Source organism: Pogona vitticeps, chromosome 2 (genome assembly GCF_051106095.1).
Source record: "Pogona vitticeps strain Pit_001003342236 chromosome 2, PviZW2.1, whole genome shotgun sequence".
Lineage (NCBI taxonomy): Eukaryota > Metazoa > Chordata > Lepidosauria > Squamata > Agamidae > Pogona > Pogona vitticeps.
Window position 1 is genome coordinate 195,472,187 of NC_135784.1, and position 60,948 is coordinate 195,533,134.

At 43.6% G+C, this 60,948-nt stretch overlaps 2 protein-coding genes across 9 annotated transcripts; one reads left to right on the forward strand and one right to left on the reverse strand.

Annotated features, from left to right (window-relative positions):
* Positions 1-19,058: 19,058 nt before the first annotated feature.
* On the reverse strand, positions 19,059-34,112 carry LOC110090998 (C-type lectin domain family 5 member A). 7 transcript variants are annotated; one of them, XM_072991844.2, is made up of 8 exons: positions 33,200-34,112; positions 29,133-29,221; positions 25,622-25,678; positions 24,267-24,332; positions 22,874-23,022; positions 21,814-21,935; positions 21,395-21,441; positions 19,059-19,268 (listed from the first exon to the last, which is right to left on the reverse strand). In XM_072991844.2, exons 1-8 carry the CDS (start codon positions 33,241-33,243, stop codon positions 19,246-19,248), a joined length of 597 nt encoding a protein of 198 aa, XP_072847945.2. In that variant the 5' UTR covers positions 33,244-34,112; the 3' UTR covers positions 19,059-19,245. The 7 variants fall into 7 exon arrangements, 5 of the variants coding, with proteins under 5 accessions (XP_072847945.2, XP_078240910.1, XP_072847944.2 ...); XM_078384784.1 differs by lacking the exon at positions 33,200-34,112 and adding an exon at positions 32,732-32,929; XM_072991843.2 differs by lacking the exon at positions 21,395-21,441.
* A 14,035-nt stretch (positions 34,113-48,147) lies between these two features.
* On the forward strand, positions 48,148-58,112 carry LOC110090992 (uncharacterized). Of its 2 annotated transcripts, none has more exons than XM_020814919.3 (2): positions 48,148-53,839; positions 56,209-58,112. In XM_020814919.3, the coding sequence occupies exon 2, from the start codon at positions 56,218-56,220 to the stop codon at positions 57,907-57,909; it is 1,692 nt and encodes a 563-aa protein (XP_020670578.3). In that variant the 5' UTR covers positions 48,148-53,839; positions 56,209-56,217; the 3' UTR covers positions 57,910-58,112. The 2 variants fall into 2 exon arrangements, with proteins under 2 accessions (XP_020670578.3, XP_072847949.2); XM_072991848.2 differs by having other exon boundaries at positions 48,148-53,771.
* The last annotated feature ends 2,836 nt before the right edge of the window (positions 58,113-60,948 follow it).

Sequence of the window (60,948 nt, forward strand, 5' to 3'; positions counted from 1 at the left end):
ACAAAAGAGAAAGAGAAAGGAGTGAAAAGAAAAAGAGAGGTCATTGTGAGTCTGGGCATGTTGCGGGGCGAAGATGAATGAATGGTGGATGGGAGGGCAAGCCAGCAATTGTTTCGAATTTATATTTTCCTTTAAAAGAAATCCCGCTTTCTGGAATTGCACTATATCAGCAGTAATTCTTTTTAAAAGCATCAGGGGCATCCACCTATTTGGAACTGATTCCACATTTGCCCCAAAATAAACAGACCTCTGGCGAGGGATTCGGCCCTTGGTTTCTGGGGTCGGCAATGAGAAGATAGAAGCCGAAGCTTAATTTGAAAGGAAACTAAGGATTCAGACTGTGTTTGATAGAAACAAACAGATTCATGGGTCTGCTTCTATCACATAAGAAATACAGAAGAAGCAAAACCCACCTCCTTACACTGTTACTGGTCTATGTGTCCCAAGCATCAGAAAACGGTCAAAGTCTTGATAGAGAGATGGCAGCTCTCTCTATAGGATTATCACCCTGGACCACTGTTTTCAAACTTTTCCGTTTCATCTAAGGGAGCAGTCAGTACTGGTTCTAAACGCTAAAGCCGCAAACAGCCTGTTGCCTGGCTATCCAAAGGCCTCCAAGTTATGAAACTGACTGGATGTTAAAAGTTTCAGGAGAGGTTCTCTTAAGAAGACGAAAAGATGCACAGACTTGCGTGATGGGAGAGGGTTTTCTCAGGCTGTGGAATTCACCCCTGCCTGCATTTTCTGCTCTTGCTTTTAGGGAGGATGTGAGAAGACATCTTTTTGAATGGAATTATAATAGTATTAGTAATTTTGTGCTGTCAAGTCATGCCAACTTAGGGTGACCCCTTCCGGGTTTTTCTTGGTATGAAGTAATCCCAGCTGATTTATTACTCCTTTCTTCTCCTCAGGGTTCTCTGGGACGGTGCAGCTTGCCCAAGGCTGGACAGGCTGGCTGTTCTCCTAGGAACTGCCGCCCCCTGATGTCACAGCCGGATGCTGAACTAGGTTATCTAGTCAGCAAGGGTGTATAATATTGTTTAATGAATTAATTTTTGCAATGATGGTACCGTTTGTGCACTTCAATGGTTTCTTTGTATTTCGTTTAATTGGTTTTAACTATTTCATGGTTGACTTTGTTTTTACTTGTTTCTATTATGTTCTATGCTGAATCGAAACTGCCTTGACCACCTGTTGCTAGAAAAGTGGAGTGGACATGCAACAACAACAATTTTGAAATTGACAGGGTCTGGAATGGATGATCTATAGGGTCCTTTCTGGCCCTGCAGTTGCAAGATAATGATGTTAATGATGATGGTGAAATTTCATTTTTCTTATTCAATATGGAATCTTTCAAAGAGTGCAATTACACAGTGAAGAAAATGTGAATTCACTCACAATCACTTGCTATGAGATTGTACCAGGGATTTCAGGTTCCCCTATGGGTCTATTTGCATTAACTGACCGCACAGGCAGAGAAGAGGAAAGCCTTGTTTGCAGCTCTGTTGTAGCCCTGCAGAAGGCACAGTTATAAGGGAATTACCCGACAAGCTGTAAACAAGGGTTTCTTCATCTCTTTTCCTCCACTGTTTTTTTTTTGGGGGGGGAGGATGTCCAGATGCTCTGCTACAACAGTGTTGGCATCAAGTTGGTTTTCTTTTTTAAATTCTTGTTGATGGAGAGGGGCTTTGCTCGCTGTTCCTAAGCTATTCAAAAAGGAGAGAGAAAAGTCTTGCCAAAGGAGATGCAGTGACTTTTCAGCATCAGTTCAGTCACACAGCCTATAAACTGATGCAAATGGATCCTTTTTAAAAAAGCAGAATCTCTTGTGGCTGAGGCAAAAACCTCAGATGGGGATGGGACTTCAGGCTGATTTGCATTTCCTTTTCCATCATGTGGTCAACGAAAAACATGCTAATGAGCCCATTCCATTCATAGAGCATTTCCAGCATTTTTTTACCAATGTGGTTGCATCCAAAGTATTCTCATTTCATGTACACCATACATGAATATAATACCAGCAATTCACAGTATTTGGTGAAGGAGAGGTACTACATTAACAACGGTTGAGGCCGTAGAACACAGTGAGCACAGTGCAGAATGTGGGTCATATTCAACTCCCATATGATTTTTGTGTGCCTCCTCAATATCTATCTATCTATCTATCTATCTATCTATCTATCTATCTATCTATCTATCTATCTATCTATCTATCTATCTATCTATCTATCTATCTATCTATCTATCTATCTATCTATCTATCTATCTATCTATCTATCTATCCATCCATCCATCCATCCATCCATCCATCCATCCATCCATCCATCCATCCATCCATCCATTTTTCTGCTGTAAACTTCTCTACCTGTACCATACATATAAAGATATTCATATGCGCCTCGTGGCGCAGTGGTTAAACCGCTGTACTGCAGCTAAAACTGTGCTCACGACCTGGGGTTCGAATCCCAGGTAGCCGGCTCAAGGTTGACTCAGCCTTCTATCCTTCCGAGGTCGGTAAAATGAGTACCCAGCTCACTGGAGGGGGCAATGTGTAGCCTGCATAATTAAATTGTAAACTGCCCAGAGAGTGCTTGAAGCGCTATGGGGCGGTATATAAGCAGCACGCTTTGCTTTGCTTTGCTTCATAGATCACACATCTACTCTAGAAATCATTGAGGAATTGCTAATGAGTTTCATTCATTGCTATGGATAGGAAATTGAAATTTTCAAAATCATGTGCACCAAGACAACCTGATTAATCAGAAAGTTTGAAAACATGTGGCCTGGTATCTAGATAAAGAGCACTACCTTAATGCTTATCAAACGCTGTCAAATTTAAATGGGGTGTGTTTGACACTCTGTTGGCTGGTGGAAAAGGCAGAGCTCCTGTGCAATCCTGTCAGGCCACTAGACTGGGCCCTAGGTCTCTACCAGTTTGGAGCTAATGTTGGCATCTTCTGTTCCACTCATTCCAGTAAGAGGGAAAATAGCAGCAAAGAAGAAGAAGAAGAAGCTACAGAGCCACTCCTTCACCTGGCACCAAAATAATAGTAAGCTAGGAATCTGGCAAGCCTCCTGAGAAAGAGAACTCCCCAAACGGGGCTTACGGATTATACAGTAAATCCTTTCTGCCAGGTCACAGAATAACACACCGCTAAGAATATTACTCTATGCAACCAGAGAACTGGGACATTGCAGTAATGCACTGTTCCCCAACCCCCGGTCTGCTGCCCATTGGTGGTCCGTGAGCCTCCTTCAACTGGGTCGCAGACACAAATCTCCACCCCCCCGCACGTGTGAGTGGGCGTGTCGCACTTGCGTAAGCAGTCCTCGCCGGGGCAGCCCGTCACCTTGCGTCCCTTCCAAGCGCTTCTGTGGCTGCCCTCCTCCACCTCCCCGGCCTGAAGCCTTTCGCCAGCCTGAGGCTGCCGCCGAGTCGGCCCTCCTCCCTCAGCCCATGTGAAGCATAGGCCCTGCCACAGCCCAACAGGGAGCGCCAGGAAGAGACAGCCCAGCTGTACCACAACAAAGTGGAAGAAGCAGCGGTGGCAGCCGTCATTCCAGCCGTGTGAAGAAAGAACGGGTGGTGGAAGCTGGTGCTGTAGGAGGAGCGGTGCTCACGGATGCTCAGGGGTTCACCAGCGGCGGCAGCACGGCCATGGGATGTTTAGGGACTCAGGGCCGCCATCCTCCTCCTCCTCCTCCTCCGGCAGCTCCTGGGCAGCCCCCTGGGATTATAGAGGCCCTGCCCCTGCCTTGTGCTCCCTGCTCCACAATGCCCCTCCGCAGTCACCAGGGTTCCCCAGACCGGCTGGGCCACCAGCGCACCCTCACCTGCTTGCCCATCTCTCTTTCTCCGCCAGTTCTGGATGGGACCTCACCCGTCACCGTGTTCCCCCCCTTCCTTCCCCACTTTCCCACCCTGGTGTCTCCTCCCCTTCGCTCCCAGGTTGAGGTCAAGGTGGAGGGGACGCCCGGGGGACCCGTGTGCCTTGGAGGAGAACTTGTGGGGGAAGCAAGATGGAAGAGCAGCTGGCGGGCACGCAGGCATATAGATGTGCAGATTGGCTGGCAAGCCTACATACATATGGAGTGTGTGTGATGTTGGCTTGTGCTCCTTGCGTGCGCTAAGGCCACCTTGACGCCACTCACCCAAGTGCATGAGGGCAAGGTGTGCATGCTCAGTGCCAACACCCATGCGTGAGGCCGTGCAAACTTGCCACTGCCAATAGGACCCTGGTTGTACTCCACGTGCAGACTTTATTTGTGTGGGGCAGATAACCGTCCTAGCGGATGCGTTTTGGAAACCCTGGTGATGTCCACGTGCACCCAGAGTGCCCCCTCTCCCCCCCCCCCAGTTTCAGCTTCTCCTCATCTGTAGGATGCAGTTCTTGGTCGGTTCATTCATAGAGAGAACACGTGATCTGTGACTCTGGGGCCCCTTCTGGCTTTGGCTCCTGAGCCCCACTCTCTTCCTGCCACTCCCCTTGCCTTTTCTGTCTCTCTTCTCATTTTCCTTTTCTTTCTGCCCTCCCCGTTCCGCTGTCCCATCTGCTGCCGCCCCTCTTTGGTCGCTCCTCCTTTTTGCTGCTGTTGCTGAGGAGGGGAGCTGTGCAATTGTATGCCCTGTTGCTACTGGCAACTGCGTGTACCGAATTGCTATGCATCCATAAGCAGCTTAATTCTGATTGATGGCAGAGAAATATGATCTTTTTAGGGTGATGGGGAGGGGGAGAGGATGTCTCTGTTTGTATGTCTGAGAGAGAGTAAGTGTGTAAGTGTGGTTATATATTGTTTGATTTGGAGTTTTAATCTCGGGGGTTAATCCTGTGGGCTTCCTACTTGTGATCTGGCTGGTCTCTCACAATTTTTGGTGTGGTTGCAACAGAACTTTGTTACTGTTCTTCATTATCTATGCTTCTGTTGATTAAGATAAATGAAGCTTTTCAAGTAAATTTACTTCTGTGATTGGGACTGACACTGACCTATCCTACTGACCCAAAAGGATTGTTGAAAACTCTTTGGTAGTAATTTGTGAAGAAACCCATTCCCTGCAGATAATAGAAATATTAATTATTAATCTCTTTGTTTATCCCGCTTCAATTTATGTTAGAAATTAGTTACTTCACCTTTTTCCAAAGAGGGATGATGGGGTATCAAAGGGAAGAATTCCTTATTTTCTCTCTGTTTGTGGTTCATTAGGCATCCTTCAGTCTCGAGAGACTATGGTAACGTGCTCTGTATGGCACACTTGGAACAGTGTCTAGTGTGGTTATTGTGATTAATAATGGGACTGTCAGCTGGCCTACTCAGTCTACAAGCACTTTTTGGTATGAGTGTGTGTGGTGAACTGAGCAGCTGTTCCTGACTATGAGCAGTGGTTTGAGGTATTAAAAAGAACTGAGAGTGCGAGAATATGCCTAGTTACTGTCCTATGCTCCCACCAACCTAGCGGTTCGAAAGCATGCAAATGCAAGTAGATAAATAGGGACCACCTCAGTGGGAAGGTAACAGCGTTCCGTGTCTAAGTCGCACTGGCCATGTGACCACGGAAGATTGTCTTCGGACAAAAACGCTGGCTCTATGGCTTGGAAACGGGGATGAGCACCGCCCCCTAGAGTTGAACACAACTGGACAAAAATTGTCAAGGGGAACCTTTACCTTTACCTTTACTGTCCTATGAAACTCAGATTCGCAACTTCTGGGGAATTCAGCCCAAACCAAGTGAGGTATTCTATCTGAATGTGTGGTGAAATTTGTGCATTGCAAACATTGTGTGGTGTATTCGTGAGCCTTTTGGTCGGGGTGCTGAAGGTGCAACTGTAACTTCATATAGATTTGTTTTCCAGATCTGACAGACAAATTTTGTGAATCTAAGTGTTGTCATGAAAATGTATTGCATAATTTGGGAACTACTGTATATTCCATACTAAAGGAAAAGAGTCCAAATGCAAAAAGAAAGAAAGAAAGAAAGAAAGAAAGAAAGAAAGAAAGAAAGAAAGAAAGAAAGAAAGAAAGAAAGAAAGAAAGAAAGAAAGAAAGAAAGAAAGAAAGAAAGAAAGAAAGAAAGAAAGAAAGAAAGAAAGAAAAAGAAAGAAAGAAAATGAGTTATTTCATAGTAAATGCAACATTTCATTGACAGTGGATAGGAATGAAGTTTGAATTGTGCATTAGTTCTACCCACAAGTGCACTTCAGTGTAAATTATAGTGATACAGTTTGTAAACAGAGAACAGTTTAATTGCATATGATTAATAACCTGATCTTGGATTTTTTTAAAAAAATGGAGCTTGGAAAGATGTAGCTATGAAAGTGTCATCATGAATGAAAGTGAGTTATCGTGCTTTCCTTGAAATACTGTAATTCCCTTCCTGTCGACCACAGCAATAAGCAGCATGTCATCTTTGATGTGCCAGTACCAGCATCCTAGTCCATCGGCACATAATGTTTCCATCAAATCATTTGCTTATACTAGCTATACAAACGGAATGAGAAATTCTGCTCCTGTTATTTAGGTTGATTTCAGGTGGGACTCTTTACCATGCAATCAAATAGTTTGTGTTGCTAGCCATATTCAGTTTTTTAAAGTATCTCAAGTTTTTCCCTACCCCAAATAGGAAGAATTTTGAAAATGTAGGGATACTCATATTAAGAGATGAAGCAGAATTCTCATGCATCCTTGTTCCTTCATTTATGCTTATTTGCAGACGTGAGCAACTTACCATTTCCCCTCCATTTTCAGTGACTTCTCTTCCTTGTTGTTCAAGAATGCCTAAATTTTAGCATGTTAACAAAACTCAACCGATGGCAAGGAAATATGGATAGTTCTCTGATGGAAGATACTTGCACAAATAACTTAGTTCATTTATATTTTATGGTCTTTTCCATTGTGGAACTCAAAAGGTTGGCAAAGACTAGAAGCTTTGTGTCTGAAATGTTTCGTGCTAAGAGAACCTTTGACAGGTCTGCTCAATCTCACATCGCTCACAACTCAAGTGAGGGAGAACCTGTACTCTTGCAGTGAAGGTTGGCTTGTGAATAACTGAAGTAGAAAGAGGTGGGTTTTATGGAACTTACTTGTCCATAAGACAGCTTTGGGGAAAGGCAGGTCCTCTCGGGAGAGATACTTGAAAGGTTGGTAGTTTTTGGCTGAGAACTCATGTGGAGGCTACCTTGGTGAACTAAGTGTCCTCCATTCCAAGTGTGCCAGATTTTCTGAAGTGTCTTCCTCCTAAACTTTGTCTTTTGGGGGGAAAATAGCTCAGAGCAGCAGATTTACCAGCTTCTGGCTCCTCAGTTGGATTGCTCTGATAACTTCTCTGGTACTCAGTGAGGACTACCCTCTTCCTCTTCTTCCTTTCCTGCCCCTTCCTTAATTATGCAGCATCAACAATGGCAAGAGGAGGGAGTAAGAGGAGGAGAAAAGAACTGGGGGGTTTGTGTGATTAAGACCCACTCTGACATAACTCATTGAAGGTGCCAGAACTCTTCTGTTTTATTTTTTAAAATACACATATTTGGGAGAGCCAAATTTTGAAAGGAAGCTGCCCCCTCAGTTCACAAGTAGTGAAAGGGAAGCTTAAAATGTATTCTTGAAAGCTTTCACGGCCAGGATCCGATGGCTGTTGTAGGTATTTCAGGCTGTTTCAGAACACGGCTAAACAGCCCAAAAAACCTACAAAAGTCACTGGAAGCTTAAAAATTTGAATCTTTTGACTATTTCATTAGAATTTCTGTTCAAATGGAACAGAGTTATAGCCCAACATTATGTTCCCTTCCCCCCCTCTTGTCTTGCCCTTTTTAAAACCTAAATCATATTAGGTTAAAAAAAATTTCTCCCTAGTGGAAAGAATGGTCTTCAACAAAACCGGTCCCTGGCATTAAAAAAGTTGGGGACCACTGCTGTAAAGGATGCCATCCTAAGGCGTTCCTCCCACAAGAATTAACACATGTTAAGGTACCTAGATGTAATCCTTCCAGGCACACAATCTTTTCAGTGCTGTGTTCCTCAGAAATGGAAACAAAGCCAAATCGTCTCTCCTATTGACCAATCACAAAACAAAAGGAAGCTAATTTGTGCCAAATGCTGACTAAGGCAAGTCCTTGTTAGAATAAGCAAAGAAGCTTATTTTCATAAGGGAGCTCTCCTAATTTCATTGCCTTAACTTTATTTTCCTGTTTGGCCCTGGGAGGAACAGGCAGAGCAGATAAGAAAAAGCCAGTCTCTCTTTCTGCACTGAACTGATAAGGCTTTGGCTTGGGCAGTAGGATGGTCCCCATAATACTAGCACTTCCCCCACTGCCATAATAGGACCGCTCTGTTACCCATGTCAATCGTCAGTTAGCTTTGCATACAGTATAATTGCATAGTAACAAAATAACAGTGTTAAACAATGGTTTGAAGCCAGATGAAGACTTTACATTTTGACTGTGCAGGTATATTACATAATACGTGTTACCCTAGAAGAAGCATTCCCCTGCTGGAGAGAAAAAGAGGAATGCCTATATGTAAATGAGGACTTCTACCTGCAGTTGAATACACACAACTGAATAAAAATGCTGTGTTCAGTTTTTTAAATGTGTCATCCAATAGCTGGATTCAATGCTTCCACGCAATGTATGCCCTTACCCAACATATACAAACCACACAGAGCATTCATATTTGTGACAAACCCAGACCTACTGGGATATGCCACAGTTTCACTAAGCTGCCACCAACCATTCCCTATAAGGAGTCACACAGACCAGGGATGGATTTTTAACAAATAAAAGAATAAGGTTTATTTAAACAACACACAGGGAAAATAAAATGATCAAGTGAATAAGATACAGTAACGTGGCTTAGTCTCAATCATACATACACACAGTTTGGTTCACACAGAACACTTAACTTGAAGCACAGACCCTGAACCTATCAGTTCTGGCTAACCATACAGACACCTGAACCTATCAGGTTGGTACTGACTGACACACAGTAGTACCCTGTCTGACACACAGACTCCCACTCAAGCTTCTTCTCTCAGCTCTTCCTCCAGCTTCTTCTAGCTTCTTCTAGCTTCACATATATATACAGTACAGCCCCTCCTCCTGATGTCCCGCCTTCCACTCCCCATAGGATGGAACTTTCCCTCCAAACCCATGACAGACAGGTAACATCAGTGCTGTATGTAACACCTCCCCTCTTTATAAGTTGTTTTGTAGGGGGAAAGCTAAGGTGCTTTTCACCAAAAAAACAACCTGGACCCAAAACAAACAAAAACAGTCATATAATAACATACAATACCATACTTACTTATACTTACACTCTATTAGGCATTTAAACATTTACCATTAACAATACATCAAGTTACCTTTATTCATACAAACCAACATGTTTAATAAACAGACACATTTGACTTTTTGTCATCAAAATATATACATAGTCCATGTTTCTTTCGCCGTCTTCATTCTTCAGGTCTTCTTGACAAGGCGTCAGCAACACAGTTCACTGACCCTCTGACCACCTTCACTTCAAAGTCATAGTCTTGCAGGTTTAAAGCCCACCTCATAAGTTTACTATTGTGGGTTTTCATTGTCTTTAACCATTGCAGTGGTGAATGGTCAGTGCACAGAGTAAAATGTCTTCCCCAGATGTAAGGCTTGGCCTTCTGGATCGCGTAGACTATGGCCAGACACTCCTTTTCCACGGTTGCCAAATGTCTCTCACCTTTCTGGAGTTTCCTACTCAGGTAGGACACTGGATGCTGGTCACCATTTTCATCCTCCTGGCAAAGAACTGCTCCTACCCCGCTGTTAGACGCATCGGTGTAGATGATGAACTCCCGGTCGAAGTCTGGAGCACGCAGCACTGGATAATTGATGAGCGCCTGCTTCAACCTCTGGAACGCCTCCTCACAGTCGCTGGTCCACGGGATGCGGTCATCAGTCTTCTTCCTCGTCAGATCGGTCAGCGGAGCCGCAATCTCGCTAAACCTCGGGATGAACTTTCTGTAGTAGCCCACCAACCCAAGAAATGATTTGACTTTTTTCTTGGTGTTGGGTCTAGGCCAATCACGAACTGCTTCTATCTTGGCCTCTAGGGGTTTGATCACTCCTCCCCCTACTATGTGACCCAAGTATTTTATTTCTGGGCTACCCAGCTGCAGTTTGTTCTCTTTGCAGGGCCTAGGCCAAAGCACTTCCTCCCCTGGGTCAAAGTGCCTCTCCCTGGCTTTCTGGTCATCCCAAGTTTTCTTTCTGACCTTTTGAGCTTGCAGGGTCTCTGCTGCTAGCTCTAGGTTTCTCTTTAGGTCATTCCTTAAAGAGTCTATATATGTTACAACATCTTGTGGGTCATCCTGGGTGATCTGCTCCCAATTTTGTTTGATCAAATCAAGGGGCCCTTTCACCCTTCTCCCAAATAAAAGTTCAAACGGACTGAACCCGGTACTGGCTTGTGGCACTGATCGATAAGCAAACAAAAGGGATTGCAGCTTCTGGTCCCAATTGTTTGGATTCTCTGCCAAGTAAGCCCTAATCATGCGCATTAGAGTCCCATTGAACTTCTCAGTTAACCCATTACTTTCAGGGTGATAGGCAGTGGTTTCCTTGTGCTTAATTCCACAGATTTGCCATAACCGTTTCATGAGCTTCGATGTGAACGATGCGCCCAAATCTGTGATTATTTCTGAGGCAAATCCCATCCTGGACATATACCCCACCAAGGCATCTGCCACTGTGTTAGTTTCAATGTTAGTCAAGGGAATGGCTTCAGGGTACCTCGTGGCATGGTCCACAATGGTGAGAATGAACCTGTTCCCCCTCTTTGTGGCCTTGGGCAAAGGTCCCACAATATCCACCCCTATGCATTTGAACGGAGTGTCAATCACAGGCAAAGGGCACAACTTTGCTTTGGTCCTGTCGCGGCTATTCCCCTGCCTTTGACACACATCACATTGTTTACAGAACTCCTTGATCTGCTTCCCTATGTCAGGCCAGTAAAAATTCTGTGTGATTCTCTGCTGTGTTTTGTTCACCCCTAAGTGCGCAGCAAACATGTCAGAGTGCCCCCTTTGTACGATCATGGAGCGATACTTTTCAGGTACCACTAGCTGACTTCTGATCCCATCTCCCCCTTTTGAGATATTCCTCAGGGTCTCTCTATACAAAATTCCCTTTTTCTCTAGAAATCTCACTGGGGTTTCAGGTGTTAGCTGGGCGTCAGTCACCTGTTCAAAACACTTTTGGAGAGTGGCGTCTGCCTTTTGCTCTTGGCCAAATTGGCTGTCTGTGGTTAAGGTTTCCACCACAGCTTCTGAACTCCCCTCTGCTTCCGTCTCTGGCTCATCAGTACCCCCCTGAACTGTCCCCGTGGTGGCTTGTGAACGTGTAATCACTAGCACCCGTTTCACATGTTCAGCCAGGTCATTTCCCACGAGCACGGCTGCTGGCAGAGTCGATGAAATCGCTAGCCACCAAACTCCCCTCCAGCCTTGAAAGTTCACAGGTACCTCCGCTACTGGCAGTGAGATCACCTGCCCCTCAATCCCTGCCACCTTCATGCTCTCATTTGGGATTATATATTCCCTAGGAATAATATCTGGATGGCACAGGGTCACCTGGGAACAAGTGTCCCTCAGCCCCCGATACTGATGGTCAAGTATTCCTACGTCCACCCCTGCTGTTTCAAACAACTGTGAATCTGTTCTCACGAGCAAGCAGCGCTTGACCTCCACAAGAGGACCATTTTCCTCAGCCTGATCAGCAGATGTCACTGTTCCAGATTGAGTAGCCATGGCAACAGGCTCCCTCAGTGACAAGGAGCTTTGCTCTTTCTGGACACAGAACACAGCTTTTGGCTTGGTTCCACTCGAATCCTGAGGCACAATTCCTTTTAGCTGCTTTAATTTCTCACACTCTGAGATTAGATGGCCCTTTCCCTGACAGAAATAACATTTTCTGCTATATTTTGAGTCTTTCTCATCTTGTTTTGGTTTTCCCTCCAAAATCTGAGGTCTTGGTTTCATGTCTGAGGGCTTCCCTTCACCATGGGCCCCTCCCCCTTGCTGGCTTTTCCCTGGTCCCTGAGAGTACTTGCTGTAGGTTTCTTTGGGTTTTCCTACAGATTTCTCCTCACCTAAGGGCTTTCTTATCTGGTAAATAAAATCTGCGATCTCGGCCGCTTCTGCCACAGATTTCGGTTTCCTTTCCCTCACCTGGAATTTCAGTTCCCCATGCAGGACTGAATAGAACTGTTCCAGCGCTATCAAGTCTTTGAGCTGCTGAAAGGTCTCTGTCCCCTCCTGAGATAGCCATTTCTCTAGCAGCCTCACCAATTGGGCCCCCACTTGGGTAAAAGTCTGCTCTGGTTTCTTGGTGATTGACCTGAATCTTTGCCTCAGCTGTTCCGCATTTATCCCATGTCTGGCAAACACCAGTTTTTTAAACTCTGCAAAATCTTTCATCAGTTCCTCTGGCATCTCTGCATAGACTTCTGCAAGGCTGCCACTGATTAAAGATCGCATGATGGTCATCTTCTCAGTTTCCCTTACTGAGAAGTCCACAAACGCTCTTTCCACTAAGGAAAAGAACACCTCAGGGCAATCTCCCTTGTGGTACACAGGGAATTTCTTCAGGTCAGCTTTAGACAATTGGCCTTCCTCAGAATCCCTATTGTTATTATTGTTCTGATTCATCAGTTCCAGTTTTCTTAACTCAAACGCCATTCTTTCTTTTTCCAGAGCAATTTTCTCTCTCTCCCTCTCCATTTCCATTCTCTGTCTCTCTAATCTTTCTTCTTTTTCCATTCTCTCTATTTCAAATTGCCTTTGTTTCTCTCTTTCCCTTTCCTCCATTTTTTCTCTCTCTAATCTTTCCTCCACTTCAAATTGCCTCATCCTCAGTTCATGCTGTTGGGCTATGAGCAATTTTCTGAGTTCTGGGTTCTGTTCTCCCGTGCTGTCACCTTGCACTGAGCCAAATTCATCCTCAGAACCTTGGTCAACCTGGGGGTCTTTCACTTCACCCATTTCTGCCATTTGGCTTCGAGTCAAGGGCATAATCCCCCCCCCCAGAACAGGCTGCTTTCAAAAGTCAAGCCTCAAAATAAAGCGACCACTTTTTTTTTTCTTTTGCCTCAGAACCAGCTTTCTATAGATTACTGCTGTTCTTCAGCACTAACTTGCAACAGTTGCGAGCCAGAGTCTACCCCCCTCTGCTAGGCCTCTCAGCAGGCAGGCTAGATCACTGCTACTACACAGTTTTGCCTCAGCCTTTTTCCCGCCAAAACAGGCTGCCTCAGAGCTCCCTAATCTAGTCCCCAATCTGAGGTTACACGTTCTTCTACTAGCGCACCTCCCCGTGAGGTACACCTAGAAGATTACCTACGTGCTCTCAGATTGTCCCTGACTAGACCCCCCTTGCTCTGGGCACACTTGCCAAGGCTTTGCTGGACCACTGGACAACTGGACCAGTCGTATCCCACACGCTGGACACCAATCAATGTGACAAACCCAGACCTACTGGGATATGCCACAGTTTCACTAAGCTGCCACCAACCATTCCCTATAAGAAGTCACACAGACCAGGGATGGATTTTTAACAAATAAAAGAACAAGGTTTATTAAATAACACACAGGGAAAATAAAAGGATCAAGTGAATAAGATACAGTAACGTGGCTTAGTCTCAATCATACATACACACAGTTTGGTTCACACAGAACACTTAACTTGAAGCACAGACCCTGAACCTATCAGTTCTGGCTAACCATACAGACACCTGAACCTATCAGGTTGGTACTGACTGACACACAGTAGTACCCTGTCTGACACACAGACTCCCACTCAAGCTTCTTCTCTCAGCTCTTCCTCCAGCTTCTTCTAGCTTCTTCTAGCTTCACATATATATACAGTACAGCCCCTCCTCCTGATGTCCCGCCTTCCACTCCCCATAGGATGGAACTTTCCCTCCAAACCCATGACAGACAGGTAACATCAGTGCTGTATGTAACAATATTATCATCAAGTATGATGATATAGCCAACATTTGTAGGAGGAATATATCTGTGAAGGTTCTCAGTCATCCAGGTGAGGTTATCTGGAAGTTGAGTCATGGCAACTGGACTTCTTTCTGATTAGGTTGAAACATTGCGCTACTCATTCAAGTTGCTTCTTCAGTCTGAGACCCAGAGCAGACGGAAGAACCTGGTCATAACTTACATGGCGGATGTGTCTGAAAAGCTCAGAAGGATTCTTGGTAAACACCACATACCCATGCACTTCAAACCCACAAACACTAAGGCAGAGACTCGTCCACCCAAAAGACCGGACACCAAAATACAATAGGAGCAATATAGTATATGCGGTGGTCCAATGCAAAGAGGAGTGTTGGGAGCTCTACATTGGAGAAACCAAACAGCCACTAAACAGGAGAATGGCCCTGCACAGGAGGGACAATGGCTCAGGACCACAATTAGCCAAGTTCCTTTATTTGAAAGACAAAAGATACTCATTTTTGATCAAGATGATAGCTAGCTTGAAAGAGGGGTCAAGGAGGCCATACATTTGCATATAGAAAATCCCTCACTCAACATGGGTGGAGGCCTTAGATACAATCTGTCTCCTGTTTATCATGCTGCCCTTTCATCTGTCCCCAGAAAGATCAGGACCACATCCACCAGAAATACCACTTTGAATGATTGTTAATGACCCATGACACTGATGATGATTGTTAATGACCCATGTTAACAATTGTTAACTCCACCATGACAATAGGTGGAGAAGGACTGCAGAGGTGGGATTATCTCTCTCCCCCCCCCCATCCTCATCCTTTATCCTTCTATTCAGACCAGGGGGAAGTGAAACCAAGGCTGAGGATATATCAGGGATCTCCTACCAACTCTCCTCAGGCTGAAGAAACTACTTGGATGAGTAGCAAAAAGTTTCAATCTAATAAGAAAGAAGTACAGTTGCTATGAATCAAACTCCAGATTTGTAGAACACTCCTCTCTCGACCGGGTGCTTGGCGCATATGCTGGGGCATGAAGGAATGTCTGCTGCAAGAATCAAAACTGAACCCAACCCAACTCCCAAAACAGGAAATCTCCCACTGAACTGCTGGATAGCTCAGTTGCTTAGGCCTTTGTCTGTGGAGCCCAAAGTTGGGAGTTCAGTTCCCCACGGTGCCTCCTTGACAAGGGCTGGTCTCAGTGATCCATAGCATCCCTTCCAGCTCTGCAGTTCTAAGGTTATTGTTATTCCTAATGGAAGATGTATTCTGTATACAGTGGTGCCTCGCATAGCGAGGTTAATCCGTTCCGGATTAACCTTCGCTATGCTGAAGCATCATTGAACGGGGCAGGGATTTCCATTGGAACGCATTAAACATGGTTTAATGCGTTCCAAATGGGCCAAATACTCACCGTTCAGTGAAGCTTCTTAATGGCCGGCAGCCATTTTCGCGCCCTCGCCTCGCTTAACGAGGGCGCGAAAACGCTGCGCGCGGCCATTTTGGGCCATTTCCGGGCTTCCGGCGGCCATTTTGGCTGCCAAACAGCTGATCGTCGGGCTTCGTTTTGCGAAGATCAGTAAGCGAAACACTTACCGGTCTTCGCAAAGCGAATTTTGCCCTATCGAAAAAACGTTAAGTGATCGCATTAGCGATCCGAAAAAACGGATCGCTATGCGATTTCGTCGTTATGCGGTGCGCTCGTTAAGCGAGGCACCACTGTATTATGAAGGACACAGAAGATCCCTGATCCCACATTGCTCCTTTCCTCACATGGAGGGTCTTCTCTATCTGGAGAGCCTTTTATATCCATGTAGGATTTCCACATGAGCCAAAGCTTTGGGTTTTTAGTTCACATTCTGTCTCACATAGAGACAACTTACACCCATGAAACTAGCTGTCCCTCTTGAAGAAGTCAGCTTTCTTTGAGGAAAGCCATAACAGACAGAAACAGGACGAGCAGATGGTGTGTACCTGCTTTGATGACAGTTAATAGTTCTGACAAGTGAGGACTGGGCAGTTTTGGGGGACCCTGCAACCTTTTCCTGATTTTTTTTCCTGAACTTTTCAAGGATATTCTCAAACATTTCTCAAACAATAAGAATGAATTATGTACTGCTAAGTCAGTTGGTGACCCTTCCTGTGGTTTTCAAGGTAGAGGGTACTCAGAAGTTGTTGAGCATTCCCTTCTTCAGGAGGCGCCCTGGGACTGTGCAGCTTGCCCAAGACTACACAGGATAGCTCGTCTCATTATAAGCCACAAGCTATCCAGCCAGTGGCTTATAAAATGGCACAACCTTAAAACAATGCATTATAGATATGAGCAGTAAAAGTTTCAATTGATGCAATGTGAAGATTAGTTTGGACTATCGAGACGATTGTGAATTGCGTTTCTTGGTAGGGCTTCAGCGAAAGAGCTCGTGGATAGGTAGGCAGGAGCTAGACCAAGGCTGGCTCCCAAACTATTTTTGTCTGAATTGAAGGAGAAGTTGCTATCCCCTCTGTCGGCCATGTATAGAAGCTGACTTGACTAGCAGTTAGATCTGACTTCAGCACTACAAATACGACAGTGTCCACAACCTCAATCACATATGAGGCAAAAGGCAATATTAGGAGGCTATGATCTCGTTGTCCAGCTGTTGTATATATAGCTGTGTCTTCCGGCAGCTGTAGAATTGCCCCTGCTGCCCCTAACATTTGCTGCCTGAGGTATTTACCTTGATCTAATAGTGACCACCCCGGGGTTGGATGAAAGTATATCTCAACCATATGCATTTGCCTGAATGGGTAGCACGGATTGAGAACAGTGAATTAGTTGATGGTGAAGCTTTCTTGGTACTGTATATACAGTAGTTACTTTTTTAAGGAACCTAGTTCCAGGTAGTAATCATTGCATTGTCTGCTGTCTATTAAAGAAGTCTATTTATTTCTATTATACCATGCTTGCTTCTTTCCGAGTAAAGCAAATTATTACCAAAACAAAACAAAATCCATATAACCCTTCTGCTGTCTTTTCCAAAAGAAACAAAACTTGTAGGATTTGTTCTGGAATGCGCTTGCTGTTCAGAAAACAGTGACAAGCCATTAAAAAAATATCAAGACTAGCATGTTCCTGCATTCGCTTGTGCAATAAAACCACAAAATCTACTTATAGCAGAGTAGAACATCCTCTCTCCACCCGTCCTGCTTTCCTTCCCTTTTTTAAAAAAAACATAACGTTTTGTTCAGTTTTTGGGTCACAGGAAAGAAAAAGTCATTCATCCATTTCTGTTTGCGGGTATTTTCAAGCTATAATTTTCTCTGTTATAAACCACATTCATTGGATGGGTGAGAACTGTTCATCTATACACACACATTCACACAGGAGAGAAACATCTGCCTCAAAGAAGGCCCTTTTCTGTACATTGTTTGAATGCCACCTTGTAAGAGAATTTTCACAGAATAAGTTTTTGGTACCGTGTGCATATATACAAATATTCTTTACATATATACTTGCTTTTACTCAAGCCACAGTGTGGGTGAAAAAGAAAGACCCATGGCTTCAACCTCATATAGTTTCAGCTTTACATGAGAAGCCAAAATTGCCAAAATTCTTTTTTCTACAGTTAATATAGGAGACCGGTCTCTGTTTCCACCTGGATGTTCAAAGCTATTTGAGAAATAAAGATCACACTTGGTTGTTTGAAGTTTGGCAACCTTGGAAGAGTTCAAAGAACAGTCTTTGCACTCCCAACCCCGGAATAAAGACGCGAGACAAGGATTATGGATTAAAGCAAAGCAAAGCGTGCTGCTTATATACCGCCCCATAGCGCTTCAAGCACTCTCTGGGTGGTTTACAAGTTAATTATGCAGGCTACACATTCCCCCCCCCCCAGCAAGCTGGGTACTCATTTTACCGACCTCGGAAGGACAGAAGGCTGAGTCAACCTTGAGCCGGCTACCTGGGATTTGAACCCCAGGTCGTGAGCACAGTTTTGGCTGCAGTACAGCGGTTTAACCACTGCGCCACGAGGCTCTTGTAAATACGGGCCACGCTTTATTAATCATAATCAGTGTTGCCATCCTTTGGCAAAGGGGAGGGCTGCCATAGTGTGGAATCATGTTAAAGCATAGAAGTTTCAAAGGTGGCTTGGGCCCTGGATACCTGACGGACCACCTCCTTCCATATGAGCCTACCCAGCAGTTAAGATCTAGCCAGGGGGCCCTTTTGAAAGAGCCATCCCTCAAGGAGGTAAGAGGGACAGCTTGTAGACAAAGGGCCTTTTCGAATGCCCTCCCGACTGAGATTCATCTGGCACCGACACTGATGACATTTCGGCGCCAGGTCAAAACCTTCCTGTTCCAGAAGACTTTTAATTGAAATAATATCAGCTGTGGGTCCGATGGCAATTTTTAGAGTATATATTTAATTGCATTTTAATTATTTTGACTTTTTATTGTATTTTAAATGTTGTAAGCCGCCCAGAGACTTTTGGGTAGAGTGGGTGGCATATAAGTTAAACAAACAAACAAACAAACAAACAGGATTTCAGCCATTGTGTCCCTTTGGCACTAAGTCCATCACCGACACTATTCAGTGTGGTGTCATGGTTAGTATGCTGGACTGGGACAAGGGAGACCCGGTGACACCCTTCTTGGCCATGAAGCTTGCCGAGTCACTTTGAGAATGAACTGTAAATACAGCAATAAATAAATGGTTTTAGAGACAATAATTAACCTGTATTTGGTCCCTGAAGCAACCATAGGAAGAAGGGATTAGACTCAAGGATTTGCCCCTCAAGATTAGTCTGTTGTAGGTGAAAGGAAGCTGAGGAACTTATGTAAACAGTGCATTACCCTCTTCCAGATTCCTAGTAGCTGGTGTGTCTAGTGAGCCTGTTTTTGGCTTGCTCCTTATACATCTCTCATAGAATGTAGTATTTTGTGTTTCATCTCATGTGAAAAATTATTCAATTGTAAGATCTTTGAGAGGAGAGAAGTGCCTCCCCTACTGTAAAGGGTTATGGATAATGTAATGTTGTGCAAACACAGCAACAATTATAATCATGAAAAGCTGACAATGATGACAATGATGGTCATGTTAGAAAACAGCATTTTTATTCATCAAAGAACAGTTTTCTCTCCTACGCCATCAGGTCACTCCATTAGATTCTTCTGCACCAAAATTTTATCTGTTGTTTTTCTCACAGATCCAGTGATGTTTCTCATAACAAGATACTGGACTCCCTTTTCCTGCTCTGATTGTTGCACAATCTCTTCCTTTTACATATGGTCCCATAGAAAACCTGTGAAATAATAGAAAGCAACAGAGCAATTAAGAAGACCAAGATAAGCACAAGAAGAACAAACAATCATGGGTTAAGGCCCTGATCAGCAACTAGTTTTGCTAGAGAGCTATGCTGATGGAGGGGAGGACTGTTGAGGTGGGTGGATCAAACCCACTCAAAATGGCCAATTGTCAGTTTCTAATTCCTATTCTGTCTCTCCAGTTGGCCATTGGGATAATCAGATCACACTACTGACAGGGCTGGATTTGGTCTAATGGCTGCCAGTTGTTGAACCCTACACTGGTTGAGAACGCCCCAAAGCAGTAGTCTTCCATTTTTTGACAGCAGAGCACATATTTTGCTCCAGTTAGAACAGGAGACTCACTGTTTCATCCATTTACTGTATTTTTCTTCTTTTCTCTTTTTCCTTCCATCTCTCTGTTTCTTTCCATCTTTTATCCCCCAGAAATAATGCTCCACAAAATCAAGGTTGCTGTTACTGTGGCTTCAGGGGGTCTCCATTTTAACAGGTCCACCTCATGTGCCAAGCTCTTGTGAGGCTGGCTATGGATTTTTGTGAGCTTTAGTCCAAGAAGAAACGTTTGGTGCCTCTGGTACAAACCTTCCTAGGGAGACTTAGTTCCTTTTTCAAATACTACAAAATGTCAAAGTTGTAGGCAAGCACAGGGAGATATTCTTATAGTGACCAAATGTGAAAGAGGATAGAGTCCTGAAACTAGATACCTCAACAGCTCTTGTGCTATATACCTCAATGGTCCCTATGCACTAGAGGCCATCTTGTTTTTTTTAAAAAAAAGTATTGTATTTTTTTCTATTTTTCTATCCATTGCAGCCAGAGTAATTTATTACAATACGTTCCATTCATTTAATCTTATCTTATACTCTCTAACATAGTATTAATCTAATCTATTCTACTTAAGTTGATGTAGATTTCGTCCAGGTATAAAGAGGTACCCATTTATTATTATCCAGTCTGTCATTTAGTGTATCTGTCAAAATATCCATCTCTGCTAATTCCAAAATCTTCTTAATAAATTCCTTCTTTGTCGGAAAGGAGGCCATCTTGATTTGGCCACCACACCAAAACCACACCTGGCCATGTGTATAAAGAAGGAGGTTGAGGAGGAGACACCACCCTGTGCCCTGCTCATTGAGAGGGAGGTGCACACTGGTGCCAGCACCAAATCCCCCAATGGAGCAGGAACAAAGGCACCACAACAGTGGTATCCAGATGCCACCTCTGACAGCTGCTTGCTGGTGAATCAGTTCACAGAGAGCAGGAGGGACCACGTGGATGGGAGAGGTGGGGTTGGCAGCCCATTCATCCTGTTGCTTGAGACAGCACTGGCCCTGACATTGGCAATACGGAAAGTGTCTGCTTGTTTTGCTGTGCAGAAAATAGTTTCAAGGTTGATACATTCAATTTTAATTCACGCCAATGCAATTGAGTATTAGAGAGGGGCAAATGGGTAGAAATACTTTATTTGAAGTGTATTTGGAATGTACTGTATGTATACGCCAGAAAAAAAAACCACAACCCAATTTATTTTAATCAACATAAGCAGTCGGAAAAGACCTGGTTTGGGATACGGACAAATACAATTGCTAGTAGCATCTGTAATGTTGATTTGCCTTGAAAGGGAAAAGTAGCTCAGAAGTTGGTGAGCATTTTAAAACTTCTGACTCTTTAACTCCAGTGGAGAGCAAATATCTAATGGCTCAATAGATTTGAATCACAGTTTGACTGGCCCTAAATTCAGTGCATGCTTGTGGCAGTTCATTTTTGTACAGTGATCCTCTTCTAAAAACTAGACCTCTTTAGCTATTACTTTTAATACAAAAGAAACCTTCAATTACCCTACTAATAATGGGTGTATGGGTCTGCAATCCACAAATGGTTTAAATGTTGTAACCTCTGTGGAACATCTTCAAGAAGAGACATTTCCCATTAATACAGAAGAGGGAATGCTGGTCTAATTGGTCGCACGGGCGTTTAGTAACTTCATGTTCTTGAAATCCCTTCCTTCAGTGCAACTGCTAAATGCACAAGAGACACATCTGTCCTTCTTGGAATCCAGCCCTTTAAAGGCAGAATAAAGTGTCACATTTCAAATCTTTCATACCCAGTAGGAGAGATTGCCATGTGTTGGATATGGTGCACCCATCAGCACTAAGAACAGGGATACATGAAAAAATCTGATCACTGTGAATTCCTGAATAATACGCCATTCAACTGCACCTTCCAGACCAAAGCTGAAAACATGCTTATTGTTCGAAATTTCTACTTCTCCAAACTTGATAAAAATATTTCAGAATTGTGCACTTTGAGATAAATTTATCAATGCATATATGTTTGAGAAAACATATTCAATAGGCACACACACACACACACACACACACACACACACACACACTTATTTATGTGCAGATTTTAAAAACAATTTTGCATATTCATAAATTGGGACAGAATAAGATAGAAATTGATACAAAGTAGAAATTGTCTGCTTACAGCAAGAGGGGTGAAAGAGAACATAAGACTTACAGGCTCCTCTCGAGTTCACGACCATCATTCCACTGCCATCTTGCTGGCTGTTGTTCTTCAGGCTCCATATATGTCAGTCCAATGAAATAATCAGCCATCCTTGTTTTGTTAGAAATAAACTCCTGGCAAAACCAGATAAAAATAAATATGATAAATCAAGATCCTGTTGGAAGGCAATGAAAAATCTACCCGTCCCAGAATGCCCAGAAGAAAAGAAGACTCTCCTACAGTTCTTATCATGATGGGATGTGTAGATCAAACTATAGAAGAGGGAAGTGCTAAAAACATTGGATTGTCCCGAAAGAGTTTTCACTTCTTGCTCTTAAATAAAGATGACAAAGAAATAAGTTCTATGCCCCCAGCCATCCTTAAAAGTGACAAACAGTGTAACATGCTTAAAACCTGTCAGTGCTTCAGTACTAGCCACAATCCATCTGTGACATTTACCCATGTGCCCATTTGTTTGTTTGTTGTTATTTAGTCGTTAAGTCATGTCTGATTCTTCGTGACCCCATGGACCAGAGCATATAAGGGTCTTGAAAACACCAAACATGTCAGAGGCAGTCGACATGTTTGGGGAGACAGAGCAATGTCCCTTTCTCCCAGCCGGGGGAGTGTGTGCTACATTCCTTATGTGTTTTTCATTAGACTGCAAGGGCCAGGTTCTTTTTTTGTTTGTTACATGGTCATGTAATACAGTGGTCCCCAACCTTGGGCCTCCAGATGTTCTTGGACTACAACTACCAGAAGTCTTCACCACCACCTCTGCTGGCCAGGATTTCTGGGAGTTGAAGTCCAAGAACATCTGGAGGCCCAAGGTTGGGGACCACTGATGAAATACACAAAGCCATTGTAGATTAGAGATGGCCTATCACTGGAAACGGAAACCTGTTAATATTACAGAGATGTGATTCAGGGAGACCAGGAAATATATTGCCCTTATATGAAACCTTCTCCCAAATTATGCTGATTTAAAAGCACATGCAGATACAATCTTTTTTCATTAAAAGTGAACAAGCCAATGGGAAATCTTTTTCCATCCAAGGAGCCCCAGTCCTACCAGTTCCTTTCTGTCATTGATGATCACGAGTTCTGAATTCCAAATTTTGCACGTGGTTCGGCTGTTGAGCCAGCTGGCCATGTCTTCTGAAAACCAGTAATCACTCCCCTCATATCCTTCCCACCTGGGGGCCTTGGGAGGAATCTTAGCTGCGGAAGGAGACAAAGGAACATGTAAGGGATTCAGCTTTAATGAGGACCATGATAATGGCAGGTGGGTCGCTGTCGTTAGGAGAGCTTTTGACCCCATATGCATGTTCATATTTTGAGTTTAGGTGCTTCCCTCCACCTTGAGGTTGGGCTATGGCTTATAGCCTCAGATTCCTGATCTTGTGAGATGTCAAGACCAGATACACACTTCCAGTGTGGTTGGAGGGATAACCTCCATATTGGAGGGGAGGGATGGGCAGGAGAGTGGGGTAGGTGCAGATGATATTTAGAGTAAGGCTCAAAGGTCCACCTAAGATATATTGTGTAATGCTGTGTAGGTGTTACTGCATTTCTATAGCTCATAATAACCAGAAATATTTGTTAAAAGAGTGTCACACCTCTGCCTGTAAGCACAACTTCTATGAATTCCATGCTCATTCAAAAGTGATTCTCCATGCATACAGCTGCATCTATATTGCCTCTTCAACCCCTCTGGGAACCTTACTTGCCTCGGACAATCATGTGCCATTCATATTCTAGTCATGTGATAGCAGGTCTTTCCATCCTTTTCTCAATGAATGCTTTCAAGGAGGCCAGAGAAGGGATCCATCGGATGCCCTGGGATGGAGAGGAATCCAGTGGGGGTGGCCCCTTTCCCTATGCTTGTCACCCAGAAGGCACGAACAGACAGTTCAGAGGTGTTCCTGATCATGGAGTAGGAGGAGAAGCTGCCCCAAGATAGTGGGTCTTGATCCTGTCTACTGACACTGACATATATACAGAAGAACCACATATTATGGAATATTGTCTACATGCCAGAACATTGATCTCTGCCTCCTTTTGCCCTTTTCTCCATTCTCCCAACCATAACTTGTCCATTTACAAACGAAGTCCCATATGCTGTTCTGGAAAGCACATGGAATGGTCTCTTGCCAGCATAGTTCCTCTCTGGCTGCTGTTTGCCCAAGAGGAAATCCACCATGTCCTTGCCCTTATGGAAAGCCCCGTTGAAACCAATGGGTTGGTCTCCAGCTTGCATAAGTGCAAGCCAGAAATCGGAGAAGCAAATGTGGGGTGCCATCATCCCTTGTGTTTCGCAAACAGAATTCTAATCTAACTGTTCATTATGAAAATCATCATGAACCTCTAGTGGTTTTTTTTCTCACAAGGAACCAGATTTTGAACAACTCTAATTTCTGTTCTCCAACCCTGTAACAGCAAATAAAAATTAGTGTGAAAATCACCTTTTATTGTGCTTGCTGCAGGAAAAGTAGTCGTAGCTTCAGGCAAGCTTTGAGTAGTTTGTAGTTCTGGAAAACAGTATATGTCAACCTCTTGTTATAAACCTTGAAAGGCTTCACAGACCACAACAAAACTACACATAAAACATGCATGGTTTTCAACTGTGTTGAATCTTCCCGTAGCTTCTATTTGGGAGTTGAACAATTCTGATGGGAAATTCCTGAAGCATTTCCTTAGGCTGAATCCAGGCCAAAGTAATCACACTTATTCTCCAAAGAAATTAGCTATCTAGTCATTGACTTCAACAGACTTACAAGGCAATAAACTTTAGTCTAGAGGGACGTGGTGGCACTGCGGGCTAAACCGCAGAAGCCTGTGCTGCAGGGTCAGAAGACCAGCAGTCGTAAGATCAAATCCACGCAACGGAGTGAGCTCCCATCACTTTGTCCCAGCTATTTCCAACCTAGTGGTTCGAAAGCATGCAAATGCAAGTAGATAAATAGGGACCACCTCGGTGGGAAGGTAACAGCGTTCCATGTCTAAGTCGCACTGGCCATGTGACCACGGAAGATTGTCTTCGGACAAAAACGCTGACTTTATGGCTTGGAAACGGGGATGAGCACCGCCTCCTAGAGTCGAACACGACTGGACAAAAAATTGTCAAGGGGAACCTTTACCTTTACCTTTTGAAACTTTAGTCTGGAGTTTAGACTCTTTGATTCTACAAGTATTTGTCTTTCCTTCAATTGTGGAATTCTTGGAGAGTGCAGGCGGCATACGAGTCACTTAAATAAATAAATAAATTGTACTAAGTCAAATACCACTTTCAATATTTTTTTGTTTTCCAGAATGTATTCTTATTGACTGAAACTTTATTTTATTTCAACCAGTCAGGGATCACAGATGAGCAGGATAATTTATCACAATACTGCATAGCTTATCAGACCGGGTAACAGTATGATATATAAAATGGCAAATGAGACAGCATTTCCTGCTTTAGTAACGTGAGTGAGCCTAGCCAATCAGTGAGCACACAGTGGATTATATGATACCACAGTGCAATCAATCATACCTGACTATGTGACAATATTGATTGTCATAAAGTCAAATGAGAGTGAGAGAAAATCAGGGCAAGTTTAATGGTATAGATGAACATGTCTGAAGCAGAAATGTTTTGTTAATTAAAAAATTGATGTACTTTTTGACACACTAAATTTTTTATCAAAAAAAGAGAAGAGAAGACAAATCTCAGGTTGATGCTATGACAAGATCCATTCAGCAGAAACCCAAGCCCATTCACCCAACTATTATGAATTCATCAACCTCGTAGATCTCTCAATTGCTACTATAAAGTTACCTGTTCGATTCTCTTCATAAGCAAAACTGATGTTCCCTCTGGGGAAGATGTGTGGAACTGAAAACAAGAGCGTTATGAGTCATGTTTGATGAACGTTTCTTAACATTGCACCAAAAATGCTTTATACAGTTAAGAGGCTCACATTTCAGCTGAGACAGGCAACAGGCAAGAACAAATAAGAACCAAAGAGTTCCCAGTTCTCACAGCTTTAAGTAAACAGACCTCTGTTCTTCAGAGCCAAATTGGCTGCAGTCACACTGGTAAGAACAACCGTAATTCTGCATCATTTAAATTGATTTACATTTTATCAGTCACACAATGCAAAGTTGAAATTTATTTACAGTGGTGCCTCGCTTAGCGAGTGCACCGTATAACGACGAATCCGTATAGTGATCCCCTTTTTCGGGATCGCTATACGGAGCACCCAATCGCCGCACTCGCATTGCGACGATTGGGGAGTCCGGCGGCCATTTTGGAGCCGCGTTTGGCGGCTCCAAAATGGGCGCCGGATGACCCGAAATGGCCCCGCGCGGTGTTTTTGCGCCCTCCCCTCGCTTGCCGAGGGCGCGAAAATGGCTGCCCGGGGCCAGGAAACTTCTCTAAGTGGGAAGTTTAGGGCCGATTTGGAACGCATTAAATGAAGTTTAATGCGTTCCAATGGCTTTTTACTTCCCGCTTAGCGAAGATTTCACATAGCGAAGGTTAATCCGGAACGGATTAACCTTGCTATGCGGGGCACCACTGTATATGGGCTGCAAAGTGAGGTTTTTTTTTCAACTGCCGACGGGGGCTTTTTAAAATACGTTGCTTCTAAAATCGATTCAATTCAATGCAATTTTGTGGAAGTGAATGTTGCTGCCATTTTCATTTGTGCCTCTGTGGATTTTGGGTGGCAAAGGCACCATTGTTTTTGCTTTTAATTTTTTTTCTTAAAATGTTTATCACTGCATCACTTCATCAATACGTTCAGCATTACAACCATCTACCCTGTTCTCGCCGCTTGCCCAATGAAGGAGCTGGCAGAGCAGCAGAAGACCAGTGGACACACAGTGGGTGCAGAGTGGGTGCGCCTGGTCCTAAAGACCGTTCATGCACCAGGAGCATCGCCCTGCAAGGCAGCGGAAAGCCTCCCTTCTTATTTTTTTCATCGTTAATCAGCTGGAGTCACCTCTCCAGTGTTTTCCCTATGGTTTCTAGTGACTTTTAGGACACCAGGTGTCATCTCCTAGATCAGTGATGGTGAACATTTTTGAGCCTGGGTGCCCAAACTTGGGGGGAGGGAACAGTGGGCGGTGAGTGGCAGCAGCAACAGAAGTGGCAGAGCCAGAAGAGGGAATCCTGGGCACGGAGGTGCTCAACCCCTCCACTGCCTATAGCTCGGCCGACCCACCGCCACCAGCACCAGCTGCTCCGGATCCTGGCCCGCTGCCTGTCGGGGCACTAGCACTGCAGCTGCCTCCTCAGGTTTGGCTGCCGGGGGTAGCGAACTGGTGACTTATGGCTCGGGTGCCTACAGAGAGGGCTCTGCGTGCCAGCTGTGGCACGCATGCCATAGGATCGCCATCACTGTCCTAGATACTCAATTTACTGATGTATCACTTTTTGAAAAAATCAAATCAAAATCTTTAATAGAGTGTTCCTAAAAAAGAAAGAAATGGGTGGATTTGAGCAGTGTAGATGCAAAAACTGGTTTAAATCACCAGAAATATATTGATTTCCATTCAGTGTGTCTCAGTGCAGCCACTAGTATAAATATCATGTGACCTGAATGTGATTTCTTTACCAATCTGAACAGAACTTGATTCAAATTGCCAGTGTAAGCACAGCTTCAGTTTATTCCATTAACAAGCAGTGGACAAAAGCTGCTTTTTGAGGAACAGGCTACCAAGGCTTTGTCTAGATCCACATTTGGCAAATAGCTTGTGTTTGTGAGTTTATACGCACTGTTCCATTTCCACATCTGATTTCTCAGGCACATTGTTTTGCAAGATTCCCATGCCTGGAGTGAAAATCTTGTGCGAGGAGGAAATATACACCCTGCTTAACATGTGATCTGACCTTCAGTTCCCTGTTTGAAGAACTGGGGTAGAAGTAATTATTTGATCCTTCAAAATAAAGCCCTCTGGTTTATTAATATGGGGTATTGCTTCTGGGCTCACAGTTCAAAACACTTGACGTTGCCTTGCATTATCATGCCTGCATTGCCATCCAGAAAAAAGATGCCAAGCTTTACATAGCAAAGGCTTGTCTGAATGTTGATGACACCAGCGACAGCAGTCAAGATGGTCTACTGCAGTGGATGCCAACCTTGGGTAACCCAGGTGCTCTTGGACTGCAATTCCCAGAAGCCTTCACCACCACTTGTGCTGGCCAGGGTTTCTGGTAGTTGCAGGGTTTCTGGTAGTAGTTGCAGAACCACTGCTCTACAGGATATGCTCTTGGGCTCACTACAATTCACAGAGAGACATCAAGCAAGTGTTAATCCCTGTTTTCCACCTCTTATGTCTGATGAAGTGGGCTAGGAAGGTCCATGAAAGCTTACACAAAAATATAATAGTTTTTAAGATGTTTTTGCCTTTTTATTGTTCTTTTTCTTTTGTTTTTGCCTGATACCAAGCAAGAAAAATCCCAGAACCTGGCTGCTTTTTTCATTGGTTAACCACATCTCAGGGTGCAACTAGACAGGCATTGTGTCCCATAGTTTGGCCCCAGCTGGGGATGGCCTAATTCACACATATCCACTCTTTCCTGCTCCCTCTCCTTCATCTTTGTGCCTGCTTTCTCTCTCCCTCTCCCTATGTATGGGACAGGCAAGACGTTTGGGCAACCACTATAGACTATTTATGTAAACATGCTCAGTTTCTTTCCTATGTTAAAAAGAAGTATTTTAAAAGTCATGTATCTTTTAAGCGATAAAATGGATCTGTTCCAGACAAAGAAAAACATGTATGAGAAAGCTCTTCCTTTTCAGAAAGTAAAGGTAGGCTTTTCAAAATTTGCCACAGAATTGGCTAGTGGCAAAAATAAATAAATAAGCTTTTGCAAAAAAAAAAGTTTGGGGGGAAGGAACTTTTTTCTTAAAAAAAGAAAAAATAGAATTTTGAAAGTACTTGTGGAAACTTTCAATCATTCGCTGCAGAGAAAACCCACATTTTCTACTACCACTCTGCCAAGTATGTTTCCCCAATTCAAGAACTATCAGAGATGTGAAAAACACGTTGAAGTATTCAGAAGAGGCAGTATCTAACAACCAGGTGTGTTTTACTGTTGTTGAGAGTCCTGTTTGTTTAGGTACAGGAAACATAGAGGTTACAAATGGTTTACTATGAGCCAGCACAACTAGGGGCATGATACATGCTGTTATATGCCAACTAGACAAAAGAAAGGGGGAAAAATCTATATTTCAAAGCTATCCCTCCTAAATATAATACACACAAACATAAGGGATGGGGGGGACCATTGATCTTCAATATCAAACCAACAAGGAGACAATAAACTGCTGCGTACTCACTGAAGACAAAAAATAGAGATGTTCCCATAATTTTAACCAACAAAAGCGTCACTCCAGGAACCACGTGTTGCCAGCCCATGGCAGCTAATCTGAAAGAAATTCAGTAGAGTTTCAAAGGCACCGAATGGCAATCATCAAAGCAGGTTGCACAGTGTGTAACAGCAGCTAAGCTTTTAATAGACCAGCCTGAACTTAGTTGAGATAGTTGTACTTAAATCAATTTCTTTTGAAATCAATTAGTTAGTCATGGCTGCCTTTCACTCAGGCAGGAACTACATATCATAGACACCTGTAGTAAGTACTTTATAGCAGGTTATCTGTAAAGAGGTGCAAAACCACATCAAGCACATGCCCTGTTTTAATGCAGTCCCTCACATTACAGAACATATGGAACAGCCATGGACCCACCAAAGCTGGGAAGCTTCCCAGCTACTGACTACAGCGGGGTTGGGCCTGCCTCTCTTCCACTTGACCTCCAGCAAAAATTGAGTCGCTGGAGCTGTCTGTCTGGCAAGAAAACCCTCACTAGCCAATCAGAGTTGAGGTAGCCAGGAAGTGTCCCAGCACTGGCTGAACAGCTAGATTGTTCTTGTTTGGGTGGAGGAACATCTTCAGTGGCTCCATTTTCACTACACGCTGAGTGGGTGAGCAATCTATTATCCTCAATCCAGTGTTATCAGTAGCTGGGAAGCCTCCCTGTACTAGCCAGTGTGTTTTTATTATATGTATGCATACATACAATACTGGTGCAGCTTTTAAAAGAACATTGATGCCATTTTCAAACTGTAGAAGGGCTACACTATGAACCCAACTCAGATGGAAGAAAAAGCAGTTAAACGTGAGTAAACTTCAGCAAGGATGACCAAAAAAAGGGGCTCATCTCTGCTCCCTCAACAGATTAGGAGTTCCACCTGCTAAGAGGTTAGAAGAAGGTGAAGATTGTGTACTTCCATACACACAACCCAGCATATTCCATAGTTCTGGTGGAGTTAGATTTCATTATAGTATATAATACTTTACAAAATGGTGAAATTACAAAAGGACTGCAGCATACTGTAATTTTCCATTTATAAGACGACCCAATGTATAAGACGAGCCACTCTGTTCTAACCCCCAAATTAGAAAATTTTGATCCTAAGCAGGGCTTAGGAAGTGGGTAAAGCAGTCATGAAAGGGCTTCAGGATCAAAGAGCCGCAATTGTGCAGCCCTTTCACGGCTGCTTTACCTGAAGGGAGCCTTCCCTTCCTTTTTGCTAAGCCCTGTGGCTTCACAAAAGGCAGGGGAAGTGGTTGCCTTCTGTCTATAAAACGACCCTCATTTTTCTGTCTAATTATTTAAGGAAAAGGTGTTGTTTTATACACGGAAAAATATGATACATATTTTTCTCCAAACATTTAGTGATTCCAACTCAGCTTAGATATCATTAAGAATTCTCTAGAGCAATGGTTCCCAACCTTGGGTAACCTAGGTGTTCCTGGACTGCAACTCCCAGAAATCTCAAGCAATATAGATGGTGGGGAATTTTAGTCCAAGAACACCTGGATTACCCAAGGTTGGGAAAAACATCTCTAGAAAATGTATGTACAGTGGTGCCCCACATGATGTTAATCCATTCCATTAAAATCGCTGTACAGCGAAATCACTGTCATGCGGGGAAAAAAATCCCATTGGAATGCATTGAAAACTGGTTAATGCGTTCCAATAGGAAAATTACCTCATTGTCCAGCGAAGATCCTCCATAGGGAAGCCATTTTCTGAGCGCCGATCAGCTGTTTTTAATTGTTGTCTTCCGAAGCATGTGTCGGAAAACAGCGGGAAGCCATTTTGCGATGTTGTAAAAACCGTCACATCGCGAACAAACGGTTCGCAAAGCATGGACCTATTCCACATCCAGTGAAAAAATCCCATTAGAAATATTGTTTTGTGATCGTTATAGCGATCGCAAAAAAAAGTCATCATCAAGCAATTTCGTTGTTTAGTGGGGTAAGCGTCTAGCGGGGCACCACTGTATCATATTTTTCCATGTATAAAATGACACTTTTAATATATTAACACTTTTCAATACTCATGCATGGATTTTTATAAATCTCTGACTCTGATGTCAAACTATGCAGATAACCCAACATTAAAAGAACAATTTCATTAAATGCTAAACATATCTCATTGTCACAGCATGAGCGTTTCACACCTCCCGTAATTTGCAAATTGGCTTGCTTTGTGATTCTTCATTGGGAATAAGAACAAGCTTGGTTTGCAAGTATGATCTCTCAGTTATGAGCACCTGCCTAAATCGCCTCTCTGAAATGCTAAAGAAGTTAACCTTCTGATGATATGGTATCTGTAATGTACACTTTAGTCCTTAGACACTTCAGTTTAGTTGGCCCTTAGACTCTTCTGTGCCTTCTGTATGCTTAATAATAGTTGGGCTGTTGAAGCTAACGGAGGAGAAGATGCCCACAGAACTGCCCCCAACCCCAAAAGTAAAGGGATATCTCTGAGACAGCATATACATTTGCTTGCTTAGATATCATATCACACTTTTGTTTTTGTAATTCCTATTTCAATTTATTGGAATTATAAAGCTGTATTGACATTAACAAGGAATGATGGGTACCTTGTGTTCTAAACAGAAGAAGCAGTGTGTGGCTTGCAGATCTTACACAAAAAACCACCGTCTGCACAAAACCCTTGCTAAACAACTGAGTGGGAAATTGGGCCAAGAACAATAACACAGTCACAAGGTGAAGATGCCTAATGTTCCTCCAAGACAAAACCACACAACTTCAGAGAGCAGACCACAAAGGAATGAGGAAGCATGTAATCCCACAGCCACTGTCATACTGTTCTCTGAAGAGACCTGTGACTCTTCAGAGAATAGCTGGTACATAGCTGGTGCGTGGCTCTCCAAAGCTGTCCAAAATGCATGTTTTTGAGGGATCCTGCCTCTGATTCTGAAGAGTTTTATCATTTGTATATTTCAAAAGGTTTCTTTCAAAAGTTTCAGAGTTGTTCAGACAATTATTGCTACAAGGACCATTTAGTACATCATAAGTGTTCACCTCCCTTCTCTGCCAGAAAATTTCCATGCTTAAAGGAGAGAAAGAGACTGGAACAAGAACATGCTTTTAGTCCTATATTGTTAGTTCATACTACAGCTCAACAAAATGGTAGTGAGAATTACAGCTGCAGTCCTTCTTGAGATACTGAAACTTTTGTTAAAAATGAGGGAAGTCATCAGTCAGACAGGGGGGAAAAGGCCAACATAAAAACAGGGTGTCAAAACAGGCAGCTGGTGAGAGAAGTTGGAGGCTTAAAATTTTTTTCACACATCCCTGCTCCACATTTACCTGTGTTTTTTATTTATTTTGATGTATTCAATAAAAGCAGCAATTTCCCCCCTTTTACTTAAGAAGTAAGAATTTACTTGAGAAATATAGAAGAATTCCTCATTTCAGGGTAGAGAGCTGGCATTTGTAAAAGAAAGCCATTAGAATTCTGAATGAAGTTGAGCTCTGATTGGAAATATTTTCACAGTTCATCTCAACACCCCCCCCTCCCAAAGAGTCATCATCATTCCATTTGATGGAAATATACTCACACTTTTAAACAGAGAAAGAAACAAGAAACAAATGTTACTTATCGGGATGACTGTGTAGAAGTTCGGTTTCTCTGCTGTATACAAAACCCTTCCTTGCAATGTGGATATTTGGTGGTTTCCCCTCTAGCTCTCTTTTCCTTCCCTCATTTTCAGCAGACGACTGCAAAGATCTGGCAGGCAACGCTTCTCCTTCTCCTTATGTGGAAGACGTTGGCTTTCTTTTTTATCACCGTCTGCGTGATGAAACAGACCTTCTTTCTCAATTTTTTCCTACTGAGCACCAGCTCTCTTAAAGGAGGCGCAGGTTTGTGACTTACACATCTTTGTGTGAACTTCCTCAGCGTGCAGATTGTATATTTATAGAACTAAATGGAAATGGTTCTCTTTTGGATCATTTTATACATCTTAACGTCTCCAAGTCCAGGTCCGGCTTTAACCAACAGGCTGATTGCCCAGTAACACCCCTACCTGTCTCGACAGAGGGCTGTGTGTCTCTGATGATGTTGGCTCATGCACTGGCTATCCCAAAGATCAGCTGCTGTAACTCTCTTTATGTGGGGCTGCCCTTGAAGCTGATCTGGAAGCTACAGCAGGCAGCTGTAGAATGTGGTAGCCAGCCTGGTCTTGGCTATGAACAAGTTTGATCACGTCTCTCTGATGCTGGCTCCTCCTGTGTATTTTCTGGGCTAGGTTCAAAGTTTTGGTTCTAACCTTTAAACATTTGGGGGCCTGCTACTTGTCAGAGCGCCTTTCCCTCAGAACATTGGCCATACCACCTAATCCTCATAGGCCTTGCTCCCTTGGGTTGCCACATGGAGAGAGGCAAAGAAGACTTCCACTGGAACCGCACCTTCTTAGGTGTGGCCCCGTCCTTGTGGAAGGGACTCCTGTTAGAGATGTAACAGGCCCTCACCTTCCCAACTTTTAAGACTATACTTCTGCAAGAAGCGTTTAAAAACATCCTCTCTTGAGTTAATTTATATTTGTGTTAGCTGAAAACCATCATTTGTTTTTTTAATTACTTCTGTTTCTTTGATTTTGTGGGTGTAAATGTTGGGTTGATGGGTTATTTTTACCGCAAACCACTCAGACAAGTGCTTTGCCCAAAGTCTGGTGATAAATAAATACTAAAAATAAATAAATAAAAACAATATTTATCTATTAATATTCTAATACTTATTTACTTTCAACATCCCATATTATACATTGTAGCACGAAGCCTGAAATCCTATACCAGCTTACCTGGGAGTAAATCCCACTGGATTCAGTGAGACTTAGTTCTGAGTTGACATATACTCAGTCTAAGCGGTTTAGGTACATCTCATTTTTTTAAAACCAGAATTTCATTGCAACATGTTTCCAAATCCAGATACCTGTAGTGCTTTCCTCCTGTGATAACACTGATTCACTCACTCTGTTGTTCCTAAGAGTGTATAGATTCTCTGAAACCTCTTTAATTTCTTATTTTTTAATTTTAATTTGTATTTATGAGAATAACCTGACCAAAAAAAACTAAACTTTAAACACTACATAATAACAAAAAACATCAAACATGATACAGTACATTCATAACTTAAGTGTACAGTGTCACCCATCACCCTCAGGATTTCCCCCCCAATTTTAAATTTTCATTTGTGCCCCATCTCTTTCCAGGACTATAACGATTCTTGTGTCAGAGCATAGCCTTTTTGTTTAGTAAATACATGTGTTAAAAGGTATTTCAAATCTCATTAAAACATTTTTCTTTCAGTATTCCTTTTCTAACTTTCAATTCATATGATAATTTATCATTAATAGCCAAATTCCACATTTCATTATACCAATCCTCTATATTAAAATGATTATTATGCTTCCAGTTCTTTGCAAATATCAATCTCGCTGTTGTTGACAGAAAGGTAATTAATTTCATTTCACCTCCCCACTTCTGATTGAATGCTTCCAAATATATTTAACAAAACTAACATTGGGCACATTTGTATATCAACCCCCATAATTTCCTTAATCTCATTTAAAACAATTTTCTAATCCTTCTGTCCCTCTCTGTATGTCCACGACATATGGAAATATGTTCCCCTTTCTTTCTTACATCTCCATCATGTATCAGTGGTTCTTAACCTTTGTTACTCGGATGTTTTTGAACTGCAACTCCCAGAAACCCCAGCCAGCACAGTTGGTGGTGAAGGCTTCTGGGAGTTGCAGTCCAAAACTCCTGAGTAACCCAAGGTTAAGAACCAGTGATGTAGAATGATATATTTTTATTCATTATACAGTATTCAGTTTCGTTGGTGTTCAGCACTATCTCCATATTACCTTATAACAGTTTTCCTTTACCCTAACAGACATACTTTTCATTATTCTTCTCCCCTACATCTTCTTCCTTACCTCCCCACTGATTTCTTTATCTATATCTCCTTGTCATATGTCTCTCAGACCTGTTATTTTATATTCATAGTCTACTAACATCTTATATATTACACTTATTAGCCCTTTTCTTTGCTTATTATCTTCCATTTTCTTCCTTTTTTCAATAATTTATTCAAATTTAGTCATCACTCTACATTCTCCTTTCTCTCCCCCCCCCAGTTTATTAGTCCAGTTATCCAACTGCTTTGCATTCAGCCAGATAATTCTTTCTTCTCCTAGCACTTCTTTTATTCTCTCTATATTATACATCTTCTTTCTCCAGTCTTCAATTTTTATAACTCCCTGTTCTATCAAAACATTGTTTAATATCTTGAGATTCTCTGGAAAATTACATAATTCCACCACATGAGTCAACAGAGAAATCTTTAGACTCAATAAGGTAAAGGTAAAGGTAAAGGTTCCCCTTGACAATTTTTTGTCCAGTCGTGTTCGACTCTAGGGGGCGGTGCTCATCCCCGTTTCTAAGCCATAGAGCCAGCGTTTTGTCCGAAGACAATATTCCGTGGTCACATGGCCAGTGCGACTTAGACACAGAACAGACTCAATATTCTCCTTTAATTCTTTGAACTTTGCAACATGTTGCTTAAAAATGGATTATCTACATTTTAAAGCATATGTTTTGCAACTTCCTTCCTTTCGTCATTTTTATAAAAATTCAAATCATTCCATATTATCTCTTTACTTTTTATTATAATTTCTGCAATCTGCCTCAATTGATTAGTTATATAATATAGTTTAATGTTTGGTAACCAGACCAGATGGGCGGGATATAAATCAAATAAATAAATAATAAATAAATCCAAACCTCTTTTCTTTTGAGATAAATACCATAACTTTTTCTTCATTTTTGGCCTTTTAATTATAGTACATATGAATCAGATTCTACAATTCTTTTAGTTCCTTATCATCTATCTTTACCGATAAAAATTTAAGGATTATCTTCATTTTCACTATGGCTATTCTTCTGAGCCATGATAATTTCAACTTTTGATATTCTTTAATTTGTCCCTTAATTTGGTTTTTTTCACTTTATCAAATATTATTTTTACAATATCTTGCAAATTCCAAGTAATATTTATCGCTAAATATCTAAAATTGATGCTTTTGAATTATGGTGCTGGAGGAGGCTCTTGAGAGTCCCCTGGACTGCAAGGAGAACAAACCTATCCATTCTAAAGGAAATCAACCCTGAGTGCTCACTGGAAGGACAGATCCTGGAGCTGAGGCTCCAATACTTTGGCCATTTCATGAAAAGAGAAGACTCCCTGGAAAAGCCCCTGATGTTAGAGAAGTGTGAAGGCAAGAGGAGAAGGGGACGACAGAGGACGAGATGGTTGGACAATGTCATCGAAGCTACCAACATGAATTTGACCAAACTCTGGGAGGCAGTGGAAGACAGGAGGGCCTAGCATGCTCTGTTCCATGGGGTCACAAAGAGTCGGACATGACTAAATGACTAAACAACAACAACAAATCTAACACTATTTTAAAATATACAGTATCCTCAAATTTATCTTTCATGTTCCTTCCCTCTTCTTTGTAACAGTATGCTAACATAAATTCTGATTTATTCCAATTTACTCTTAATCCTGCTATTTCTTCAAATATTTTAAATGCACTTTAATATTTTCTATAGATGTTATTGGATTTTCAGTCATTAACAATGTATCATCTGCAAATAATTTGACTTTAATTTTTTCTTTGTTCCCTATTCCTTCTGTTTCAATTTGTTCTCTAATTGCTCTTGCTAATAATTCAATTATCAAGGTAAACAATAGTGACGATAAGGAGCATCCTTGTCTTGTTCTTCAGTCTAATGATATTCTTTCCACCATACCATTCTTTTCACAATCTTCAGAACACAGCCAAAGAGCCCGAAAAACCCACAACAACAATCAGTCAGTCAGTCAGTCAATCAATCAATCATGAAATGGCTGAACTAAGGCAGAAAACCTTTGTCTTCCCCATTATTCTTTACGTAGTGAAGTAGAGCACTTCACCATGCAAAGCAAGATGTATTAAAAATGGTCTGCTTGCCCTATATGCAGTACCCAACCACCCATTGCACACTTGTACTGGGGAATGCGTCCTACAGAAAATGGCGAGATTTATTTCAAATCAGTCATTTGTACATACACAGGGTTGCATGGCAGAAGGCCCATGAGAAGAAAAGAGAAAACAAAAAGAAATTCGTAATGCTACCACTACAGCTAGTGTTGGTCTGTATCTTTCACAGTCTAGGAACCACTGAGGGTCTTCCCTTCCTTGCCTTCAATGCCCCCATCCAGTTCCTTTCCCCATTTCCCCAAATGCTAGGACTCAGAGAATATCTGACCACAGGCAGCATTGACTAATGTCAGTGGAAATATCCTACCATTGTATTGAAGTGCTAGTGCACCTTATTCCAAAAGTTCTACCAAGCCCACCACAATGAAAACTACAACCCAATGCAGGAACAGCTGATACCCCAAGAAAAATAAACAGGAGCTTCCATAAGGTGTAGAGGGATATAAACTGGTCAGAAGAAACATGCTCATAAGGGAATAGCTAACAAATCCACAAAACGTATGGACCAGTGTGAAGGTGATCGAGAGAGTGTGCCGTCCTCCGTTAAAAAGGAAGATGTAGAGGAAGGCGGATGTGTGGAAGGGGTGCTGATAGAACTGGACCAAACAGAGGTGGTGTCTGAGAGGGCTGAAGAGGTGTGTCTTGTGGAAGAAGGAGGGGAGGAGGTGGATCTAATTATGTGGGAGGAGATAAAAGAAGGAGGAGGCGCGCGGGACTTTAGAACTTGGACAGACTTAAACGTGAACAGACCAAGACACCGAGGGGTCCAGACTGAGCCCATTCTCGACCCAAGTCAAGCGTCTGGAGCAACATCGGGGTTCCCTAATCTGATGACCGGAGGGGGACTACTGCCGGATCCACCATTCCTGGGAGCCAAAGGCAGAGGTATTGAGCCCCTGGAATGGAAGGTTTCAGTTTTCCCCCTGAACTATCCTGGGGGAGGGAGACGTGTGATCCGGCCCGGGCCAGAATATCAGAAGAAACCTTTAGAGGGAGATTGGGCCCGCCACCCTTGCTGCGGCACGGTGTGTGCACTGAGGAGCGCGCCTTTACGTCAGATGACAGACAGGGAGAAGTTTGGGCCAGCTCCCTTCTAGGCGAACAAACCGCGGTTCCTACTGTTCGTCCTAAGAAGTACCATTTGTTGAATGATCGGTTGTTGCAAGATCCGTTTGATCCTTTAGAGTTGGAAGCTGTTTACAATAAAGTGTTTAATAATGAACCCCGTGATGAGCCTCCGTGTCTGTTTCCCGCCTTCACCACAAGTGCCCCCCCCGCTGGAGAAGGACCTTCTTACACTGGCGCCCAACGCGGGGCGGGGGCGGTACCGAAGGCGGGAAAGGAAGAATGGCTGGGACTAAAAGAGACTATGGACCGGCAGGCGAAGTTAATAGAAAATCTGGTTGAACAACAAACGCTGATCGCGAGACAGATAAGGCGGCAAGGGCCAGAGGAAGAGAGAACGGAGAGACCAGCGGCAGCAGTACGGGGGGGCTTGATAGCAGGGCCTGCCCCCATTCGTATGCAAAAGATGACAAGCTCTGATGATCCTGAGGCCTATTTGCATACCTTTGAGAGAGTGGCTGTAGCAGCTGGGTGGCCGAGAGAACAATGGACCCTTATTTTGATTCCATGCCTTACGGGGCTGTTGCAGGAAGTGGTGGATACTTTGAGCACACAAGAGGCCTCCCAATATGAGTCAGTAAAGAGGGCTATACTTCGAACATTGAATTTGACTGAAGAAACGTATCGGAAAAGACTGAGAGATCTGAAATGGAAGCCGGGTTCCCACCCCCGCACAGTGGCGCAACGGATGAGGGCAAACGCGTTGAGATGGTTAAAACCTAATGGAGAAGACGGCGAGCGGGTAGTGGATTTGATTGTTATGGAGCAACTAGTACAGACGTTAGGAGCTGGCGCGAAAAACTGGATTCAACGAAACAACCCGAAGACGCTGGAGAAAGCAATTTCCTTATTGGAGGATTATAGTATGACGGAGGAGGCAGCGAAAGAAGGCAACACCCCCTGGGCGGAGAAAGGCAAACCACGCGGTGGAGAGGCTTCGCTTTCGTTTTCTAATTCAAGCACGCGGTCAGCAGTAGAGCCAAGCGGAACGCAGAAATTCAAAGGGAAGATGTTCGAACCCTTTGGATCTAAACCTGTGCGCCCGGTAACTGTGGATCAGCGGATTTATGCTCCTGGGACGGGATGGAGAGAGGGCAAGGACGGGCGCCCTATTTACACTCCCGGAGCAGGGGTACGCGAGAACAAAGAGGGGCGCCCTGTCTGCTTCGCCTGTGGGGTCCCTGGTCACGTGAGGAGGAATTGCCCGGGGGCCGACTGTTCGTGGGTGGGGCTGTATGACAAACCTTCCCCCCCTAAAGTGGATTCATCAGAGAGGTGGGAGGTAGAAGCCTGGGTGAATGGAGACAAGAAAAAGGCTTTGATAGACACAGGATGTGCCAAGACGTTAGTACGGGACCTTTTGGGACAGAAAAAAGAAGAGGGATTGACTGTTCGCTGCATACATGGGGATGTAAAGAAATATCAGACATTATGGGCCACTGTGAGGGTAGGGGCAGAAGAACGAAGGATGAATATAGGTGTGGTGCCGGGGTTATCGAGGGAAATGCTGCTGGGAAGAGATTGGGTCGGATCTAGAGATGTGGGGAAGATCAAGGAGGGATTGCAGGGAGAAATGTTGAAAGCTGAAGACCAGTCCGATTTTTTGCAGCGCGCCTCGCGGGAACAGATGCGATTGATGCAACAGGACGATGCATCGCTTCAAGAACCATTGCTAGCGGCTCAACCGGTGGGAACTGTGGTGAAGGGGCAAACGGGATGGGAGTTGGACAGGGGATTGTTGTATAGGGTGGAGGGAGACGGGGGGAAGAAGCTGGTGGTACCCCTGAAATGGCGAAGTAAGGTAATGGAACTGGCCCATGACGTACCCCTAGCTGGGCATTTGGCAGAGGAAAAAATGAAAGCACGAATTAGGCAAAGGTTTTGGTGGCCAGAGATGGAAAAGGAAGTTAGAGAGTATTGTGTCACCTGTCCACAATGTCAAAAAACGCAAAAGCGCCCAGCAAAGGGTGCTGAATTAATGCCAATGCCCCTCATGGATCACCCTTTTCAAAGAATTGGCCTTGACATAGTAGGACCTCTGGTTAAATCAGCAGGAGGTCATACCCACATTTTAGTGTTGGTGGATTATGCCACCCGATACCCGGAGGCAATCCCCTTAAGGTCCACCACGGCTAAGGTAATCGCGCGAGAGTTAATGCAGGTATTTACAAGACTAGGCTTCCCTAAAGAAGTCATAACAGATCAAGGGACCAACTTTATGAGTATTACACTGAAAGAGATGTGGCGCTTACTTGAAGTCAAACCTATTCACACCGCGGTCTATCATCCACAAACCAATGGCTTAGTGGAGCGTTTTAATAAAACGCTAAAAGGCATGTTAAGGAAACTGGTTATGGAAAAACCTAGAAGGTGGCATGTATTAGTGGCACCCTTAATGTTCGCCATTAGGGAGGTACCACAAGCATCTACGGGCTTCTCTCCCTTCGAGTTAATGTACGGATGGAATCCCAGAGGCATATTGGATTTGGTGAGGGAAAAATGGGAAGAGGGCCAAGATGATGCTCAGATCACGGTACAGCATGTGATGGAAATGAGGGACCATTTGAGGACTGTTCTAAGTATTGCCAAAGATCATTTGGGAAACGCCCAAGAGGGACAAAAAAGAAGGTATGACCAAAGGGTAAAAGTTAGAGAATTCCACCCAGGCCAAAAAGTCTTGCTATTGATGCATTCCGAACAAGCTAAACTATTTGCCACGTGGCAAGGTCCCTACGAAGTGGTTAGGAAGGTAGGAGCGGTGGATTATGAAATATACATGCCGGATAAGACAAAAAAGAATGGGATTTTTCACGTCAATTTGTTGAAGGAATGGAAGGAAAGGGAAGCCCTGTGGGGGGAAGTAGGAGAGGAATTCGGTCCCGAAGTAAGTATGTGCCTAAGTAAAGACCTAAGGTTAGAGGTTGATGAAATTTTGGAAGAGGCCCAACAACTAGATGTGAGGAGGTTGGAAAAAGAATTCGAAACGGTATTTTCAGGCATACCCGGGGAGACAAATCTCATTCAGCATGAAATTCATACACCCCCGGGGATGGTTGCTAGAATGGGGGATAGGACCTGGCCCTATCATTTGAGAGATACTATCAATGCTGAGGTAGCAGAGATGGAAAAATTAGGCATCATAGAACCATCCCGCAGCCCTTGGCGAAGCTACCCCGTGCTAGTTCCTAAGCCAGATGGGCAAGTTAGGGTATGTATTGATTTCAGGCGCCTTAACGAAATTTCTAAATTTGATGCCTACCCCATGCCAAAAGTGGATGACCTCTTGGAGAGGCTGGGGGGGGCCGTCTACCTGACCTCGCTGGACCTCACTAAAGGTTACTGGCAAATTCCAGTAAGGAAGGAAGACCAGGAGAAAACCGCCTTTGTCACCCCCAAGGGGCTGTTCCATTTTAAAAAAATGCCCTTTGGGCTACATGGAGCAGCCGCGACTTTCCAGAGGCTTATGGACCGTGTGTTGGAACCGGTAAAGGATTTCGCGGGTGCTTACATTGACGATATTTTGATATACAGCAAAACTTGGGAGGAACACATTGACCACCTTAGGAGAGTCTTGAGGGAAATCGAGAAAGCCGGGCTAAAAGTTAATCCTTCCAAGTGCAAAGTAGCTAGGAAGGGGGTCAAGTTTTTGGGGTTCCGAATAGAGGGAGGAAAGATTCAACCAGTGTCTGACAAAGTAGACAAAGTAGTGTCATGGACAGTTCCGCGGGATAAGAAAGAAGTCCAACAATTCCTAGGACTGGCTGGTTATTATAGGCAATTTGTGCCACACTTTGCAGAAGTAGCTGCCCCTCTCACCGACTTAACCCGCAAAAGGAAGAAGAGCCGAATAGATTGGGGTCCACCGGAACAGAAAGCCTTTGAGGAGTTAAAAGGGGTATTGTCATCTTTGCCTAGTCGCTTCGCTCCTGATTTTTCTATTCCCTTTATATTGCAAACGGATGCTTCGGACAGAGGCCTAGGTGCAGTACTATCTCAGAAAAAGGAAGAGGTAGAGTACCCCATAATGTATCTGAGTAAAAAGTTGAGCGACCGGGAGAGGAAGTATGCCACCATAGAAAAAGAGGCGCTGGCAGTCAAATGGGCCGTTCAGGCCTTAAGATACTACTTGTTAGGAGCTCCCTTCATTTTAGTGACGGATCATGCCCCTTTACAGTGGCTGAACCGAATGAAGGATACCAACCCTAGACTTACCAGGTGGTATCTAAGCTTACAACCCTATTCTTTTCAAGTGCAGTATAAAAAGGGGACAGCCCATTCTAATGCGGACTATTTCTCTCGACAGGACAAAGGGGAGCCCGAACTGGAGTCGAGGACGGCCCACTCGGAAGGGGGGGCGTGTGAAGGTGATCGAGAGAGTGTGCCGTCCTCCGTTAAAAAGGAAGATGTAGAGGAAGGCGGATGTGTGGAAGGGGTGCTGATAGAACTGGACCAAACAGAGGTGGTGTCTGAGAGGGCTGAAGAGGTGTGTCTTGTGGAAGAAGGAGGGGAGGAGGTGGATCTAATTATGTGGGAGGAGATAAAAGAAGGAGGAGGCGCGCGGGACTTTAGAACTTGGACAGACTTAAACGTGAACAGACCAAGACACCGAGGGGTCCAGACTGAGCCCATTCTCGACCCAAGTCAAGCGTCTGGAGCAACATCGGGGTTCCCTAATCTGATGACCGGAGGGGGACTACTGCCGGATCCACCATTCCTGGGAGCCAAAGGCAGAGGTATTGAGCCCCTGGAATGGAAGGTTTCAGTTTTCCCCCTGAACTATCCTGGGGGAGGGAGACGTGTGATCCGGCCCGGGCCAGAATATCAGAAGAAACCTTTAGAGGGAGATTGGGCCCGCCACCCTTGCTGCGGCACGGTGTGTGCACTGAGGAGCGCGCCTTTACGTCAGATGACAGACAGGGAGAAGTTTGGGCCAGCTCCCTTCTAGGCGAACAAACCGCGGTTCCTACTGTTCGTCCTAAGAAGTACCATTTGTTGAATGATCGGTTGTTGCAAGATCCGTTTGATCCTTTAGAGTTGGAAGCTGTTTACAATAAAGTGTTTAATAATGAACCCCGTGATGAGCCTCCGTGTCTGTTTCCCGCCTTCACCACAAGTGCCCCCCCCGCTGGAGAAGGACCTTCTTACAACCAGCATGTATCACCAAAGCACTGGGGTCCAGAAACAGACCGTGCACTGGAGCAAATCAGAGGAAAGCAGAACAAAAATGCAACACAACCCAGAGGTGGTGTAAAAAGACCCCAGAGAGCAAGGGGTTTTGCCCCACTTTGAATCCATTGACACTATAGTGTCAGCCCTGCATTGTGTGGATACTGGAAACAATACCAGTATCATGGATGCTGGAAAAAAATGAACAAATGTGCATTTTATTCATCAAATGAGGTCAATGCTAATTCTGGGGGTCCAGACTGAATACAGCACTTCAGATGCAACCACTAGGGATGCAACTTCCATGTCAACCATCTTGGGAGAGGACAGGGACATGAAAGAGGCCCTTATGTTCCTTTTACAGGTCTTTCATGGATTCCTGAAAGACAGCCTCTTCAACCTAAAAGATTTCTTTAAACAAAAAACTCAGACTGCCCGTGAATTTTTCTTGGCTTTGCCGTGCATTTTCACTTGTCCCCGTACCAGCACTGCCTGCACCACAGTTTCCCCTCCCTCCCCCCCACTTTCTCGTGGCTGACCCCACTGCAATTGAGGGGGAAGAATGAAATAACTTGAAAGAGGCACCCCCTTTTGTGGAAAACAAAAGGAGCAGTATGGGGAAGTGGATTGGAAGAGATGCATTCTCCCAAAACAAAACAAAACAAATCCTAAATAAATAAATCAGAAATGAACATTTCCCCTGTGTGCATCCCTGGCAACCAGGGAGGCTGTGGTCTTTGTGGAAGATGTCTCCAGGGTGGGGCTCCCCAGTTCTTCCCTTCTCTGAGGGCCTTTCCTCCCCCCAAAGAGTAAAATGTCACATTAACTCATTCAGCTCAGGAAATGAGGACACATCCAACTTGCAAATCAGTTGTAAAGATGTATTTTAATCAAGATTTTTGGAAAAAATCTTGATTTTTAAAGGGAGTGGATCAAACTCAAAAAAGCAGAGTTGCTTCAGGATGAGCCATCTGTGGTTAGCCCTGCTTCCTCTTTGGAATTCCATTCTTGTTCTGAAAGAAAAGAGACTTCCTGTTTGAGAAAGAGTGGATCAGGTGTGCCCCCTAGTGTCCACACTGAACATAAGCAGCTTTTTAGATGGAATGCCTCTTCTCTGTAGAGTCTAGGTCAAAATACACTAGGCAGGGCTTATTTATTTATTTATTTATTTATTTATTTATTTATTTATTTATTGTATGTGTATGTGTATGTGTATGTGTATATGTAATGTAAACCAAACAATGTGTAAAACAAACCCTAGCCGAAAACAAAATCAGCTGCACAAGCCGTGTTCGCACCGGAACGCGATTTGCATGATTCGTGCGGTCGCGACACCTCCCCTTCACACTATCATCTAATTCAATTCAATTAATTAACAATTAATAAATCAAGAGAAAATAATTAAAACTAAATTCAAATTGAGAGAAAGCCAAACAAACTGCAGGAGGGAGCTGATGCTACACACACACACCCAATTCCCGACTGCTGAACCGTGCAGGCCTACGATCTAGCACGCGGCTAAACCAGTGCCGAACAGCAGACTCCATCCTAAACTGATGCCAGCAAAGGAAGAGGGAGGAGTGAGAGAAGAACGGCCCTTAAATAGCCTATCGTTTTCCCCCTCTACTCCCGAGTTGTCCTCAAGGAACTTAGAAGTCTTGCGACATCCGGGGGGGGGGTAGGCAAAGATGAACCACACTGCTGAAACCTGGCTCAGCAGTGGCTCCAACAAATGAGCTGCTTGGAACTTGAATAGCAGCCTAGTCTTCTACTTACCAAAACTTGGCCCTTTGTCATCAGGAACTAGGACAATGGCTCTTCCGAAGAAATACTCTGGTCTTCATGTGAGTGCTGGGAAAACACTGGTTTCACACACTTCATCCCACACCGGGCAATTTGACAACACTTCCAATTTCCAAGGCAGTCATCATCAGTGTTGCAGCCTGGTTTCTCACATATTTTCGAAAACGTATTGTGTCCACTTCTTGGTTGCCTTTGTCCTCTTTTGGTTGCCAGTGTCCTCTTTTGAAGAGAAACGGAACTTCTTCTGTTTCTTTCGTTTATGAGGTCGGCCATGATGGGGATGAGGCAACTTTCGCACAGGACACCACCCAGGCTTCCCTGTCATGTCAGGAGACTCTGGGAGAAACAAATGTGTATGAAATATAATGTTGCAGCTGCCATGTCATTCCCTTTTTTTTTTAAGCAGATGAGTAACTAGTGCCCCAGGATGGGTGTTTGCATTATATCTGTGGGAGCTAGTGGTTGGGGGATTAAGGCACAAAGACCTATAGACAATACTTCTGAAATGCTGATAAATCATCGGGACAGTATTTCAGTTTCTACACTATCAGGGGTTAGGAATGTTGTGTGGAAGTCTTGTGTGGTGACAAGTTGATTTCAACTGATGGTTTGGATCCCTTTTAGTCAGATTGAACAAAAGTACTTTTTTTAAAAAAAATAAAGTGAGGTCAATGCTAATCCAACCACTCACTCCCATTGGGGGGGGGAGCTTGATTTTAATAGGCACTCAGAAGTAGGGGTTTGGGGCTTAGGACTTGGTACAAAAGACTCAGATCCACCCTGGGACTCGGACCCGAAGATTTGCCTATATCCCATGCCAAAGAGATCCAGAAACACAGAGAGATAATGTCAAGGACCCAGAAGTGGAACTGCTTGGAATCTCTGAAGGGTACAAGATGGGTCCCTCCCCCCAAAAATCTAGATATCTTGTATTCCAATAAAAAGCATCTTAGAGCCCTTCAGCACATACTGGTTTTGTCACTGCAACATTACAGCAGTTTGGTTCCTCTTGAACATTTGTGCCACCATTCTCAAGATTCCAAGGATTTTCAGATTGGTGAGGCATTCCAAATTCTCACCAAGAACTCAAGAAAACTCCCTAGAACTTTATAACATGCACCTTTAAGCATTTCATCAAACTACAAATCCCAGGAGTCCATATGATAGATCTATAGCAGTTAAAATGGCAGCAAACTGCCATGCCTGCAAAGTATAGGTACACTCCTAGACTCCAGAACTCCCTAGAAGACGTGGCAACATACACCTCTGTTGTAATGTAAAAATCCACAGACATTTTTTCTACAACAAAATTTAAGCAACTTTTTTGTTACTGAGAAACGTAATTTTAACCTATTAGTGCTCATTTTCAGGGTACGTAAAATGAGCTTCTGATTTTTTTTTTAATTCAACAGTGTTATAATGGTTGTTGTGGGTTTTTCAGGGTGTTTGGCCGTGTTCTGAAGGTTTTTCTTCCTAACCTTCAGGACATGGCCAAACAGCCTGAAAAACCACAACAACCATCAGATCCCGGCCGTGAAAGCCTTCAAGAATACACTGTTATAATACTATAATTTGTTTAGATGGCCATAATCATGTTTCTTATATGTTTTGTGTGCACACTATGAGCTCTTGGGTGGGGTTTTGGGAGCGTGTGTGTGTTTTGGTCTGGTCTCTGAGAGTTCTTTGTGAATTCCGTTGTATGTGTATACGGCGTATATACGTTCAATGACAATAAATTGAAATTGAAATAGAATTCAGACTAAATAAACAAAAAGACAGAGAGAAAGAGATTCAAACTCACCGGTTGTCAGCACCACGGGTTCAATGGTGCCAGGAGTCTCTTCTGTGGTCGCACCGGGCAGTGTTGTGGTAGAAGAATCTGGCAGAAGAAAAGACATGACATGATATTCTACCAAGTGAAACACCACATTTAATTCAGCACCCTGGAATTACTTTTGAGATTTGATTGTGGTTTAACTACATGTTCTGTGGTGTCGAGTTGATTTTGACAAGAGAAGGGCACGACTCGAAAAAATGGCTTTTTTTCTTTAAAGCCTTTCGAAGCAACACCAATGTGATATGTCACCAAAAAGAAAAAAGGAAAAAAAGAAAGCTTCCTCTTCTCTCCCCCTGCACAGGGGAGCAGGAAGAAGTTTTCAATTTCCTGAGATTATGAAGCAACTTAATCAAAGCACAGAGGAGGAGACAGGAGAGGGCAAGGATGAATTTGTTTGTATCTTACTGTGTTTTTTTCTTTCCATTTATAAGGAAAGAAGCAGATGTACAGAGTCACTTGATGTGCAGCGTGGTCAATCCTTGCACATGAAATCAAGGAATTCAAATGAGATATTGCATCTCAAAGTGACCCTGTTTAGCACAATCTAGATTCAAAATGTGGTATGCCATTTATTGTGACCATTGCATTCACATGTGACCATCAGTTGGTATCGGGACATAAAACCACACTGCATTATAAAGTGACCAAAATTAGCTTGTTCCTCTCTTCACTTCCATGCCCGTGCATCCTCTTTTGGATCTCCCTCCATAAAGAGTGGAGGGAATGTAAAAAAAGGAATTGGAAAATGGTATACCACTGCATTGGCTTGACACTCAAGTGACATAGTGCTAGATTTCAAGAAGTAAAGCAAAGTGTCTTCTTATATATTGTTTAAAGCAGTGATCCCCAACCTTGGGCCTCCAGATGTTCTTGGACTGCAACTCCCAGAAGCCCTCACCACCACCTCCGCTGTCCAGGATTTCTGGGAATTGAAGTCCAAGAACATCTGGAGGCCCAAGGTTGGGGACCACTGGTTTAAAGCACTCTCTGGGTGGTTTACAATTTAATTAGGCAGGCTACATATTGCCCCCCACAACAAGTTGGATAGTCAATTTATCAAGCTGGGAAGGATGGAAGGTTGAGTCAACCTCAAGCTGGCTACCTGAGCCCAGGATCCAACTCAGGTTGTGAGCAGAGTTTTCACTGCAGCACTGCAGTTTAACCAGTGTGCTGTGAGGCTCATAAAAAAGAATGGCAGAAATCCTTCTTTTCCTCCTCTCCTGTGTCCCTCTCTGAGGAGGAGTGGGGGAAAGCTGAATTTCTAAAAAATATATTGGGAAATGGTGCATGGTTGCCTTGGTTTGCCAGAAAGTGGCATAGTGCATGATTCTAAGGGGGGGGAAAGGGAGAAAGAATAGGCAGTAAAGAATGCAAACAGGAAAAAAAATTCATTTGAAATATGATGTTGGAGAAGAACTTTGGAGATACTGTACCACAGACTGCAAAAAAAAAACATAAATAGGTCAAACCTGAATTCTCCCCATAGAATACTTAGTCAAAAATGACTAAACTGAGGCTATTGTATTTCTGTCACATTATGAGAAGACAAAACTAACTGGCGAAGACCAGAATGTGGGGGGGGGGAAGTTGCAAGCAACAGAAAAAGAGGAAGACCAAGCAAGAGACGGACTTACACAATATAGGAAGCCACGGCTATGAGTTTGCAAGAGCTGTGAAAGGCTGTTAATGGCAGCACTTTTTAGAGGTCGTTAATTCATGAGGTCATCGTAAGTCAGAAGGGACTTGACAAAACATTAACAAGAACCTTTTGTTCAGACAGGTTTCAGCAGCTGACTGACTGGGGAGAAGGGGCTTTTAAGAGAGAAGGGGCTTTTAACAGATTGCTGCTTGTTTTTGTTTGGATGTGTTTTTAAATTGGCTTTTTAAGTTCTCCCTGCCGTTCATTTCAGCACAGGAAGTCACAGTTAGAATAGGCCTATTTGAATCAATGGAATATATAGAGGCGGTGACTCCCTATATTTCCATTGTTCCTATGGGCCTACTCCAGTGCAATTTAGTACAGCAACCCACAAGATTTCGACCTTTAATTTCTTTTTTTAAAATTAGTATTACAATGTTTGTACCTGTTTGTATCCACTGGTTTTTTATTTTGTTGTAAATCATTCTCAGTTCTAGTTCTGAGAGTAAGGAACAATATAAATCATATCAATCAACCCATGGATGTCATATTTGTTTTCACAAGAAGAATTAAAGGAATAAAGAGCAAATCAGACTTATCAGTTGTCGGTATTCTTCCCTCAGGAGTGCCTATGAAGTGCTCCAGGGTTGTCACAGACTGTACTGTGGTTGTAACATCTGGCAGAAACAAATATATAACATATTGTTCCCAACTGAAGAGCTTCAGTCTGTGGGACACTCTTTCATTGCTTTTAAAGTATTGTCTTCTTCTCTTTTTTTCTTTTTTCTTTTTTCCATATCCAGAGTTCCAATTTTGTTCCCATTACCTATTCATTTTTTTCTTTATTTTTTTTTTCTGGGACAGAAGTCAAACGTGTGAGAGGGGCAGAAAAACAGAGATAAATTAAGACCTGTTACCGGGACAGTTGCTTCTGCATATATCTGCCGGGTGGACTATATTTTCAATTTGGATAGTGCCAGTATTTGATAACATCAAAGACAAAAAACATTATCTTGATATGTTTGAGAATAAAATGATTATAAGGTAGTCTGTGAGCCCCTTCATGGATTGCTGCCTTGTCGTGGCGAAGGGGCTTGAGTAATTCAGAGAAGCTATGAGCTACGCTGTGCAGGGACACCCAAGATGGACAGGTCGTAGTGGAGAGTTCTGACTAAATGCACTCAGCTTCTTATAGCAAAATTCAAGATCAAAGTGAAGAAATTAGGAAAAACCACTCGGCTACTCAGGTATAATCTAAAACAAATCCCTTATGAATACACAATGGAAGTGAAAATTTAAGGAACTAGATTTGGTGAGCAGAGTGCCTGAAGAACTATTTATTTATTTATTTATTTATTTATTTATTTATTTATTTATTTATTTATTTATTTATTTAATTTAATTTAATTTAATTTAATTTAATTTAATTTAATTTAATTTAATTTATATGCCGCCCACTCTACCCAAAGGTCTCTGGGCGGCTATGGATGAACTATGGATGAAGACTCATAACATTGTAAAGGAGGCGGCAACAAAAAACATGCTGAAGAAAAGGAAATGAAAGAAAGCATAGTGGCTTTCCAACAAGGCCTTACAAATAGCAGATAAGAGGAGGGAAACAAAATGCAAGGGAGATAGGGAAAGTTACAGAAAATTGAATGCAGACGTCCAAAGAATAGCAAGGAGAGATAAGAGGGCCTTAAAATCTTAAAATATGATGCTGTTAAGGTGCTACATTCAATATGCCGGCAAGTTTGGAAAACACAGCAGTGGCCAGAGGATTGGGCAGTGGCCCATCCCAAAGAAGGGCAGTGCCAAAGAATGCTCCAACTACCGTACAATTGCACTCATCTCACACGCTAGCAAGGTTATGCTCAAAATCCTACAAGGTAGGCTTCAGCAGTATGTGGACCGAGAACCCCCAGAAGTCCAAGCTGGATTTTGGAGGGCAGAGGAACTAGAGACCAAATTGCTAACATGTGCTGGGTTATGGAGAAAGCCAGAGAGTTCCAGGATAACATTTACTTCTGCTTCATTGACTACGCAAAAGCCTTTGACTGTGGGAGTGCCTGACCACCTTATCTACTGAGAAATCTATATGTGGGACAGGAAGCAATAGTTAGAGCTGGATATGGAACAACTGATTGTTTCAAAACTGGGGAAGGAGTACGACAAGGCTATATATTATCCCCCTGCTTAGTGAACTTATATGCAGAATACATCATCCGAAAGGCAGGACTGGATGAATCCCAAGCCGGAATTAAGATTTCCGGAAGAAATATCAACAACCTCAGATATGCAGATGATACCACTCTGATGGCAGAAAGTGAGGAAGAATTAAATCCTTCGCGAATACATTAAATGAAAGAATCTCTTAAAGAGGGTGAAAGAGGAGAAGACAAAATATGGTCTAAAGCTCAACATCAAAAAAACTAAAATCTTGGCCACTGGACCCATCACCTCCTGGGAAATAGAAGGGGAAGATATGGAGGCAATGAAAGATTTTACTTTCTTGGGCTCCATGATCACTGCAGATGGTGACAGCAGCCATGAAATTAAAAGACACCTGCTTCTTGGGAGGAAAGCTATGACAAATCTAGGTAAAGATAAAGGTTCCCCTTGACAATTTTTGTCCAGTCATGTTCGACTCTAGGGGGTGGTGCTCATCCCCGTTTCCAAGCCATAAAGTCAGCGTTTTTGTCCGAAGACAATCTTCCGTGGTCACATGGCCAGTGCGACTTAGACACGGAACGCTGTTACCTTCCCACCGAGGTGGTCCCTATTTATCTACTTGCATTTGCATGCTTTTGAACCACTAGGTTGGAAATAGCTGGGACAAAGTGACGGGAGCTCACTCCGTTGCGTGGATTCGATCTTACGACTGCTGGTCTTCTGACCCTGCAGCACAGGCTTCTGCGGTTTAGCCCGCAGCGCCACCACGTCCCTCAAATGAGAAACCTAGAGAGCATCTTAAAAAGCAGATAAATCACCTTGCCGACAAAAGTCCGCATAGTCAAAGTTATGGTTTTTCCAGTAGTGATGTATGGAAGTGAGAGCTGGACCATAAAGAAGGCTGACCGCTGAAGAATTGATGCTTTTGAATTGTGGTGCTGGAGGAGGCTCTTGAGAGTCCCCTGGACTGCAAAGAGAACAAACCTATCAATTCTAAAGGAAATCAACCCTGAGTGCTCACAGGAAGGACAGATCCTGAAGCTGAGGCTCCAATACTTTGGCCATCTCATGAGAAGAGAAGACTCCCTGGAAAAGATGCAGATGTTGGGAAAGTGTGAAGGCAAGAGGAGAAGGGGACGACAGAGGAGGAGGCTACCAACATGAATTTGACACAACTCCGGGAGGCAGTGCTCTGGTTCATGGGGTCACGAAGAGTTGGACATGACTGAACGACTAAACAGCAAGTCTGTGAAACAAAGCAGAAAAAAATCTAGAATGCTTTATTCACAGATACATAGTGTGAAATTTACTTTAGAGTGAAGGCAGAACAATAGAAAGAAGACAGAATTATATTAAATGGTTACTTTAGCTTTATATTTAAACAAATAGTGCTGTCGCTTATTTGTACCATCACAGTACTATGGGGGCAGAGTTTAGCACTTCTTATTTACAGTTCAGCAGAATGGTTTCAGCAGGGAAATGGATTTCTTTAAAGGTCTCCTAAAGAACGCTTAAAGAGGTGTTTTTCGTAGAAGGAAGAAGAGACATTTGTATGAACACCCCAGTAAACTGTGTGCTCCTCCAGCACTAAATGTCAAAAGAGGACATAAATCCTCCATTTGTGAGACCCCTTATGAGAAGTTGGCTGTGTTTTTGGTTCTGAACTGAACTGGGTGCCTTCAAAATGAGAAACAAGTTTCCTTCCTTGCACAAGATGATGCTCTCAATAACTCAAATTATTGCTAGTTAAAAAGAGGGTTCTGGTGGTCTATTACAAGTACTGTAGCTAGTTAGATCAGCATAACAGACAAGACTATGAAACAGAGAAACCATCTGACGGGCCGCTATACATTTAGATCTTACATTGGTTACCTGCTACCCTAATGGCTTTTTACATCCAAATTCAGTTTCTCCTTCACATAGGGAAGCCATTTAGATGTCACTCTCCTAAAAAGAAAATCCGCACACACCCCCATACTACAGAGTCAAATACAAAAACTCTTTAGAGGTAGATGCTATAAAACTGACCTGATCAGCTGGCTGCTCATTTGCCAAATCTTCATAGACAACTGCGTGGCTCCTGTGCTCACTTTCTATAGTCGTTTATTTTATTTTATGAGAGTCCTTCAGAAGATATTGTCAACCAAAGACAAAATGACTGCACCCTCCTATCCTGAAGGTTGTTTTGCATCCAACACTAACACACCTACCCTTTTGACCAAGTTGTTATTCATCTTTTCAATACTCGGATGGTCACTAAAGCAGCACTGACATGAAATCTCATTGACTTAACCAATCTCATCTTAGGGTCCAAATACTGGGGAAACAACCAGCTCGGTTTTACTTCTAAATGCTGAGGTTTCTCTTTAAAGAGATGTCCTAGTATAAGATTCATTGAAATAAATGCCATTTTTCCTCCTGTGACCCAAGCCGACATCTTTTCTTAACAGGCAAAGCCTGTGTGTTTGCTAACTGCCGTGAAACAGGCACAAATCAACAGGGAAAGTACTCCTTCTTGTAGGGAGGTGTTGATGGAAACAGCATCACCTGTTTGCTTCTACCCCCCATACAGTTGCTGGATGCATGTAGCCTCTCACCATTTAAAACAAAAGGGAGGAGTATTCTACCCCAAATGTTTTATTTTTGCCTGTGTGAGGCTGTCAACTAAGATTGTTGCTGCTTAGTAGACAACCCAACACCATTATTAGAACCCTCAGAGAAGCTTCTCCCAGGACATAATCCCAGTTGTTGGTATTAATTGTTTGGGAGGAGCTAGGATGCCGGTGAAACCCCTGAGACTATAAGAGGTAGGGCTGCAAGGGGTGGTTGGCTATGATCTACTTCTCCATTTGGATGCTGTTGTATGAGAAGTGTGGTAGGTGTCTTATGATTCTGTTTTAAGGAAATAATGAATGATAGCACTGGTGGGGTTTAACTGGTGTTTTGGTGGAAACAAAAGTTGGGAGGGGTTAACCAGTGATGGCTGATCCAGTGGGACTAAGGAGTTGTAGCCTCAACAGAAGCTCAAGTAACACCCAGTCAGCTCCCTTCTACCTGTCTCCTTATCAAAGGTAGGAAGGTCAGGGGCCCTATTTCTGTGTTTATGTGAGAATGTCTGCTTATCTTCCTCTGAGTGTTCTGCGTGTTTCTATGAATATTCACTTTGTCCCAGCAATGTCTGGGGTGAGCACTGCCCAAAAGTGAGCAACCAACCAACCATTCTGGGCACCAGTCACCACCGGCTTTACCTTGAGAGAGGGAGTTATCCTGCAAAGAGAGTCTGGGGTTGAGACAAACAACATGTTGTAAAGAATCAACAGCTTCAATGTGTCTCAGGTTGCTAGAGGCCATCATTCTTGGCTGATCTAAGGCTAACAGACTGGGTGTGGTTTTACCTAGTAAGAAATGTCTTCTGGCCAAGTCCCAGTGATTTTACCACCTGTATTGAGGGACAATGTCACCTCTGTGTCATGACAGAGCTGGCGGAGCAGTCTCCCAAAAGCAGTACAGCCACTATTTCACTAAGCAGGTGAAATCATTCTTAAATTAGAATATATTCCACTGCATCTCTTAAAAACATTAAAACCCCTGTGGGCCATAAAACAAATTCCCAAATCCATGCTGGAGTAATCCATTCATCATCATAATTGTGTGCCATCAAGCCAGTTCTGCTTGACGTTGATCCTTTTCTGAGTTTTCTAGGTACAAAGTATTCAGACATGGTTGATACCATTCCCTTCCTCTGGGAATGTGCAGCTTGCCCAAGGTCACACAAGCTGGCTTTTCCCTCCCTGGAGGTACAGTGGAGAATGGAACTCCCAACGTCTGGCTCCACAATCGGATATTTAACTCTCTCAGCTCCAGATCAACCAAAATAGCACGAAGCCATGTACAGCCTTATAGGTTAGAGCCAGCACTTTGAATTGTGCCCCCAAATGGGCTGGCAACCAGTGGAGCTTCTGTAAGGGGTTATGTGGTCCCTGTGACCAGCCCATTAGCGATCTAGTAGCCACATTTTGGACCTGGCTGAAGTTTCTGAACACTTTTGAGAGGCAGCCCCACATACAGCACATTACAGTAACCCAGCTGGGATGCAACTAAAGCATGCATCACTGTGGCCAGATCCAGGAAGGGGCACAGTTGGCACACCAGGTTTCATTTCATTTCATCCTGGCCACCACCAAAACCTGTTCTTTGTCTTCCTTTGATGAAAACAAGAGGGAAACAGCTCCAAATTTCCTAACAAAATCCTGAAAAAGGTTGCCATAAGTCAGAATTGACTTGATGGCACATTTATTATGAAAAATGGCAGCACACTTTTCTCAGATGGAAGGAGAGTCGGAAAGAAGGGATTCAACTTAAATTTTAAATTCTGCATTATTCTGCTTGCAAAGGCACAAGATGGAGCAACAGTAAATGCCCCCCATGGAATGTATTTGATAGCAGAACTCCCAGAAAGGAGCATCTGCATCTCCTGGTGCCATTATTTCTGTAGCAAGGGAAACCAGAGCCCTTTGACAAGGGTGGAGTAAATGGGTGAGCAGGCAATGGCAGATCTTAGCACAAGCTAACTAAACTGCAGCCAGAGCCTCCAGTTGCAAGAGAACTCTGTATTATTGTGTGTGTGTATGTTTTAAGTTAGCTTAGTACTAATTATTTGTAATTTTGTGCGTAAGATATGACGTGAAAAAGACAGGTCTCCAGCAAAAGGTTAATTTCAGCAGCTACATGACCAGACACTAACCTATGCTGGCTTTATGACCAGACACACCAGCTGAAATTCCCTTTAATTTGAGCCTATTCTGAACTATGGCAGCCCTCTGTAGGGTTTCCAAGATACAAAGTCCTCATGTGCTGCTTCTGGGGGTGGGGGTGGGGCTGGGGCTGTAGTCCTGTGCAGTTTGCCCAAGGCCCCACAGGGTACCCTCTACTCCCAAGAGATGCGGTGACCAAGAAATCAAACTCCCAACCTCTGGTTCCACAACCAGGAGCTCCAAGCCAATGACCCATCAGCCAGCTACACAAATGTGAAAGAGGCAGTGGTCCTGTTCTTGTCTGCATGTGACCCTCCCTAAGGAGGCTCTTAAAGCCAGCATACTTTAAATTCTCAGCATGTCCTAATCTGGCCTTAGGTGGGGTTTAGAAATGGGGCATTTTCAACTGGAGGTAGTGATAATCATCGTTTTCTTTTAAGAGAAGGACTGCTTTTTTCCCCCACTTGCTTCTCTGTCTCCTATCTTTCAGAGCTGACCCATGGCGAATCTATGCAAGACACCCACCAAGACCGCTCATGGCCGTTCTTCCCTGCTTGGGGAGGAGGAGACACCGGTACAGATTTCCCGTGGTCGCCACTCCATGGATGGTGGTTCCCGAAGGGTTTCCCTGATGCGTAGGCAGGTCTCTGCCTCATCCCTCCGCTCCGAGGGACAGGTTTGTGTAGCCGAACTCGCCAAGCCAAGGTGCAGTCGCTCAGATTCTCTGGCCAAGCCAGACCCGTTAGTTGTATCTCTGCTCCAGGCCCTCACAAAGGCAGGCATCCCGCTTTCTGAGATGGAATTCTTTGAGAGTTTTCTGCATCAGCTGGGGGCTCGACGCCCCATCCCATCCATGGCCCAAATCCACCGCACCTTTCTTCCAGCCTTGGCTCGACATCACGAATCAGCTCTTCGGCGCACCCTACGGCACCGCGATGCGTTTGTTTTCCTACATGAGGCAACGACCGGGGATGGGCGTGCTGCCTTGGGTATTTCTCTTCTGCCTCTTGACAGGGTTGGCAAGCCTCCATTGCTCCTTGGGGTAGAGTTCCTGGAACAGCTGAGCCACGCTTTAGTGTCCCGTGCTGTGGCCCGTGTGCTTAGCGAGGGGCATGTCCTATTCCACCGGGTGCTGGCTGTGATAACCTCCGGCAGTGCCCCTATGATACAGGCCTTTGCTGCCAATGGGATTTTGGGCACGGTGTTATCAGCTGCTCTCCATATACCTTGCCTCTTGCATCAACTGGAGCTGGTGATGGAGCTGTGGCAAGATCGGTTGGAAAGGCTGGCGACGCTGCTCCATCTTCTAGAAGAGACGCTGGGCCGGCGGGCTAGCCTCCGTCATCGTTATGAGCTCTTTTTGCACGAGCACGAGTCGGGGCTGACTCTGACTCTGCCCAATGACCAAACCGGCCCTGAGGCTTGGCTGGAGAAAGCCGTGGGCATTGCAGAACATCTCCCTTTCCTGGTGGACTTTGTCGCCACGGATGAAGAGGAGGGGTCTCTCATGTCAAAGCTACAGACACTTCTAGGGGAAGGCAATGAGGCGCTGGTGGCGGAAGCAATATTTGCAGCCGAACATGCCCCAGCACTTCTAAATATGGCGCAATTTCTCCGCCAGAGAGGTGAGCCGCTGGCCCATCGGATCTATGGAGAGCTGGACTCTTTGCGCATTTCTTTCTCCTACCACGTAGATGCCGGGTTGGGCCCCAAAACGGAAAGGCATTTAGCTTTGTGCCAACCTCCACTTGCCGAGCACTTCCGGGGGATCCTGGCTCGTAGCCTCAACCGGCTGGAGCACTTGTTGGAGTCTCACCCCGCCGTGCCCACTTTGAGAGCAGTGCGGGCGCTCGATCCCAAGCAGTTGGGTGCTGTGGGTTGGAGCCGTTCAGAGCACGAGCAGGGGATCGCGGGGCTGGCAGAGGTGCCAGAGATTGAGTGGTTCCGATACCAGCACTTGGCCGAAGCGGCCCCTGCAGACGTCTCCCTGCCTCAGTGGTGGGAGGCGCAAGCGGAGCGGCTCCCCACCCTCAGCCCTCTTGCCCAACAATTTCTTTGGCTGCCAGTCTGTTCTCCCAAGTCCCCCTTCCACCCTGGGGGCATCCTCAACCTAACAGGGGCTGGAGAGGGATTTACAGAGGAGTCTGTGCGCTTACTGTGCATGATACGGTACAACCGCAATCTCTATTAGTTGACAAATTTCACTTCCACGTTTAATAGTGCCCTTATCCCACCCTGAATGGTGTTAAGTGGTCTTCTGGCTTACCTGCTGATTCACTTCTGAAATCCTAACCTTTTACACCTGGATCCATCTTATCCCTTGAACACTTGGCTAGTGAGAAATCACAAGCCATACAGGAAGCATTCTAATAAAATTCTATGATCTGCACCGGATATTCTTGTCTGTTCCTTTTCTTAACCTAGCAAAGTGACTGAAGAGGTGCTCATGATTCAAACGGGGGGGGGGACTTTTCAGTTTTTCACCAGATTGTAAATCCAGAAGTTTTTTTTTGTGGGCTCTATCCAGTATCAGTGGCCCAACACAGGGGACACAGGGAGAAGGCATTTCTGTATTAAACTTGGGCTAGAAATAGACATTATGCTGAACATCAAAGTTAAAAACAATGTTGGAGATATGTGATTCATTCAGGCAGATATTTGTGTTTGAAACTTCAAAGCAATCTCATCCTGAAGACCAATCAGAAAACAAAGCAAGCTACTGGCCAATCCCAGGAAGCGAGAGAAATTCCTGATAGCAACGTTCACCTACAACCATCCCTTAAAGATTTTCCTCTTCTAATGAAATGTCATCCATAATGTTTGTTTTGGCCTTTAGAACAGCACTTACTATGTTTCTGATAAGCACAACTCGGCTGAAGTTAAGCACTGGAACTCTCATAACTAAACACCTAAATTTTTGTAGGGGCTGAGAGACACAAAAAAGTAAGGCTGCAGAAGGATCTCTCACATTTTAAATTTGAAGGAGGCATTTTTACATTTCTTGGGGCAAATATACACTCAGTGGGCTTGAAGCAACATTTCTCCACACTCTGTTTTGTTGTCTGCAAATAGCCACTAACTTTCTTCTTCTTCGAACAACATCCTGAAAAAAGCATTGTTTAACATGTGGGTCAGAAACAAATTTGTAACATGTGGATAATCATCATCTTATAACTGGAGAGCTAGAATCCAACCCATGTTAAGTAGGCACAGTGGGGAATTAAACGCCTATATCTAAACCACTGAACTATCCAGCAGTTAAACAAAGATCCTGTTGTAAAATAGTGACTGAAAAAAAATCCTTTTCCTTAGTATAGTAAACAAGAGTAGGCCCATTGAAACAGTAGAGATTTCGTGAGACTTCTGTTGCTTTGATGGGCCTTACTGTGACTTACTGTGCTAACGAATAGGATTTCAGCCATTATGACTTTACTGCTTAAAAATAAAGATATGAACAGGGGGAAATATCTGAAGTGTACAGAATTATGTTCAGTGCAGCACTTAATTATTTTCTTGCACAGCTTCGGAGGAACGCTTGACTTCAGAGAGAGAGAGAGAGAGAGAGAGAGAGAGAACAGTACAAATCACCCCACACGTTTTTCCTTCGGTTGCCCAAATCACCACTTGGCACCTTCACCATTTTCCAAAGGGGGCCCAGCTGGCCAGAGCCCAATATTTTTTAAATGTCAGCAAATACGCCTACTAAACCAACAGTAAGAATCCCTCTGCATTACATGAACAAAGAACGGCAATGGCACAAGCAAAAAGAAACTCTTTACCAGCAGACTGTCAGCTACCCATAATCCGCTAGCTGCACGATGGATGGGGCGTGTGACCAGGTGTGCCATTAGGCACATGACTGACTAACAGTAAATTGCAAAATATGTGCTGCTACGCACACAGTATTTTGAAACAGTTTTGAGGATGGTGCCATTTAAATGAACCGTTGTTACCTGATTCAATGCTCTGGTGAACAGATCACTTTTATCTTGATAGCCTTTAAAGCCATAATGTTGGCTTTCGAATTGCAAAAGTATTGTATCTATTGCACAGTGGGGAAACGGGGAGTGGCAACAAAAGGCAAATGTTTGCAGCCCCTTTTTGGCACTGGATTGGAGACAAAAAGTCAACTAAGCATAAGAGCAAGGAACTGGGTGGCCACAATGGGAAATGATGACAGGGCTCCTGCATCTTTAATAGCTGTGTAGAAGAAAGAATGGCAAAGGCCTGGCCTGTTCTGGGAGCAACCACTGATGAAATTTCCACTTCCATGCAGGAATTCTGTCCTCATTTTCTGCCAGCCCAATAGTGCACTAAGCTGAAGCCCCTGGATAAGTACATTTCATTCATTCATTCATTCATTCATTCATTCATTCATTCATTCAGCTTTCTCCTAAAAGGATCCAAGGCAGCTTATATAATTAAAAAAAAAAAAACTAAAAGCTAGAACAATAATTTATTACAGTATTTTAAAATAATTAAACAAATATATAAAAAGGTTAAGGTGAAAGCAGTATTAAAAATACATTTGCAACGACAGAAATACAATATCAGGCAAAAAATAAAAAATAGAGAAGACAAAAGTATTGCGGCACCTTAAAAACTAACTGCTATATTCTAATGGGAACTTTGAGGATCAAGTTCATTTCCTCAGAAGTAAGAGTGGAAACACATGACAAATATTTACTATACCTTTATACTTGGTTCTTAAATAAAGTAAATGTTTGTTTCCTGGGCACAAGTTGTTGATAGTGCAGCATTTCACACCTGGCAATAACTTTTCATTCCCCTGTTGATATTCAATTCCCCTCCCAGGAAGCATTGTTCTGTAAACAAGGGCAATAATTGGTGGCTAAATTAATCCCAGACTATAGATAACAAGAAGGAACAACATGCTAATGAATAGATTTAATCCGCCAGTGGGGCTTGTAAGGTAACTCTAGTTAAGAAAGAAATACAGCTGGGAGATACAGTAAATGTTGTTGTTTAGTCCTTAAGTCCTGTCTGACACTTTCTGAACCCATGGGCCAGAGCATGCCAGGCCCTCCTGTCTTCCACTGCCTCCTGGAGTTGGGTCAAATTCATGTTGGTAGCTTCGATGACACTGTCCAACCATCTCGTCCTCTGTCGTCCCCTTCTCCTCTTGCCTTCACACTTTCCCAACATCAGGGTCTTTTCCAGGGAGTCTTATGTTCTCATGAAATGGCCAAAGTATTGGAGCCTCAGCTTC

Excerpts from the sequence above, each read along its gene's own strand:
- LOC110090998 (XM_072991843.2), bottom strand. The coding sequence starts at position 33,243 with ATGAGCCAACATCATCAGAGACACACAGCCCTCTGTCGAGACAG. Across the intron at positions 29,222-33,199 it reads ACAGCCCTCTGTCGAGACAG|ATTAGCTGCCATGGGCTGGC; the intron begins GTAGGGGTGTTA and ends AATTTCTTTCAG. Across the intron at positions 25,679-29,132 it reads ATCTCTATTTTTTGTCTTCA|TTCCACACATCTTCCCCAGA; the intron begins GTGAGTACGCAG and ends TCTTGTTTTCAG.
- LOC110090992 (XM_020814919.3), top strand. The coding sequence starts at position 56,218 with ATGGCGAATCTATGCAAGACACCCACCAAGACCGCTCATGGCCGTTCT.